Source organism: Raphanus sativus, chromosome 2 (assembly GCF_000801105.2).
Source record: "Raphanus sativus cultivar WK10039 chromosome 2, ASM80110v3, whole genome shotgun sequence".
Classification (NCBI taxonomy): Eukaryota; Viridiplantae; Streptophyta; class Magnoliopsida; order Brassicales; family Brassicaceae; genus Raphanus; species Raphanus sativus.
Window position 1 is genome coordinate 19,471,900 of NC_079512.1, and position 54,075 is coordinate 19,525,974.

A 54,075-nucleotide genomic window follows, 5' to 3' on the forward strand; every position below is an offset into this window, starting at 1 on the left:
TGTATAGAACATAGATACACTATCATTAAAATAAATATATTCAAATATGATATTAAATAATATAATAATATTTTATAAATTTCAAAATATTATTTATTTATAAATTTTTATAATTAATACATTTAAAAACAAAATTAGTCGTAATATAATTAGATCTTTTATAAGTCTACAAAATTTTAAAATATTATTTAGTTGTATTTTTGATAGTTATACAACTTGTATTTCAATTTTTATTAATTTTATACATGTTGATTTAATATAGTTTATCCAAAAAATATATCTAAAATTTTAATTTTAAACATCTACACATCTATTTTAAATATATTTTAAAATAAACAGAACTGTTTATTTTATCTTAATTTTATGTTAATTAAATTAAATTTTATGTTAATTAAATAAAATTACACATTAAATATTGATTAGAAAATAATAAAATTTAAAATAATAAAATATTATTTTAAATGTAATTTAAATTAAAAAAAAATTAAATTTGCACATGGTACCAGAAAACACCTAGTACTCAATAATTTCCATTATGATTGCTATAATCAATATGCAATTAGAAGATATGAGTTGTTATGTAACTATAGTGGGTTTTTTTAAAAAAAAATTATAGATGATAATCTTTTTATTACTTGATAAAAATTAGGAATAGATAATACTTCAAGCGCTAAAAATAAGAAAAATAACAAACAATTTGATGGAGAAGGAAAAAACTAAGCGCCAAATAGGGTTGGTGACAATAATTATCCAAGGTAGGTTTATTCAACAACTACCGAACACGTATGCGTCTTTGCGCACCTTGCGTTAATGAACCATAGAGAACCTCTCTTTGTCCATATAAATACAAGTCTCTCCTTCAAGACTTTTCGAATCGTATCAACACACTTTCAAAAAGGGTTGTGGATATCTTTTAAAACAACATTATCAAGTTATCGACCAAGAAAACAGAAGTGGGGGGTGACCTGAGTTTTTCAACACGACACAAAATGTCAGGATTATTCAAAACGGTGACATTTATGGTTTTGGTTTTTGCTGCGGTTGTTTCCGCAGAGGACTACGAGGTTGGTGATGATGCCAAATGGGCGAGACCTTCCGATCTCGAGTTCTATAATACATGGGCTGCCGGTAAAACTTTCCTAGTAGGCGACGTGCTCGGTTAGTTTGCTGCTATATCTTTGTTTCGATACATTCAGAAAATCATATCTGACTAGAAGTGCATCATTTATCATTGAGTTTTTTAAAAATAATACTAACAAGTTTTTTGATATTTATTACGACAGAATTTGATTTCGATGCTGAGAGACATGATGTGGCAATCGTAACAGCAGATGAATATGAAAACTGCGAGAAAGAGACACCCCTCAGCCTCATTAAGACTTCCCCTGCCAAGATTATGCTAAACGACACCGGACCAATATACTTCATCTGCACCGCCGCTGACCATTGCCGCTTTGGTCAAAAACTTACCGTCAACGTAGTTGACGATGCTAGTGGTAGTCCTGGTGGACATAGCGGTGGCGACGCCAGTGCTACTCCTCCAGCACCTAGCAAGGCTACCACTCCCGCACCTAGCAAGGCTACCACTCCAGCATCCGGCGGTGCTACTACTCCAGCACCTAGCGGTGCAACCGCCCCAGGTGCTGAAGGAACCTCTCCCACAACCCCAGGAGCCGGGACTACTGCACCTACCGGATCTAGTGAAACAACTACACCAGCTCCGGCTGAAAGCACCGCTTCTTCATTAGGTGGTGCTTCTTTTATGGTCGCCTTTGTTTCTGCTGTTGTTGCTCTCTTTTGAGTTAGATAATATTGAGTATATGTGTTTGTCTCGCTTGTTATACGTATGTACTATGTGTTTGCTTTCATGAAAAAAGAAAATTTAATGGTCATGCATTTTACTAGCTCGTTATGGGAAATAAGACTCGTCTTTCATCTAGTGTGGCTTTCGACAAGTTTTATGATTAGTATGAGTTTCGATATATGACTATGCTCGGTTATAAATTTAAAATTTGGTTTCCATGTCATATATTTCATGGGAAATATGCCATTTGCACTACAAGATTTCTGGTCTATAACATCGTTTAATTCGTGTCACTAATAGTAGTGATGTCTTGGTACGTCAGATAATGATGCCTTTCATATAGTTTAATGTCGTTTATTTTATATGATGCGATTTTCAATAATATGACATCGTTTTTCATCCATGTGATAGGAACATATCTTTTTTTGTATCGAACCATGTAAACGATTCCATTTTTAATTATTTGTATCACATAAAAACCGACTTATTGTTATATCATTTTTTTAAGTAATGCCAAAAAATGTTTTCGATTTTTTAAACATAAAATACAATTTGGATCACTTATAAACTGATTTTGATTATCATCACTTGTTGTACTGATCCAAATTTATAATATGGGTATTTACTTATATTATTTGAAGCTCATAACACACATAAGTCCATATATTATCATCTGTAATGTACAGATTGAACCAAAAAATACTCCTCCGCGTATAGTTCGAGCTCCTTCGCTAGCCTCACCAACAATCAAGTAGACCACCTGAAGTAATAAAAAAAATTCTGTTTGGTCGGTAAAAATTTATTGTTCTGATTGGTGTCTTTGAGTCGACAATGACGATTCGAGTGTCCATCGTTCCCAGTTTCATTCTTGTAAGCTTCGATCTATGGCCGGGTTTGAGCTTAATGGAGTCTTCTCAATCTGCCCAAGTTTTGGTCTTTATCACTCAGTATATGAAGATAAGTTCAACGCCTCCTTATGCTTTATATTGCAATTTGGTGAAATGATGATTTATAATTTTTGCTCTAAAATCCCTAGGTGTAGTCAAATTGGGGGTTTTCTCCAATCGATGTTTCTGAGCTCAAAACCTCTCCGATATCATACTTCTGTAGCTTTGGAATCTTGGAACTGTGTTGCTTTGGAGATTGAGTATGAAGCTTCATTGTTTATGGTTCATTAGAAGACAATAAACTAAGTATCATATATCCATCTAAATGATCTATATGATTCTTATAGTTAAATAATATTAGTAAATTATATATAGTATAGTAAATGTTTTCGTAATTGAATTACAAAGGGATAAAAATATTTCGGTTAAGTTGATCTTATATATGAATGTTATATAATATATAGACCCAAAATATTGATTTTTTTGTCAACTTACCTGTTTAGATCGTGTGTTAGATTTACTAAGTATCCAACGGTTATTTTATATTTATATGTATATATATATATATTTGTTTTCCCGCAATTCCTATTCCCAAGCGGGATTGTTATCAAAATATTTACTACAGTTTATATATATATCAAGGGATTTTTTCATTGTAGAGTTTTTGCGTTCAAAGAAAGGAGGTTAAGGAAGCAAGCTATCGAGACTTACATCAATCATCATCTCCCCCAAAAGGTAAATACAATTATTGATGCTTGCTTGGCTATACCTCTTTCAGCGTTAGTTAGATCTAATCTAAATGATTCGAATATAAAGTCACGCATGATTGTTTGTGTAGTGTCGTTTGATCTTCAAATTTTTTTTTAGTGTTTGAAACATAATTAGAAACTGAAACAATAATAAGTCACAATATTTGTTAAATCTTACTTAGGTTGTAATGGATAAGTCTTGGATTTACAAACCACGGTTATCTGAAGCATATACTGACGGAGTCGATGCTTTCTTAGAGTTTGCTTTTGGTAACATTCAAGTGGAGAAGTTAAAATGTTCGTGTAATCGGTGTTCGCTCTACACACCTAGGACCAGAATAGAGATTAGGGATCATCTTATCTGTTATGGATTTATGAAATCATACACTAACTGGGTCCTACATGGTGAGGAAATTGAGCTACCTGAAATTAATAATCAACGCGGTGGTGAGATACACACCGATCCAATTTCAAGAGACGAGTCTATGACACATCTCTTGAATGACTTGTTCCCTAACATCACTAACCATTCTACCAACGGAGAAGTGCCACCAGTAGACGTAGATGAGCCTGTAAACAACAACACCTATGAGCCTGTAAACAACAACACCGATGAGCCTTCTACAGCTAATCATGGAGTAAAGTTTGATGAAAAGCTAGGTGAGTATTGTGAAGAACTTTACCCTGGGTGTACAAAGTTCACAAGGCTCTCATTTATCTTGAAGCTCTACCATATTAAGTGTCTTTGTGGGATCAGCGATAAGGGGATATCAATGGTGGTTGAGTTGATAAAAGAAGCTTTTCCAGTTGCGAAATTACCAGACACCTTCAGAGACATGAAGAAGGTCATTCGTAACCTAGGTCTATCATATCAGTCCATAGACGTTTGTCCAAACTATTGTATGCTTTACTGGGAAGAGAATGCTAGTAGGGAGAAGTGTGATGTGTGTCAGTTGTCAAGATGGAAAGAAAGTACAACAGGAAAAAAAGCTGGAGGTGATGCACCAGATACTTCAGGAGTACCAGCTGGAGGTGATGTACCAGATACTTCAGGAGTACCAGCTTCAGGAAAAAAGGCTATTTGGTCGATTTAGTTACATGTATAGAATATATGTTTTATTTATCTATATTTCTGTACATTTTGTAATTTTTGGTTAAACTAATAAGTTAATTTCTTCTTTTACAGAGTGATGGACATGACATTTGACTCAGATGAAACTCAATATCCAGAAGACATATTACATCCAAATTTTGATCCAGCGTGGCAGACAACTCTAGAACTTGCACCTGAATGTAACAGTTACAAATGGAAAGTTAAGGTCATAGGTAAGTAATATTCCAGAGGGTTGTTATTTGTTTAGAATATGAACTAATGATATATGTTACATACTTGATAGATGGCTCTGGAGAAATACTTGATCAAACGATGACAACCAAAGATGTGTGGAAGTTACAAAACCGCAAGGTCATTGTACATTTTGATGAAGAAACTGGCCAACCAGATGACGATTCTGCAGGGCTGTTTGGCTCTTGGTTGGGGCAACTGAGCACGGACGTGGGTCTTCTGCCAATCGACTACACAGACTGGAGGGTCTATCCAAATCACCGTAAAGAAGCTGCTTGGAATCTCATTAAGGTAAGCATGTCTATGAGAATGTACATTCATTTAAACAGTGGTATTATACTATCATTAGTACTTGCTTTGTTGTCATTGAAATGCAGAAAAAATTCAGCTTTGATGACCCAGAGAAAAGAAGGAAATATGCGATAAGTGTCTTAGGTAGCAGATGCAAGGATCTTAAAGTCCGGATTTGGAAGACATGCAAACGATCAAGTAGAAATGAAACTCTAGCAAACCGTCCCTCCACCATTCCTCATGATCAGTGGCAAAACTTTGTGAATGACAAATATGGAGAGAAATGGAAGGTAAGTGATCATATGATTTCTGTTTTTGTGGCCACAAAACACTGATTCACTATCACTTCTTTATGATAGAAACTTCAAGAACAGAACATAAATAATCAGAAAAAGAATGTGTTGCCACATTCATGTGGAAGAAAGAGCTTCGCAAGAAAGCAAAAGGATATTGTAAGTTTTTTATATTATACTTTCTTCATTTTGTTTATGAGTTCATTGATGTTACATTGAACTTTGCCTGTAGTTTAAATAAACTGGGAAGAAGCTTAGTAGAGCTGAGTTTTTCATTCAGAGTCGCAAGAAACAAGATGGTACTTTTGTCAATGAAGAGGCAAAAGAACGAGCTGTAAGTTTAGTAAAAATTATATTATATGTTGCTTTGTTTCTCTGAACTTATACAACTCTAATAATTTCAAAAATCATTAATGGAAATGACAGGAACAACTCACTGAGTTGATAAGTCAGAATCCAACGAGTAGAAGTGCAAACATTGCTGCAACATTAGATGACGACTTTGCTACGGTTTTTGGACCGGAAAGATCCGGACGAATCCGATGTCTTGGACGAGGACCTACTGCTTCACAATTGCAGAAACATTCTCCTAGTCAGTTCCAAATACAAGAACAGGATAATGCAGTTGTGGATCAGCTGAGGTCTCAAATTACAGGGTTAACGTCACAAGTTCAAATTTTGACTGGTATTGTTCAACAGTTTCTTGGTGGTACTACAGTTCAGGTAACTCTTTCATACATACACATAGTACTGTGTTTAGAGTCTGTTTTAATATGCGTGTGGACTTTTTATTTAGCCAAATGCACTCATCAACAATTTGGGAGCTCTTGGTACAATTTTGCCAACTACTCTGCCAAGTCTTGGAGCTCCAGCTGCAACTCTATCCACGCTGCCAAACTTTACAGCACTGTTGTCAACTCTGCCAAATTTGGGAGCTTTCGGTGCATATGACCAGGTATATGACTGTCATCATTTGAAGAAAATTTAAATGCATGTCTAATTCCAAATAACTTAAACATCATTGTAGGCTCTACAGGATAGTCAAAATGGAGCTCGGAATGAAGGCAGTCCTCATTCTTAAGCTTGGGCATTAAGTTATTTGTTTTCGTATCTCAAACTGTAGGAACTATACTTTGGTATTCTATCTTGGATGAATTTATCTACATTTGCTTCATATACAATTTGTATTTTTTTACATTTTAAGATTTTCAGTTTATATTAAATATGTATTTCATTTAAATATTTAAAATGAATTTATAATGATATTTAACATAAGGAATCGATTACTATAAGTGATACTAATTCTTTATTTTTTTTTTTTTTAAATCGACATTAATGTTTGAATCACCTATTTTAGTGATACAAACATGAATTTAAATGATACAAATCATTGCATCGATTGTGCGAGATGATGGAAAGATACTATCATTTATACAAAACTGATGGAAACATAGTGTCAGTTAAACTATATGATGTCAATATATTGGTGTCGCTTAAAACATCTGATGGCAAATATTGTCCCGTTTAGTTAACCGATAGAAAATGATACCATCACTTATATTGAACGACTCTAGATGCACGTCGATTATTAGGAACGATTCCAATTTGCATCATTTACCCAAACCGATGATAATATTATTATCACTTATATTAAGTGACACAATGCTTTGCATCAGACATAGTTACATCACATAATCTATTGATGGTAAGTCATTTGCATCAGTCAATAACCGAGCCAAACATGAATAAAAAACGATGCTTTACATCCGAATTTTTGTAGTGTTCAGTCATCCAGTTTGTTTAGTTGTATTGTCTAATTAAACAAGTTTTTCCATCTGTATATATCAATCACTCATGAATGCTAAACATGGTTAGTTTGTGAACCTACATTCATAAATTGAATTGAACATATGTAGGCGATGTACAAATTGTAGATACTCACTGAGTCACTGTAGATACCATCATACCAATGTAATAGTCTTGTTCAGTGGAGACGTATCCCACAGGTATTCACTATTGTTTGAAAGAGTTTCTACTTGTCATTTTTCTGTGAACGCCTCGTCAATTTGTCTATGGATTTAGGATAATCGGGCTGATAAAAGAAATGGGATAATCGGAAAATGCCAAAAAAAATCTTGTAGTATTATATCTCATACTCCACCAGAATTTGACACGTGACAGACTGTCGTGAATCAGAAAACCATAAACCTGTTTTGTTTTCGACAACCAAATGTCTTTGCCTGTCTTTGCACTTTGATAGTTAAGCATGATAACTTCCAACGGTTATACCAAAGTCTTTGGGTAAGCTCACTGCTTCTTTCCTTTTTCTTTCTTATCAATCAGTATTTAACTTTAAAATTTAAATAAATTTATCTTACGCTGTTGGCAACATTTGATATCTTCACGTTTGAATCATTTCAGACTCATAATTTAAAACATTTGACTAATATAGGTAGCTACGATATTCGATAAGACCTATATATAACATAGAGTTCTTAAAATAGCAAGTCTTGGAATTACCAAAGTAGATAACCCGTAGAAAAAGCTAAGTAGTTCTAATTTCTAAGGATCTTTTGGTTTAAATCTACCAAAGTTGCAATATATGATTCTGTTGGTTCAATTTAATTTAGGGTTAATTTCCTAGATAGACAAATATGGATACATGATTATGAGTGTTCAATCCGGATAAATGTTCGGTTTCGGTTTGTTTTTTTGTTATTTCGATAAATAAAATATAACTATCATTCTAAATCTATATTTATTTCGGTTCGATTTGGTTTATATACCATTTAGTTTATATACCATCGGTTTATTCGATTTTATACCAAAATACAATTATTTAGTTTGAGATCATATTATATGAATTCTAGAGCCATGTTGTCAACCCATCATATATTTAAATAAAAGAACAAAAAAATAAAAATAAAACGCTTCTACCATCTAGTAAAATAATCAAATCTAGAATTAAAATCAAAACTCGAAAATTTGAAAATAAAAAATAAAACAGAAATACGAAAGAATTTTTTTCTATTCTTCCATTTTTAGTGTTCATCAAAATCATGTTTTTCGACTGAACACGAAACTCTGTTCGTTTATAGATAAGAATTGTGAAGTATTTCCACTAATTTTTGTCCATCAAATTTATAATTTTTACTCCAATTTAGTCAATGCTAAGATAAAGAAAAAGATAAAAAAAGAGATTAAGAAAATAAGAAACCTCGGTTGCGATGAATTGTTACTTAATTATAGTTTAAGTGTTTTACAAATTAGGGCTTTTTTATTACTATAAAATATGGTAATAGTTATTAGCAAAAAAATTAACTTATATAACAAATAGATTTTCATGCGTCGTTATAAAATATATACATACTTATATTTTTTCTACTTTTGATCGTTTTATTCAATTTATTTGGTTTAATCGGTTATAAACCAAACCATATCTATATCCTACTGGTTTTATAAAATCAAATCTATTCGGTTTGTATGATATATACCAAAACGAAACCATATTGTTTATTTCGATTCAGTACAATTCAGTTATCATAATGAACAGCCCTACGAGATATACTTATTTGCAAAAATTATTCACATACTGTATATGAAACCTTCTTTTTGTAGATAACTTTGTGTCTTGCTCTTTTTCTGCGCTTTCATATTAATCTCAATTCAGCCTTCATCGGAAAAAAACATAGCAAGGAAGAGACCAAGGTTAGAAACGACACTTTAACCTATCAAGAAAAATAGATGATCAAATCAAATGAAAGCAATAAACATCAATCACAGGTAAAGAATTGAGCAATTAACTAATTGTGCTTCAACTTTATTTTATTCTGTACGTTACTTCAAAGTTTTTATTTTCTTTTTGCTAGTGTTAAAAAAAAAAGAGAGAGAGAGAGAGAGAGAGAGAGAGAGAGAGAGAGAGAGAGAGTTTGATTGAGCTATAGGTGAAGAGAGAGTTTGATTGAGCTGTAGGTGAAGAGAGACATTTGACAGTTTGGGATGGAAAACAAAGCTACTTTCTAGATGGCCCAGTCATGGAAGGCTTGTTTTTCCGGTTCTCTTATTACACGATCAGTCATGTAGCCGACTCTACCCTCTCTCTCTCTCTCTCTCTCTCTCTCTCTCTCTCTCTCTCTCTCTCTCTCTCTCTCTCTCTCTCTCTCTCTCTCTCTCTCTCTCTCTCTCTCTCTCTCTCTCTCTCTCTCTCTCTCTCTCTCTCTCTCTCTCTCTCTCTCTCTCTCTCTCTCTCTCTCTCTCTCTCATCAATGTTTCTTTGAGACCAATGCTACTCCTTTTCTTTTTCATATAAACCACATATAATCTCCTTCATATCTTAACAATTTCATAGCAAACCCTAAAATTGAGAAAAGAGAGCTAGAGAGAGAAAGATGGGAAGAGGGAAGATAGAGATAAAAAGGATAGAAAACGCAAACAACAGAGTGGTGACTTTCTCAAAGAGGAGGAATGGGTTGGTGAAGAAGGCTAAAGAGATCACTGTTCTCTGCGATGCAAAAGTTGCTCTCATAATCTTTGCAAGTAATGGTAAGATGACTGACTATTGCTGTCCTTCCATGGATCTTGGTGCTATGTTGGACCAATACCAGAAGTTATCTGGCAAGAAACTATGGGATACTAAGCATGAGGTACTCTCTGTCTCTCTTTTCTTTCTTTATTATGATCTGAAGTTTCTTTGTCTCAAAAAATATTCTACGGCCAAAATTGTGAAAACCGGTTTTCAATTTCTTTGCCTAAAACATGTCATTGTATCTTCAACCCTAGATATAGATCTACTCTAGTGTTTTGTCTCAAAACATATATTATGTGCTAAATATCATGAACTGGGATTATTTAATGCTCTTTTCCCAAAAGATGTCAAAAAAAAAATCTGGAACCCTAGATGCAGATCTACAAAGTTTTCTTTGTGTGTCTAGCCTTCCAAGCCTCTTTATTGATTCGCTTGTACTCAACAAGACATTGAGCCACAAAACATGGAAGTTATTCTCTTCTTTCCCTTTTGTTTCTTTTATTCATGCTTAATTTTTAGATCTTGACTATTAATATGTATATCTACACATATATTCACCCACTGTATTCTAATAATACCAACTAGATCTTGATCCGTGCGACCGCACGAATATTAATTTTCAGTTTTAGTTTTTTTTATACTAAATAATATATTTATAATATTTAATCGTTTTATATTGACTAAGTTAGGGGTGAGTATTTGGGTATCCACTCGAATTCGGTTAAAATCTATTCGGATTTGAGTTTTTTTGAGTTTAAAGATTCTACCTCTATTCGGGTATTTATAAACTTTGGTTCCGGTTTGATTCAGATCTTTGCGGGTTTGATAACCCGTTTAAACTATTTTTGAATTTTTAAAATTTATATATCTTTAAATTTCCCTAAATCTAAAAATAAAAATAATATAACATGTAAATTTGAGTAATGTAAGCCAAAGTACCTAAATTAAAAATTAAAATGGGTTTAACTTGAATATTTGGATGAAGAATAAATATATATTTTAAATATTTTTGGAGTTTTGATTATTGTTTATCTACTTTAAAATGTTTACTTTTGATTATTTTTTATATTTCAAATATTTTAACCAACTTAAAATAGCTTATATCTTGGATATTAATTCGAAAAATAGCTAATATATTGAAGTATATAAATATGATTTAAATACATTTGAATATCCGAAATATTTCGTTCGGATGAAGTTTGGTTATGGTTCTCTAGATACCAAAATGGTAAATCCGTTTGGATATTTTCTAGTTTCGGTTCAAATATGCTAATACTTTTTCGTTCAAATTTTTTAAATGAAGAGTTGATATTATAATTTTCAGAATCGTTTGTCTAATAAAAATGTATTTTTTTGAATTTGACATTGATTTAATGGAGAAGTTAATGAAGTGTATTTAATTTAAATTTAATTTGGAAAACACATTAATTGAAGTGGAAAAGACAACATTAAAATAGGAAATATTATTTAATGTCAGTGGCATACCATTGTAAATAAAAGTGAAAACTAAGGGGTATTTTATATGGGTACTTCTCTTTTAATAATATAGATTAACTTTTTTTGAGAGAGCTTGTTAGATATATAAGTAATTATGTCTTAAGGTTATGAGATTATTGAGAGGAAAGTTGGGATGTGATCTTGATGAGTGTCCGAACAGTTTACTGATTTAACATGTGTATTTGAAACCAGGGGAAATAGTTTTCAGTTTACTCTTAACTATAGATTTTAGTTCAAATTATTATATATTTTAATTATTTCTGACAGTTACAGGTTTAGTTCTCACAAATGATCAGATGCATCTCTATAAAGTAATAAGCACATACAGGGTTGCATACAATTAAGGTGATCGCCTGGTAGTATATATGTGTATATATATTTTTATACATACTGGATAAAAATTGAAAGACTTTTCATTGGTAACCAAAGATCTTTCTAGAAAGACTTTTCATTCACATATTTATTTTAGTATTTAGGTAAGTGAATTTGTTTGATATTTTTTTCTTAAAAACCATTATTGCTCATCTGTTATATGCTGAATAATTTTGGTATCCAGAACCTCAACAATGAAATTGATAGGATCAAAAAAGAGAATGACAGCTTACAACTGGAACTCAGGTCAATCTTCACTCTTCATTGTCATATGTTTACACAAGTATATGCAAAAAAGTTGATAAAGGTAATTGTTGAAATATTCGCTTAAATGATGAAATGCTTAAAGTACTCTGAATATAGGCATTTGAAGGGGGAAGATATACAATCTCTCAACTTAAAAAACCTGATGGCCGTAGAGCATGCCATTGAACATGGCCTCGACAAAGCCCGAGACCACCAGGCATGTACACATTCATACACATAAATATATTATTAAACCTTCAATTAACTCTTAACTTGGTCTCTTGGCACAGATGGAGTTCCTCATGACAAAGAGGAGAAATGTGAGCTATATAACCGATTTTCTTCTTTCTACGATGGAGCTTACATATTGAAACTAATGCTTACATCAAACATATTTGTGGCAGGAGAAAATGTTGGTGGAGGAGAATCGGCAACTCAGTTTCCAGCTGGTATGCATATGTAACAAATAATATTAGTCACTTATTTCATAAAAGACTTTTGCGTATGATTTGGTTTGAAATTTGTATATATTAGTATGTTTTGCGTGATTGATACATACGGATATGGTTTTGGAAATTGCAGCAACAACAAGAGATGGCTATAGCTAGCAACACAAGAGGAATGATGATGAGAGATCAAGATGAGCAATTTGGATATAGAGTTCAGCCGATTCAACCAAATCTTCAGGAAAAGATTATGTCTTTGGTCATCGACTGATCATCAAGATTCGCAAGCTCATAACCCATCTACTATCTATTTCATGGTCCCTTAATTTGTCTTTATGAATGTGTGTGTCCTATTAATCTCGAGCCACATATAGACTCTCTATCGGACTTTTTTAGACTCTCTATCGGACTTTTACTTATGCTTTTATGTGTGTGGTTTCCTTATGTAGGTGTTAATCGGGTTGTACGCATACGCGAATCTAGAAAACTTTTGTAGTGGATGCATAACTTAAAAAAAATATAAATAAAATGACAAAATTAAGATTAAACATGAGACAACAATGGGTGCACATAGCTGAGTCTTTATTAATTTACATACTAAACTTTTAAAATTTGATAATTCTATGGGTGCATGTGCCACCTCATTTGAGGAAGATCCATTTTTCCATTATATACATTTTTCTCTCTTCTCAATTTTTATAGAACCACACATTTACGATGATTTTCAGTAGGGGTGACCGCTCAGGGCATCACAATTTGATGAGAAAATTTAATTGTATACATGGCACTAATTTTTTTCATAAATAACAACATAAAATTTTAAGTGAACTTAAGACATCTAGAAAAAGTTGAAAATGTTGGACCGACACTGATTTTCAGCGAGGATTAGTGTAAGGATATAAAATTTTTATGTACACTTTATACAAATAAGATCATAGAAGTTTGTGGCAACCAATTATCCGAGCCAACTCATGCCTGAGGTGAACCTATTCGAACCCAATTGGACAATTTTTATTTTTCTAACTTCTGTTATCTTAGAGATAATATACAAGTTGATTTGCTTTCCCAGTCACTGTCTGAACAAATCATACGTTACAAGCAATCATGCAGCGCCGAATATTTCGTTTTCGGTATTTATTGTATATTTACATCAGTTGCTAACAAAGAAACAACATAAACATCAAATTATTAATTTTCGTGTATCTCTCCCTCTCTTTTAATTTAGACGAATGACATTATCTTTTTTTTTTTGTTTAAATAATGACATTATCTTATTCCTGAAAAAAACTATGGAACTTTGTGGGCACATGCGGCTGCACAACATCGAGATCTGTTGAAGCAAGTTGAACCGCGAAGATAATGGAGCCACTTGTATTGAGTTTCTGTCAACTGCACTTTACATATTTATTAATAGGGTATACTAGAATTGGTGATTTATATAAATAGAAAACAGTAGAAATAAAAGAACATTAGCTTATATAAGACATTATCACTAATACTTTTGAACAATTTTGATTGATTGTTTCAGATTCCAATCTCATTTCAGAAAATGTTAAATGCATAAACCCATTAACATGCCCATCTGCTAACAAGTTACAAGTAAACCTCTCTTTTTCTTCTAGAATTTTAGCTGAAGAAAGATTTATATCTTGTGATAAAATCAAGACTCCGCTGACACGATGACACGTGATACGGTCGTGCAAAAATATCTATAGATCCTTAAAGTCTTTGAGTCTCCGAGTTTGGTCAACACGCGGACCAATGGGAACTTCTTTTAACCCGATGAGATTACAGCATAGATCCTACGTGGCAACCTCATCCTTCCTTTTTAATCTGTCAACGTTCAAATCTAACTATTCTTTTTTTTTTTTTTTTTTTGGTAAAATCAAATCTAACTATTCTTCTTACAGAACCAAAGAATGAGATAGACCGTACAACACATGACCAAAGGCGATCGAAACTTCTTAAACACGAAAAATCAGAAATCACCTAAAATATTATGCGTAAAGATAGAATACTATTGATAGAAAGAATCAAACGCAATTAATATGTCATGTCATACAGTTTAAATTTTTAAAAGAGTATTTAAAAAATTGTTACTAAAAACTAGAAAAGGATTAATATCTTTCCAATAAATTTAAATACGGTGGAATCGGATAAAATTGTTAAAAACTCCGAGAAACTTGTAAAAACAAAAACTTTGCAGCAACGAGAAAAAATAAAATAAAAAATGGCGTCACAGGGATGCTTCAATGAAACTCACGGTATAAAAAGGGTTCATCCTCTGTCTCACTCTCTCACATATCGATTCTCTTCTTCTTCTCTTCCATTGAATCCGAAACCTCAACCTCGCTTTCTCTCATCACAGCTTCGTCTCTTCCCTTCCTCGTCTTCTTGTATTTCATCTTTTCATCAAGTCTCTTCATATAAGGTACTGTTCTTTTTAAATCTATTCTATAAACAGATTGATAGATTTGACTTTTTTATCTTCTCCATTGATAGCTCTCGATCTTCTTATATTACAGAGAAGCAGGACAGTCTCGGCGCGGTACAGAGAAAAGCAAGAAGAAGAAGAAGCAATGACTATTAAACCGGCGGTTTGTATTTCCAATGGGAATCTAATCATAAAAAACCGGACGGTTCTAACCGGTTTACCAGACAACGTCATCACGACGTCATCCTCCGACGCGGGACCGGTCGAAGGAGTCTTCCTCGGAGCTGTATTCGACAAGGAAGAGAGCAACCACATCGTACCGATTGGTTCACTTCACGAATCCCGGTTCATGGCTTGTTTCCGGTTCAAGCTCTGGTGGATGGCCCAGAGAATGGGTGAGCTCGGCCGCGACGTTCCTCTAGAAACTCAGTTCCTATTGGTTGAATCCAACGACGGGTCCCACCTTGACGAGACAAACCAAAAACTCTACACCGTCTTCTTACCGTTAATCGAAGGCTCGTTCCGTTCGTGTCTTCAAGGAAACGTTAACGATGAGGTGGAGCTCTGTTTGGAGAGCGGAGACGGCGACACCAAAACGTCGTCGTTCACTCACTCTTTGTACATTCACGCCGGCACGGATCCGTTCAAGACGATAACGGACGCTATCCGCACCGTTAAGTTGCATCTCAAGAGTTTCCGTCAACGTCACGAGAAGAAGCTCCCGGGGATCGTTGACTACTTCGGGTGGTGCACTTGGGACGCGTTTTACCAGGAGGTGACTCAAGAAGGCGTGGAAGCTGGTCTCGAGTCTCTAACCTCCGGCGACACGCCGCCGAAGTTCGTCATCATCGACGACGGGTGGCAATCCGTCGCGAAAGATGATGACCCGGTTGAGAACCCGGTTTTCCGGTTAACCGGGGTCAGGGAGAACGCGAAGTTCAAGAACAAGGATGAACCGACGCTAGGAATCAAGAACATTGTAGACATAGCTAAAGAGAAGCACGGTTTGAAATATGTTTACGTGTGGCACGCGATCACGGGTTACTGGGGCGGGGTGCGACCCGGGGAGGAATACGGGTCTTCGATGAAGTATCCGGTTGTGTCGAAAGGCGTGGTGGAGAACGAGCCCACGTGGAAGACGGATGCTATGGCGGTACAAGGGTTGGGTTTGGTTAACCCGAAGAATGTGTATAGATTTTATAACGAGCTTCATGGTTACTTGGCTGATGCTGGTGTGGACGGTGTGAAAGTTGATGTGCAGTGTATATTGGAGACTTTGGGAGGTGGTTTAGGGGGTCGAGTCGAGTTAACGAGTCAGTATCATCAAGCTCTTGACTCCTCTGTTTCTAAGAACTTCCCTGATAATGGGTGCATTGCTTGTATGAGCCATAATACGGATGCTCTCTACTGGTGAGTATTGTGTTATCTTTTAATTTGTGTGTGTTTTGATTTAGTAAAGTTTATGGAATTGGATGTATGATGCAGCTCGAAGCAAGCAGCTGTGATTAGAGCATCAGATGATTTCTACCCACGAGATCCGGTGTCTCACACCATACACATTGCCTCGGTTGCGTACAACAGTGTGTTCTTGGGAGAGTTTATGGTGCCTGACTGGGACATGTTTCATTCTGTGCACCCTGCTGCAGAATACCATGCCTCTGCTAGGGCCATTAGTGGTGGACCTATTTATGTTAGGTGCGTATCTAATCAAAGTTCATTTTAAATTCGTCCACTGAATCATGACACTATTAATTGCAACTTACATTGTTTGTTGTATATGTGTTTGATGAGAGTAGTGATGCTCCTGGGAAGCACAACTTTGATCTTCTAAGAAAGCTTGTGTTGCCTGATGGATCGATTCTTCGTGCTCGATTGCCTGGTAGACCAACACAAGATTGTTTATTCGCAGATCCTGCCCGGGATGGTGTTAGGTAATATATTGGCCACCCGCCACCCTGTGATTTTGAAATCTTTAAACAATTTAGTAAAAAAAATTACTTTTTTTAAAAAACAATTTAGAAACCTATTTTTATATTTATTAACTCGAAAAAATTTGGAGGCAGAAGGCCAATGTTAACACTTGAATATGTCCGGGACCAGCTCTAACATTGGTTTAATATAAGTCTAAGTTTTATTTAATTGATCATTTTCTTACCATGCACTGTATGGTTTCAGCTTGCTAAAGATATGGAACATGAACAAATACACTGGAGTTCTTGGTGTGTACAACTGCCAAGGAGCAGCTTGGAGTAGCACGGAAAGGAAAAACATCTTCCACCAGACACAAACTGAATGCATCACCGGCTCCATCCGTGGTCGTGATGTTCATTTGATATCCGAGGCCTCCACTGATCCAAAGACCTGGAACGGAGACTGTGCTGTTTACTCCCAAAGCAGAGGAGAACTCAGCGTTATGCCATACAATGTGTCTCTACCGATCTCACTGAAGATCCGCGAGCATGAGATCTTCACTGTGAGTCCCATTACTCACCTAGCTAGTGATGGTGTCTCATTTGCTCCGCTCGGTCTTGTAAACATGTACAATTCGGGAGGAGCTATCGAAGGACTTAGATATGACGTTGAGGAGATGAAAGTGGTAATGGAAGTCAAAGGGTGTGGTAAATTTGGAGCTTACTCATCTGTGAAGCCAAAGAGATGTGTTGTTGAGTCAAATGAAGTTGCATTTGAGTATGATGCCTCCTCTGGTTTGGTCACTTTTGAGTTGGAAAAGATGCCTTCAGAGACCAAACGATTACATGCAATGGAAATTAAGTTATGATCTGATGAATTACAATTTGATGTATCAACACGGATATTACAATTTGATGTAACAAAACGGTTATTACAATTTCTTTCCATGTGATAAAAACAAAATAATAATAATAATAGTACTTTTTTAGTTCAGAAGAATTAAAAATATATATATTTATTGGTTTAACAACTAGCATGGTCACGCCAGTCCAAGAACAAGAGAGCAGCTGCATAGTGAGACAAGGCACCCAACAAAACAAACACATGGAAGATCTGATGACTATGCCCCACACGATCAAACCAACCCGGTTTAAACCTCTCAGGCACTCTCCCTACATAGAACCCTGTCCCAACAAGATAAAACACTGCCATAGCCAGCTCGTACATGAGCGTCACGTTCCTTTGCGGGTTTCCCCAGTTAACCACAAGCGCATGGACAGCTGGGACTATTCCGAAGAGCCCCATGGAGGCGAAAAGCAAAGCGCGAAAACCTCGGTACTTGGGAGAGGAAAGTGATGGAGTGAAGAGTGTGATGATTGTGAAGATTCCCATAGAGGTGATGCCTGTGAGGTAGATGACGTACCAACGAGGAGTGCATTGGAAGATGTAGTACATTGCTGGGAAGAAGGAAGTGATGATCATGACGGCTATACCGGTATAGTCTATGCGGAGGAGGAAGAGGTTAAGGTCTTTCGAGTGGCAGCAGAAGAGGTGACAAATGCTGCTTGAGAGTAGGCAGAACATTGAGCCTGCTAAGAATACAAAGAATGGCCATCTTGTTACATTCCCTGGACTCTTTGCATCCTATACAGTCATCATATACCATCATTAGCTAATTAACTACATTTTTCAAAAAAGTAGTAATTTATACCAAAAGTATGTTATAGTCACGTTATCGAGTTGACATAGTAATTAATTAAAGGAGGCGTACCACGGGGAAGAACTTATCGTGATGAATAACGTTGGCGACAGTAAGTGCCACAAATAAGATAAAACCTAGTAAATGTCTATCAAAACAAAGAAAAATAATATCATCAGAAATTAAACAATAACCAGAAAGAAACAAAAATGAAATTTTGTTATAAGTATATACTAACGTCCAAACGTTGAGGGACTCATTGTGGAAACTTAAGACGCTGAAGAAAGCATCTCTAATGGACCAATCAGCTCTATAATAATTCAATATAAATTCGTTATCCTTCATGTAATCTGGAAGCTCGCTAAACGACATTAACTGACGTCGTCTTGTCGTCTTCTGCGGTTTCTTCTTCATGGTTTCGTCTCCAGCTTGACCATCTCCAGGGACGATCTTGCTCTTGCATTTGCTGTTACCGCAAGTCACCGTCTCTGCTTCGTCTTTATGATCATCTTGGTCCATATGAGACCTAATGTTGATTATTTAAGACAATAACACTTTCTTTATGGTTCAAAGATCAATGGAAGAGGGGTGTGATAGAAGATCTGAGATATGAGAGGAAAATATATAAATGAAAAAGATTGTTATTGAAGCTATATTAACGTGTGAATTTAAATCTTAGGAGTGAGAGAGAAGATGGGAAAGGCAAGGAGACAGCTGCAACATTTAAAGAAGAAACTTAAGTATGCAGGTAGAGGTTGGTGTCGTGTTTTCATCTCTTATGTTTGTTAGGTTATCAATAAATTTATTTCTCTTTTTCGCATTTTTATTATCTTTTACACGAAAAGTGAATTTTGTTTTACACTACTTTTCGAGATACTCGAAATCTTTTTGAGTGCGAATAGAGTAAATTTAGGTGGTTTCAAGACCGACCGACTCAGATTCTACTACCGGCTTGTGCCTCTTATATACATGAGTAATGCCTCGTACCCACTGGATCTTTTTTAGTTCTAGAAAGAAAAAAAAGAGACATAAATTAAAATAGTACATTCTTGTAGTTGGGGCCTTTATATTCAGCAATAAATTCTTTGTATATTAAGATTGCTGAATGGTTTCTTGTTTACTTGACTTTGAAGATTCGAGTATATTAAATTTTAAAACTAATATTCGAGTAGTTCGTTTTATATTTTTTTCTCAGATACACAAAGATAATAAGATAACAATATAGTACATGTACTTATGAATTATTAGTCGACTGAGTATAATAACTATGAAAGCTCTTCTCAATCATGTGGTTGACAAAAAAATACTAATGATTAGGGAAACATACATGCATCATTTTCACAAACGGTTCTACATTTTCTACTGAAAATTGTTGCAAAGTTTTTGAGATATTAGTGTCATTTTCGGCTAGCTGCGGCTAGCCTTTTAAAATGTATCGATCAGTGACTTATGAACTGAGATTTTATTTGTTAGATATATGAAAAGAGCTAAAGAAGATTAGTAAGAACAATCGTAACTATAATTTATTTGGAATATAAATTTATTAATAAAGGATTTCAAAAGTAGACAATTTCTTTTTTTCACAATGAATTATAATCTTTGTAACATGTAATTAGAAGATCAACAAAGATAAAGAAAAAAAACATGTAATTAAAAGATGTTATTCAATCATGTATTTTAATAAAGTTTAAGTCTAAATATAATCCACAATGATCATTCTAAATTATGTTTTAAAATTTAGTGTTATTCAATGATTTAAATCAGCCTTTTTAATCTAATTTAAGAATTTTTGTAATTTAAATTGACTTCAAATCATCTATTGTGGAATCTTATAAATGATTGAAATAAAAACTTAAATATTATAAAAAAAATATTGAATTCATCAACTTAAACAATCTTAAAACTTAAAGGGGTCGTAATAAATTATGTGTTTTAATAAAACTTAAATTTAAATAAAAATCACATTTATTTGAACGATGGTTTTAAATTCTATTTTAAAATCTATTGTTATTCAATGATTTATTTAAATCAAGTTTTTAAAATTAAATTTTTTGTATTTTAAATTAATTTCAAATAATTTATTGCAGAATCTCGTGAATAAATGATTGCAATAAAAATCTAAAGTAAACTATAGAGATTTTAAAATTCAACGACTTAAACAATCTTCAACGTTTTTAAATTTAATGGATTACAAACATTAATAATTGATTTTAAACTATTGATTGAATATCACGCTTAAAATTTAATGGACTATAAAACATTAATAATTGATTTTAAATCATGGATTGAATAACACCGTATATCACTACTAACATGAAATTTATTATATCCCGAGATGCACATGATGGTCATGTAGCTATCAGTAGGGGTGGGCAAAATATCCGTAAATTTTGATTCAATTCGTTATTCGTTTCGATTCGATCCGAAAAATCCGAATATCCGTAACTTAACAAATCGAAGCAAATACTAAAATCCAATATCCGTCAAAGACGAAGCAAATCACAAATACTAATATTTTTAAAAACAAATATCCGATCCGATCCGTTATATAAATATATATGTATACATGTTTATAAAATTATATAATATATATACTTTTATATCTCTATATAAGTCTTGTGACATGTGTTACACATCATTTTTGTCGGTGATTCAACATTGTGACAAATCACTTGTTCACCATAGGTCTGAAATGCCTATTTGCTAAGCCGTTTTGAGCAAACATTAACAAGGAACGGTTAATCCACCATCCAAGTTTCCCAAGAGAGCTTCAACACCCCAACAAAACCAGATAAGGTACGCAATCTATACCTACGTGTCTATATTTCTTGGAAAAATCGCTTAAAAGATACTAGGTCAACATCTTTATTAAGCTTTAATTTAGGATCACGTCCATGTGTTTGGCTAATAAATTTCAAGGAATGGTTTATTTTTATTTATTTCATGTTAATGATCTAAAACCGGAATCTCTCCTTATAATTTTTTTTATTATTAGAGTAATTGCACATATTAAGTAGATATGGTGGGTGTCAAAAAGACAACCCATACGAAACGTTCGGTATTTCCGGCAGCTTATGTATGACTAAGTAATAAAGAAATCAAACAAAACCAAACCATGTGGTTTATGAAAAAGATAGTAGTTTACATTTGGTACCAACCATCATTGATGATTGGTGATGGTTTCAGTCGTTGAGAAGCTCTAGTTTCTTCAGGGCATCACGAATATCCGAATCCAAGGGTGCGTGAACCACGTTGTTGCTCTCTAAGGAGATCACGTCAGTGAGGGGATAGCTCCTGTTAGTGTGCAAAGCGTTGCTTGCGCTGCAAGACACCCCTTCTAGCACAACGCTCTTGTGAAGCCCTCCGAGCAATCCTTCGTAATCAGTGTCACCTGATTCTCCCACGAACACCACCATCTTCGCCAAGTCAATCCCCCACCGAACAAACAAGTACCTGGGTCACCATAACTGATTAGTAAGTAACAGAAACCATATAATTACTTCCTTGCACCACAAGTTTTGTACTTACTACTACGGTACTACCTATGTTTCTTAAAAATAGATTTTAGTGTTTTCACTATAAAATCACTTTATAAATGCATCATTTTTGCAATTATCACTTTCCAATAACTTCTAACCAATAATAATTCAATAAACTAAAAAAAAAATTGAAGTTTACAATTTCTGCATAGAAAACATAAAAGATTTGTCTTTCTGAAACAGTCTTTTTTCTTTCTAGAACATCTATTTTCGTGGAAAGAAGGAAGTAGTAGTTACCTTAGGGCTTGTACACGAGAAGCCAGCACTGGTATCACGTTTATTCTGGTGCCATTTTGACTATAAACGACATGACAACGCAACGCCTGGATCCTAAGCAGCTTCCGGAGCTCTCTCACTGGAGGTACCTGAAGATAAAAAGCAAAAAAAAAAAGCTATTAACGCTAAAACTAAGAAAATCCAATGAGACGTTCTTGATTTGGTGGACTTATTAATTAAACTTACCGCTGCAGGCTTCTTGACAGCAAAGGTATAACAGTAGTCAGTTGAAAGATGTTCAGCAAGAGTGACTATCTGCTCATCATTCTCAGCTCTTTTCTCGTTAACCGAAGACGCCCAACGGATCAATGTCTTCCTCAGCCCTTCACCACCCCAGCGATACTCCACATGGGAGTGGTAGTAAAAGTCAACAACAAAAGGACCATCTTCAGAGCTGAGAGATGTGTAGTAAAGATCGCTCCCGCTGTTGCATACGAAAGCGTCGAAATCATTAGGGTTTAACCCTCCTGACGCCAAGAAAGATGTTATCTCAGAGATTTTTAGAGATGTTGACAATATGAACCCAACAGATCCATCAGCTCTCTCCTTTTCAACCGCCTCTAGGATCCTTCTTGTAGCAGCTAGTGTGTCTTTCTCCCCATCGAAGTCAAGAGCAATGACAGCAATATACTTCCTTCTCCGCACCGCCGGGAACTTCTCTGACCTCTCCAGCGATCCCATTTTGCGGCTACTATCTTTGCCTTTAGACCAGTTCAGGACAGCAGCTTCGATTTTGCTCTTCCTGTCCATGGAGGAGCTCCCTTCTTGATTCATGGAGCCGTCGTTCCCACTTCCACCGTCAAATGAAAACCTCAAGTTCAAGGATAAATCCTGTATGTCTCTCAAGGAATCACTTGGTGACTCAGGCTCTGAGTTGTCACCGTCATCATCATCGCTTTGCCATTGGGGATGTCTTGGTTTGAAGCTGGTTATGCGAGATAGGTAAGTTTTGCAATGCTCTGGCCACGAGAACTGGTGAATGTTCTTCAACCCGTTTTGCCTACACTTCGCCCATAGTTGCTTGTCAGCAACAAGCTTAAGAAGAGCTTCGGAGAGAGACTGCTGATCATGAGGATCCACAAGGAGCCCATTGTCCAGAATCTGGAAGAAAAGTATTATATTAGAACAACCAAGAAGGCACATTATATGTAATAGTCTTGAGGGTATCAATAAGAATACATACCCGGTGTATATCTACAGGACCGCCATTTTGTGTAGCAACCATTGGCAAACCATAGGCTGCAGCCTAGAAGGCAAAAAAAAAAAAAACAAACAAACACATAAGTCATGAAACTAACACATTTGAACATAGATGAAGAAGGAAAAAAAAACCTCAATTAGAGTAAGTCCAAAGGGTTCGATGAAAGCTGGATTGATGAAAACACCCTGCAAAGAACCCACATGCACAATAATTAATCTACTAAAGAGATGAATGGCAAAAACATCCTAAGCAGAATGTTTCTTTGTGAACAGCTCAAGAAACTTAAGATGACAATACATCTAATGATAAGTAACATTATAATGAAGTGTCAAGAGTACCTTGGACTTTGCAGCTAGGCGATATATGTCTGGAACATCAGACTGTTTGTGATGTTTAGGGTACGCAACTTGACCGTAGAGATCATACTTGTCAACTAGCTTCAGAACAGAAAGGAGAACAGAAGAACTCGTGCTCGACATCTCATCAATCCCATCACGGTTACCCATAATAAGTGCCTGCAAACCAGAAAACATAAAACAAATAACCAAAAGTGTTGAGAAGAGAAATATATTTACAAAAGTCCCTAACAACATTACCAGGTTAGCAAGCTCTCTCAGTGGCCGACATTCTCCAAATGCCTTCACTAACGTCGTGATATTCTTTTTGGGGTCAGGCCTCGCAAGTGCAAGTATCATAGGCTTTCGGGAATTTGAAAAGAAACGCATTATCTGTAAGAATTTGGAGGTCTAAGTAAGCTGCTTGACAGAAACATAATGTGCAATAACAATATAATGTAGATGCTATATATTCAAGCAAGAACCTCAGCCCATATTGGTGGATCTCTAGAAGTGGGATGCTCATCATTCCCATCTGCATCTTCCATATCACCATCATGTGGGACAATATGATTGAACTCCATCCCAGGTGGAATTTTCTGCATCATCAAAAATAAATAAATAAAACATACTCCCTCCGTTTCATAATATAGTGCACAAAGATTAAAAAAATTATATTTTTTTAATAAATAATATTTTAAAGATATAATTTTAAAATCAATTAACCAATAATAAAAAACTGTGAAATCTAATTGGTTGAACAGTTTCTAATAAAGTTAAAGTAACCTTAAAATCTCAAAACTTCAACTAATTTGAAACAAAATTATCCTTCTAAAGCATCAAGTATTATGAAACGGAAGGAGTAATATATATATTGTTATGATACTTCAGAAGTTTGTAGCTAACCAACCAACATCTCCTAATTGTTCAAAAGATCAAGAAAATAGCAAAGGCTTAAAAGTTACTTACAACCATGCGAGGCATGAACCGTCCATAGCAACTCACATTCCGCTTGATCCTTGCTCTCAACTTACGCTCCAATATGGGGTCAAACCCATCATACAACCTCCACTGCTCATCTATCTCCTGCCTTGTGCTAGTTATCACCATTTCCGAAACGTCAACAGCTAACTCCTCACCCTCTATCCGACGCATGATTTTGTAAGTCGAGTTTATCTCCTCTTTCGAGAGGCGGCCTTGCTTCAAAAGCTGCTCCAGCTTATCTCGACCGAGCGAGTGGCCAGTGAGAATCATAGGCACGTTAAGCGCACCTGAGAGCAAAGCAGCAGCGTCGCCGGCGTCAGCGTAGTGTCCGTGGATGGCAGAGGGCCAAATAGGCTTTCCTCCACCGACTTGTTCACCGAGGACACTGGACATTTGCATGATGTGGCTCATAGCACCGTCCACGAATTCGGCAATGTGAGGCCATAGAAGTTCTTTTGGAATGTACTTATCCTTGGGGCCGAATGGTATCCTCACGATATAAGCACCGCTACTCTCCCCCATCTCATCCGAGAGGTTTTCAGAGTCTCTTGGAGTTAGCATTTCTGTAGGTTCGCCGTAACTGTAGTCAACGTCTGGTGAAGACACTTGTCTGGTAAGCAAGTCGACCCTGTAAACTCCTGGCATCGATCCTAAAGCCCTTGCAAGCTCCACAACGTATTTAACCTGGCCACCAGTATCAGAGTCACGGCCGAGCTCCATGTTTTCACCACGTATGAGACCATGAAGACTGCATGCATGCACAACTGAATGTTAAATAACTATCACACAAAGAACACTTCTAACACTTTCCATCACCTATCTTTTACAAATTCTCAATTAGCAAATCATTTGAAAACATGTTTACTCAGATTTTTGAGCACATACCTTATTAAAACAAGATATAGCTTGTTTCCCTTCTGTTGATTTGCCCATATCTCCATCGACTCAGCAGAATTGATCCTCGCCAGCCTGGTTTTCGCTCCATGAGTTGAGACGTCACTGACCATGTCTCCTTTCTCTCCTTCAGAAAACTCCTCGGACATATCATCTGTTACCTCCCTGCGACCTCTCTCACGCTCAAGACGGCGCTTAGCCAGCCTCTTTGCTTCCTTTTCCTCATGCTGCACCAAACATAAGAATGAGCAGATAGAACATAAGTTAGTTGTCAATAGACTTTAGAAACGCTAATGTTTCTAGAGCAGAAACTCTCTGACATATTATGTTAAAAAAAAATCATAAAGGACAAAGTAATACAACAACATCAAGTTAATAGCTAATTCCATAATTCAAAGATACAAAGGTCACAAAGCAGGACATGATAGCTATTGAAACTTGAAAGTTAAAATTCTACGCCAAATTCTTTTTTTTTTTAATTTTTAAATACCAGGAAGTTGGGAGCAAAAATCTGTAATACCAGATCCGAAACCAGAACATGTAATATTAGCTGTCACTATGACAATGGTCAGAATCTTTTTGAGTTGAGGTAACGACCTCTCTAGTAAAGTTACCCCAAGCTCATTTTTAATGACTACTCCACGTTGATTCCTTAAAAAGAGATTGATGTTTTTTATATTGTTATTCTTACTAATGTATCCTTTTTAAAAAGAGATTGAAAAATGCAAACAGGAACAATTAGAAAAAAAGGTTGAGACTTGAAACCAGAGGAGACCAGCATAAACAAACATGACTTCAGAGTCAAACAATTCAGATCAAAGTCAAGACTGCATGGCTATGATACTAGATTACACTTGCATAAGAAACATCTACTTTATTATAAAGTTACAAGCAAAAAAGAGTGAAAAAGTTTTTTTTTAGAAAAAAAAAACTGAACCTGCTTCTTTTGACGAGCGAGATTCCAGATCCTCCAGCACATATTCTCCAACCGTGTGTTCCTCTCTTGTGTACTCCTCGTAGCAACAGCCTAATAATAAGAAAAAATCCAACCAACTTTATCACCACATATATCATAAACAAACACAAAAGCAAAAGAAGAAGAAGAAGAAGCAGAGCAGTGTGTGCTTTACCTTGGCCCATGATTTGTGAAGATCAGTCTCATCGTAACCAGTAATGACTTCTTCAACGAAGTAACGGCTAGGAGTAAAACGGCCTCTCTCCCTCAGAAGAAGCGAAGGTCGAGCATGAGCATCGTCGAGCGGCTGACCGACGTCGAGAATCGCCTCCAAGTAACTGTTCACCCAATCGTTCCCTGCCATTCCTTTGCTTTTGCGAATATGCTGCTTTAGAGAATGATTCTCGTACCCTTTTTGCTTTTATCGCTTGCCTTTTTGATCGAAAGAGGACAAACCACTCAGCTTGGACAGGTCCACTCCACACGCATCCGTTTCGAACGGCTCACAACTCTGCCCACCTTTTATTTGTTTTTATTACATTAGTTTTTTTTTTAATAAGGAAAGAAAACTGTCATAAAATATAGTTCTTACAGAATTGAAACTTGTTTTGACTGATTATAGCAAATTTAGGAAAGTAAAATAAGTTTTCTTTACTAAATTAGGTGTTTGATTTGACTAGTGATAAGTTATAACCATGTATTTTATAGTCCTGTTTGACCATTTTCACTTTGATTCGGACTGATACTTAGTTTCCACAACATACCGTGAATGTGAAATGAATATTCGGCATAGATCCGAATGATAGATTCATCTGATAGAGAACGAAGAGCATATTCTTGGAATGTTATTTATTTGACTAACTTGGTATAAATCATATGAATCCATCAATTCAAACATTAATAATTCATACTAAACATATGGATTATTAATTTTAAACCATGACTTATTTACTTTTCCATTGGTCTTTGCCTGTCATTATTTATTTGATTAACTTGGTATAAATGATATGAATCCATCAATTTAAACTTTGTCTGGCAGAGAAACCTTAAGCAAGGCGACAATGGCTACAAAATCCAAATATTGATGGGTAAAAAACTTTTTTTTTTAACTTTAAGTTGCACTTAATTTAAACCGTGAATCCATCAAATTTTAGACCATGAACTTTTAATATTAAAAAATTCGTGGTTTAAATTTAGTTGCCCTTAAAACAAAAAGTATTACCTTAAGCAACATGACAATGGGTACTAAAATTAAAAAAAAGTTTAGTTACGCCTAAAAAGAGATAACGACTCTCCTTCATAAAACCCTCGTAGCTCGGCTTCTTAACCGTCTCAGATGATATTACGGATTTTAAGCTTAATTTCGGTTTAGCAGACTAAGACCAACTCGGTTTACCTTTCTTAGTCTTTAATATTTTTTTTCAAAATATTTCATTTAACATAAAACATGGATACATCCCATATATATATGTAGCTGAAACAAAAATGAAAGATTAAAAATCTTCAAAATAATATTCATTTAACAAAAAATACTAAACTTTTAAATCTTAAATCATAGCATTACTTTAAGTATTAAACTCTAAACTCTATTCACTAAAACATTAACTCAAATATAAAATATACATTTATTAAATTTAATATTTATAAAATTGGAAAATTTCAATTTTACTACAAATTTGATATTACTTTCAAATTTGCTTTTAAGGGATAATAATTTCCATAATTAAATACCTTAAATTTGTGATGAAAATGATTAAATTAACTCTCATAAATAATTTATAAAAGTTTAAAAATAATTTTCAAAACATTTTATATAAGTTTATAAACCCAACCCTACCCCCTAAATACTAAATATTAAAAAATAATCACTAAACTTTAAACCCAAATGTTAAGGTATTTTTGATTGAGTGTATTTTTTTAAATTAGACTACCATAAACACTCTAGGAAATCTGGTAGCGTAATAATTATAAACACTTTCTTCACTAGTTCCTAACTTTGCCCTTGTACCATTTGCTATATCAGTATTATCATGGAGATGTCTTACCGTATGTATTATCCCAAAGACAAGTCCATAAAGATCTCTCTTTTTCACTTTATGCAATGCGGTCTCCACTTTAGTATCTAGTTGAATCCAGTAATCAGTTTTTAAAAAACTCGAACCTTGGTTATTGAAGCTAACTATAACCTTGTTATCTCTCCAGTATTTCATTCCATCACCTAACTTTGCTAGAAACTCTAGTTTTTTCACAGAGGGCCAAAAGAGAGGATGAATGGGTAGTTCACTAATACTCAATCTACAAAGAAAAAAGTTAACATTCAATCCCAAGAACTTACTTAACTACTTTGATAAACCAATTGATTTACTTACGTACCTTGATTTAGGATCTCTTGTCTTTAGTTTACAAATCAAGTCTGAAGCTTCAGCTTGGAATGGTGTTGGACTTGAACATAGACTATTGAGCCTAAAATTGTCATTGAGAGTGTTCTCAAGTAGAGTACGGGCGTTAACCCATGACTCGGGAAGAAGAATAACCTGAGCTAATGTTCCTAAATTATAACTATCTGTTTTTTGAGTTTCCGAAAACAAGCTTTTTCTGTTCAGGTGATTTCTTCCAGGCTTTGTTCTCTTCAGGAAGAGGAATCATAGGCTCCTGATTAACTAAAGCAAGAATACTGAAGATTGCCAATTTTGCCAACGAACTTCTGGTTTTCTTGATAAATAAGGTAGACTGAAGAGCGATCTAAACACATATGGATGATTAATTTGGAATGTATTTCCATCATTCCATCGACAAGACTTCTGAAAAGAAGTATTCTAGCAGAGTCTGGTTTGAGAGAAGTCTCGCATATATCTTTGCATGTCTTCTTCTTGATCAAGTCTTCTAACGTTAGAAATATTGTTTTGAGAATTTTTATGTACTAATTTTGTTATAAAAACTTATTTTACTACTATTTGAAAATATTTCTAATAAATCATTACATAACGTGTTAGAAAACTAAGACAATTATGTATAGTCCATAACCTTGCCATTACATAAGGCATTTGGTGTAGCCTTGTTGCTTTTGGTAAACCATTTGGTTAAGTGTTTACTCATTTTCTAATCTTTTTAACGCTGATACTCATTTTCTAATCTTCTAAAGCAATAAACAAAATTTAATTTTACCAAAAATTTAAGTTTTCCATAAGACATACATTTAGTAGCATTAGTAGCATAAGCTATAATTTTTTGATCCTATAGTATGTATATATCATAGTGTAATGTGTATATTGAAAAGTTTAATTAGATTAATTAATTAATTGTATCACCAAGTTAATTTTTTGTCAAATCACCAAAGTTTAAAGGGGTATTAGTGGCAGTAAATTATAGACTTGGTTGAATATAGGAGTGAGATTTGTTAAATTATTGTATAAAGTTCCAAAGAGTTTTCATATTTAAAATGTATGAAAATATTTGTATAATGATTTTAGAATCCAGGAGATGTATTCAAGATTTATAAAGCTTTGTTTTATGGGTAAAATTTTATAGAATTGAAGTCCCAAAAACAATAAATTTGATGGAATCATATAATCATTAAAAATATTCTTTTTAACAACAATAAATTTTGTAAGAAAACTAGAATCCATTAAACAAATAACACTAGAATTTAAGAAAAGTTACGGTCATTACAACACATCTAACTGAAGTAAAAGAAAATTACATCTGACCAACACTCTAGTTATATTTTTCGTCACACATCTGTGATGAACCCAGTTAAACATTTTTGAAATAGAATAGTAGTAACATGAAATCATGAATTGATTTGTTGTACGTACCTAATGAGGGAAGTCAATTTTTTAAAATAACCTTCTGATGACTGTAGGATTTAACGCATCGACTGATATGTCGACCGCGTGGTGTAGTTAGTCCACGGGCCAAGTGAAGGCATAAAGATCACTAACAAGAGTGGCCAGAGCCTTACAGTTAGGCTCCAAATACTATGCTTCATTCTTAAGTACTCTGTCATTTATATTGTTATACATCCAATCCAGAATTAACCTAATAATAAAGGGAAACCATGAAAATAGATATCTCAAACCATTGTACAATAAATCAATAATAACTGATGGAAGTACTAAGAAATACGATATCAAGCTAATCCGAAAACATAAGTTCTCACACAGTATTACAAACTGAAACCTCAAAACAGCATGTATAAAGAAAACAAAAAGGTTTCAGGCAAAGAACAAGCTTTAAGCAGCACCCTTTCCCTTCTTCTTCTGGATCTTCTTCTGGTAGAATTCCAGCTCTTTACCTTCCAGAATGTATCTGCACAAGCCAACATTCACAAGAGATAAGAAACGGATAAACAAATAAGAAAGGATGGGATCAAGATGACATACCCATCAGCACGTCCGCACTGGCCGGGCCTTGATGAGATGCAAGCCAACAAACGACCGCTCGCAAACTGCTCCTCAATGTGGGAATCAAGACTTCGTCCCTCTTGACGGCTCTCAATCTTTCTCAGCACGTGGTTGCTCTTCTTCACCTCCTCAGGAGCAGCAGCAGCAGCAGCAGCAGCTGGAGCTGCTTCTTCACCATCCTACAAACATTAAACGTATCATCAGCTTCATCTGACTGTATTACAATACGAAAAGACAAAGGAAACAGTTGTCTTAAAAGAAAAGAAGCTTCTCACCTCTGCTTCCTTCTTGGCAGCGGAAGCAGCATTCTTCTTCTTGCGACCGACCTCGACACCATAGTGCTGGAGATACCACTGCTTGAATGGAGCAGCATCCACCTGAACAATGGCACTCTTGACTAGAGTCTTTGTACGTACAAGCTCGTTGTTGGAAGCATTGTAGACAACATCAAGGACTCTGGTCTTGCGGGTAACAGCCTCACTTCCCCAAGAGTAGTTACCAGTATCGAGCCTCAACGCACGCCACTTGACGTTGCCTCCACGAACACGGATTCTTCTGACCGTCTTGTTGCTGGACAACTTGGTGTTGGCTGGCTGCCTTCCCATCTCGTACCTTTAAATAAACACAAACAAATCAAATATTAGAAAACAAGAAATGAACATATTAAACAAACCAGACACTGTCGGAGAAACACAAGAGGATGATGTTTCAACAATTGAAGAATATGATTTCATAATATGATCTCGAGAAACATTTCAATTAAGATTATTACTCCGAAATTCTAAAAGATCACTACTTTCCACAAATATTTTTTTGCTAATGACAATATCTTGATATAAGACTAATTATCTATTAAGCCAAAACATTCGGATTAACAGATAACAGAATCACCTAAGTTAAAACGTTCCAGCTACATACTTCCTACGTTCAACCGTTTCTTAAAAACGTTTGTAAACAGAGCAGAAACATTTCGACAGAGATATTTGAGTATGATTAAAAAAGAAACATACTTTCGCTTCTTCCTCCATCCCTTCTGCTTGCCTCCAGTGGCACGCCTCTTGTGGATTGAGTCACGAGATATACCTAATCAAAAACCATATTCAATATCAGATTCTAGCACCAAGAGACCATACACACAGAAGAAAGAGATAGAGATAGAGAAGTGAACGTTCGTACCCATGGTTGCCTCTTAATTAGAGTTTCTCTGTTAAAATTGCGCCGGAGCTGTGAAAATTGGACACCAAGTAGGTTTATAAAGTGGATGTCTGAACAAAACCCTAGTTGTCGATTTCCCTTTTCTAAAAGGGCTCTCCCATCTGGCCCATCTGATTACGCTGGCCCGTTATAATAAAGAAAATAAAAACCATTAAAAGTCGATTTCAATCTGGCCCATAATAGAAGAGGGGGAACAAAACAGTGTATGTCATAAAGAGGATATTTAGAGCATCAGAGGAGGTCAAGTAGATCAGTTGAAAAGGTAATAAGTCCACGGCCATAGAAGATTAATGTTATTACGATTGTAAATTATAAAAGCCATAACTCATTGTTCAGGAAACTTATAAAGGATATGAGAAAACATAGAGGGAGAACACAGGGATATCATATAGTGGTTATCAAGTTCTTCATGCTGCCACTCCTCAAAAAGTGGTCTTCGATGATGCCATGGAGAGGTGTTAAAAAAAAAAAAGATGACACCATGGAGTTGGGTAGATGAAAAACCCAGTCTATGAATGCCTTTCATTCAAAAATGTGATTGCACTACTACAAGAAAACATATCTGACTTTGACAAAAATTTATGATGCTCTTAAAATACTTTTAATGGTAAGAGGTTGAAAACTCTCTTAAAATTTTAAAATAAATAATTTAATTTAACAAATTCATGTGACCACTAACAAGATGCTAAATGGAGAAATAGTTTCCAAAAAGTAAGAGAAAGTATTTATGCAAAGAGTTAGTTCTTGCTTTTTGTCCTGTTTTATCTATTTATCAAAATTTTATTCCTAAGATATAAGATCAAATACTATTTCGAATTGCTCTTAGTTCTCGGAAAATTATTGAGCTCTGAATGTAGAAAAAAAAAAATTCACTAAACTTTTTTTATCATAATTAGAAGAATACAACACATATTATCGAAACCTGTAAGTAGAATTTTTCAATAATTTATATTGCGTTGACATATGAGATTTGTGTATATTTAGTCGGAATGTCATGGAAGTTTGACAGTGTTAAATTATTTTACATATGTCCCTATTATATTTTATTCGAGAAGTTTTAAGCAAAAACATCATTGATTTTTTTTGTCAAATGCACCAACGATGATAAAACAAGATATAGGGCATGAATATGATATTAGTATTTCAAACCCAATATCGAATTCTATAGTCCGTATGAGGTTCATATCCATAAATGATCCGATATCCAGGGCAACTGATCTGAAATTAGTGTGTTATAAGGTTAAATCCTGAAAACTAAAGCCTGTTTTTTGAATTTTTTGTTTGATTGTATATACCTCATTATGTTTGAATTGATAAGAAATAAGTTTTTTACATGTATTTATTGTATTTCTTTTTAGTCAAACTAAACACATCAATCAAACACCAATGGGCAACTCTTGAACCCACCGACCATTATTAATGAAGTCGAGACTACACAGACTTTGAACGATGGTTCCATTCGGCTTCTTAGCCCAGCTCACACGTCTCGTCGTACTAGATCCACTTCCAAAGCATCCAACTTCTGCATACGTCAGCTGTGATTCGCGGCCCACGAAGTTCCATGCGTCCCAACCTTTGGGAACAACCACGTCGGTCAAGTTAGTGTAGCAAAAGATCACTCGAGAGGAATTGCCCCACGCTCTGCCCAAGTAAGCCATCCCCATTCCGTGAACTAGGCTATCCATGAACACGAATCCATCCGCATCATCCGGGTATATCCGTTTTTGAGCCGTTATGAATCCAGCTGTCCCCCGTTTTAGGGTCTCTCCTAGAACTTGAATCTCACAATTCTTGTAAATAGATTGGCCGTTCCCGCAGATGAAATCAACGGCGCCTTGGATAGTGCAACGGTGAAAAAAGTGTCGACCAAGCGAATCACACAAGGTATCTTGAACTCCGGCAAACCCTACCGAGTAAAAAGCACACATATCACCCTCGATCCACGCCGCCGCCGCTGGAGTCACATTTTTTTTGTTCACTTCCCCATTATCCGGTAAATTATACGTATTCACGAAAGTGAGGCTCTTAACGACGGTGTTGTTTGCGAGAGCAGCAAAAGTAGGACTTTGTTGAAGCGTTTCATGGTCGTCCCATTCAACCCTAGTTGTCCTCTCTCCAGCTCCCACTATTACAATGAAGGGTTTATCACGTGGAATCGTTATTTTCTCCCTAAGGCATAAGAGAAAGAAAAAAAAACGTTACAAAGCAATTTTCGAATATATGAAACTTCATTTCAAGTTAACTAAATGTAACTACTGACTTGTAAAGGCCGGCTGCGACGTTGATGAAGAACCAGTTACCATTGTTGGCTGGAACCGAATCGATAGCTGTTTGTATTGTCGTGAAATTTCCATTGCCAGATTGATCCACGAACACTTGTTGGTGGTACCCTGTGTATCGTTTAGCTTCTATCAGACGAGGTAGACAGAAACAACAAAAAAGAGTGACAAAAGCGATGGAAATTTGATGAGTTCCCATTAGAGAGTATTATATCAAAACGTAAGAGACTAAGTGGGACATGTGTTCATTATATACCATAGCTTATGCGTTTTTTTGGACAACGCGTTGTAGCTACTTGTGTAAGTTTTTTGGATCTATTGGATAAAATGTGTCTATGACTCGTTTGATAGTGACTTGGCAACTATTGTTTGACAAACCATAGAGATCTACTCTTCTCAGCTACTTTTTAAGCCATCCATGCAGTTCTCATGGCCGGTACAACACAAACTTTGTTGTTGTTGAACGTGGTTCTTTGTTCAACAACATAGAAGCATTGTTCTTAGTTGGAACACTAATTAATTGTATTAATATGATATGGAAATTTGTCCTTTATTCACATCGATATATTGGTAATCACATTCATGTATTTTCTGTTTGGTTTATAAATCATTTTATAAAATATTGAACTCACTCATGAATGTATTGATATTATATATAAGTGTATTGAATTTATAAATGAGTATATTCAAATTCATGTATATTTAGATCTTTTTCTTATATTTAACAGAAATTCAACCAAATTTATTTCAGCTGCATAAAAAATAGTAAGATTCTGTTCATCAAACAAAGAAAACAAAACACAATTAGTTAACCAAATTTGTAAATAAATACTATGATCAAAATGGAAACATAAATAAAAGAAATTGAGTATGAATTTAGTTTCATTAAAAGTAGTATAAGATTCAGTTAATCAAATAAATAAAACAAAACACGCAACTAGTTAATATTGAAGTACCAAATTTGTAAATGAATCAACAACTAAGATAACAATAGAAATAGAAAAAAAAAGAACTTGAGTATGAATTCAGTTTTATTAAAAGTAGTATAAGATTCAGTTAATCATACAAAGAAAACAAAACACGTAACTAGTTAGTAGCGAAGTACCAAATTTGTTAATGAATCGACAACTAAGATCACAATGGAAATAGAAATAAAAGAAATTGAGAATGAATTCAATTTCATTAAAGTTAGTATAAGATTCAGTTAATCAAATAAAGAAAACAAAACACATAACTAGTTAAGGAAGTAATAAATTTGTAAGTGAGTCAACGATTAAGATCACATGGTAACAGAAATAAAAGAATAATTGTCTCTGGGCTGTTTAGTTTCGCGAGTTAAAATCCCCCCTGGCTGGATCCTGAGATTTTGATAATTGTCTATATACTTGATAGTTCTCCCTGGGTCCCGAGGTTTTGGACACAGGTAGCTTTATAAAGTGGATGTCTGAAAAAAAGCCTAGTAGTCGGATTCCTTTTTTATAAGGCTCCACTATCTGGCCCATCTAATTACGCTGCCCCGTCATAATGAAGAAAATAAACCATTGAAATCGATTTCAATCCGGGCCATGAAAGAAGAGGGGAAAAAACAGTGAACGGCATAAAGAGGATATGATCACAGAGCATAAGAGGAGAGGTTAAATAGTCAGTCGAAGAGGTAACAAGTCCACGGCCATACTATTCAGATATGGAATTGTACGTTTATTGATAGTGTCATAGGAATACATATATAGTTACAGAGATATACAAATATGAGAAGAAAATATACATAATGTGATGAGGGGCCAATGATAGTGAAGAAAGCAATCTCAGTGATCCTAACATATTGTGTTTCTGTATCTAATATATCCCCTCAAGATGGACTACCTCCAGCTAGGCCAATCTTGACATTGAGAGCTTCAAAACGGTGGCGAGAGAGAGGTTTGGTAAGTGCATCCGCTAACTGATCAACCGATGAAACATGTGATAAACGGACCTATCCTGTCTGCACTTGATGTCGAACAAAATGATAATCCAAAGCAAGGTGTTTCATCCTTAAATGGAAAACAGGGTTGGCAGCCAGATACGTCGCCACGATGTTGTCACAGTAAATGGCTGGAGTTAGTGTAGTCCTGAGAGCAAGTTCAAACATGAGAGAAAGAATCCAACATAGCTCAGCTGTTGTAGAGGCTAGAGACCTGTACTCAGCTTCTGTAGAGGATCGTGCCACGCCCGTTTGTTTCTTAGATGACCAAGCAATGGGATGTCGTACAGAGTATACAATTTAGGCACATGTTGATGTGTAATCATCCTTGTTCCCTGCCTAATCAGCATTGGTATATGCATGAATGGAAGGCGTGTTGGTGGCAGAGTAGTAGATGCCTTTGGATTGTGTCCCACTCAGGTAGCAGAGAAGTCTTTTAACCGCTTGCCAATGATCTTCAGTGGGCTGATGCATGAACTGAGATAGTCTGTTGACTGCGAAGGAGATGTCAGGGCGAGTGAGAGAGATATATTGTAAGCTACCCACAACTATGTGATACTGTGTTGGTTCTGCCATCGGTGAGCCACTGTTGAGTGTTAAGCTGCTGTTTGGACACATCAGAGTAGCTATAGGCTTGGCACCAGTCATCTTTGTTTTCTCCAATAAATCTGCAATGTAACGAGAATGTGTTAGTAATAAACCTTTAGAAGTACATAAGGCTTCCATTCCAAGAAAATATGAAAGGTTGCCCAAATCTTTTAAAGAAAAACGAGTGGAGAGATGATGAATAAAGAGCTTGAGATGATCATTGTTGTTCCCGGTGAGGATAATGTCATCGACGTATACAAGCATGTAGAGGAGGACGGCATTGTTGTTGTAAATGAACAAGCTTGCATCGGCTAGAGAGTTTTTGAATCCACATTGAAGAAGAAAGGACTTCAACGCATTGTACCATGCTCTAGGAGCTTGTTTCAAACCATAGACAGCTTTGCGCAGCTTACACACACCATGAAGATTATATTTACCTGTAAAACCTGGAGGTTGCATCATGTAGACTTCATCATCTAGTGTGCCTTGTAGAAAAGCATGATTAACATATATCAAACTGTTGTATAGGCCATTGCTTGGAGACAGAGGTACTGAGAACCAATCTAATCGTTGCTGATTTCACTACAGGACTGAATGTTTCAGTGTAGTCAACTCCGGGTCGCTGATTGAATCCTTTAGCAACTAGGCGAGCTTTGAACCTATCGACAGAGCCATCAGCCTTCCTCTTTATCGTAAATACCCACTTACAACCTACAACATTGAAGAGACCGAGGAGTTAACAACATCCCATGTGTGGTTCTTGAGCTGAGCATCAATCTCTTCATACATTGCTCGACGCCACCGAGGCTCTTTTAAAGCTTCCTTAACTGAGGTTGGAATAGTATCGGTAAGCGGAGTGATGGTTGTATGAAAATTTAATTTCTGAACCGGTTTTCGAGCTCTTGTAGAAGTCCTGGTTGGTGCTGTAGTGGTTGCCATATCCTCTGTCTAAGTAGTTGTAGCTGTTGGAACTGATGTCTTAGGTTGCACAGAAGTTGTTATTGGAACAGAGGGTTGAGTAGGGGGTCCAGCTGCAGCCTGAGGAGATGCTTGTGGTATTGGAGTTGTGCCAGAGCAGAAGCACCTGTTTGAAATATTGGTATTGTTGAGACTAGTGGATTATCTGCAGGAGAAGACTCTGTTACATCATCTTTAGAAACAGGGGTGAGCTCGTTAGGCAAAGCAAAAGGAAACACATACTCATGAAAAGTGACATGGCGAGATGTATACATGCGAGAAGTAGTTTTATCAAGACAAAAGTAAGAACTTTGAGTTGTAGAATATCCTAGAAAAGTGCATGGAGTTGATCTATTATCTAACTTATTAGATGCATAAGGACACAACCAAGGAAAACATAAACAACCAAACACCATGAGCTTTGAATAATTAGGTGTTGCAGCAAAGAGACATTCAAATGGCGACTTCATAGACAGGTTAGAAGTGGGCATGTGATTTATTAAATACACAGCAGTAGCCATAGCATAACTCTAATATGACTTAGGCATGGAAGCTTGCGACAAGAGGGCCAAGCCGGTCTCAGCTATGTGTCGATGAGGACGCTCGGCTATACCATTGTGCTCAGGTGTATGTGGTGGAGTAGTAAAGTGAGAAATACCATGAGTTGATAAAAAAACTAGCTAAAGCAATATAGTCTCCACCATTATCAGTATATAAAGTTTTAACTTTTGATTGAAATTGATTTTCAACCAACGCTTTAAACTTTGTAAAGGTTTCAAGAACTTGAGATTTTTGTTTTAATGGATAAAACCATGTATATCGAGTGAAATGATCTACAAAAATCACATAGTATTTGAAACCATCTACTGAAATTAAAGGTGAGGTCCACACATCAGAGAATACTATATCAAGAACATGAGAAGAAGTAAGAGTGGTTGAACCAAACAGTAGCTTATGCATTTTATTAATCAAGCAAGCACTACAAGGCTTAGCAAGCAGAACATTCGAAGACAAAGGTAAACTAAACTTGGAGACCATAGTTTTAAGAATAGGTAAAGCTGGGTGTCCCAAACGGGAATGCCAGTCAGAAAAAGAAATCTTAATAGCCGAAGCAAAAGCAAGAGATGGTGGTTGAGAAGAGCTAATTCGTGGCCACTGATAAATGCCATCTTTAGGCTTGCCTTCTAGACGAAGTGCCCCCGTGATCAAATCCCTTACCTGGAAAAATGTGGGTGTGAATGTAACAGAGGCATTATAAACCGAAATGAGATTCTTGTCAAGTGATGGCACATAGAGAACATTGTTAAGAAAAAAGGTTGTTTGTATGAGGGTAAAGAGAAAAAATCAGTGTGGGATATCTGTAGACCTGAGCCATCACCAAGTATAACATCATCACCTCCATTGTATGGTGCATGAAGGGACAGATTTGCCAGATCAGAGGTCATGTGGTGTGAGGCTCCTGAGTCTAGAAGCCATGTAGCTAAATCACCTGTCACCAAAGCTGCATTTGCTGGTGGATGCCATTGGCAGTTGTGAGGTAGGATGCCAGTTCTGGTTCTGTGACTGGTTCTGAACAGAGAATCCTGGAACAATGCGGTATTGAGGGCACTATTTGGCGCTGTGACCTTGTACACCACACGCCTGACAACGTCCCATGTATTGCTTGGAAGAGCGGTTGTTGTTGTTCTGGTAGTAACCAGGGTTGTTGTTTCGGTTTTGTTGAGGTCTCCAACTGTTCTGTCCACTCTGTTTTGGACGATTGCCGGCGATGTTGGCAGTAACTGGAGCAGGGGAAGACAGATTGGTGTCGTTACAGAAAACCATTGCCTCACGATTGAGAAGTTCCTCGTGGAGCTCCGAGAAAGAGACTGCTGTATCTCTACCGTTGATTGCATCAACAATGGGCTTGTATTCTTCAGGCAATCCAACGAGGATTTGTTCAGTAAGATCTTCTGGATCCATAGGTTTACCAAGTAGAGCTAAATCATCCGCCTTTGACTTGATAAGTCTGAGATACTCACTGATCGTCTTGGTGCCTTTTACACAGGTTCTGAGTTGAAATCGCAACTGATGGATATGTCCTCGAGATGGAGTACCAAACGTCATGGTTAGTAGATCCCAAACTTCACACGTCATAGTAGCACTGGTCACCACCGATTGGAGAGGAAGGGAGATCACACCAATTAAAGCGCTGTAGAGAAGACGATCCATACGTTGTCATGGTGGAAATGCTGGGTTCGGTATTATCCGACCATCAACAACGATCGTGGCTTCAGGAACTGTGGTGGAGTTATCAATAAATCCATGAAGCTCATGTCCTTCAAGAAGAGCTTTGATCTGTCTACTCCACATGATGAAGTTGGTGTTGGTGAGCTTGGTAATATTCACCATGTTGACGGACAAGAGCGTGGTGGTGGGATCTCTGGGATTAAAAACCATGGCAGTCGTAGCCAAGGAAGAAGGATTTGTGCTTTCATTCGACATAATTGATGAGATCCAGAAAAATAAGAAAAAAACCTAACAATAGAGAAAAGAGATGTGGCGTAGAGAAATAAGAAGAAGAAGAATGGAGAAAGAGAAAAAAATAGGTTATTTAGATCATTGGTCTGATACCATATGGAATTGTACGTTTATTGATAGTGTCATAGGAGTACATCTATCTTATTAAAGTTGAAGTACACTTTGGAGTTGTTTGGAAATAAGATTAGTACTAGATTTTGACCCGCGCTTTCAAAAGCGCGGATTTATTTTTCTTTATTTTTTTTTAAATTGACAAATATTTAGTAAATGTCATATTTTTATATATTTATTTTTTTATAAAAGACGTAAGCTTTTTTATTTTTCTTTATCGTGTTACATTTTAAAAGAGTATAGGCCAGAGCACAATATCCGGACCCGAAGAACCAACCCGAAACCGACCCGAAAATCAGGATCCCGAACCCGATCAGACCCAGGGTAAATATCCGAATGAGTTCTAAATTTCTATATCCGAAAAACCGGTCCCGAATCCGATCCAAACCGAGAACCAAATGAGTATCCGAAGATATCCGAAATATATCTAAAAATATATGTTATAATTATATTTATAATTATTTTAATTTCTAAATTAATATTATAAGTTAACTATAGTAGTTATTTTCGGTACTTCTGAGTATTTTTGGATAAAATATGATAGTTTGGATAAAAGTTTACCCAAAAAACTGTATAAAATGTATTTTTTTGGTTACTTTTGAATAATTTGGATACAAATATTTGAACCTAATCAGATACTTTGGTTACTTTGAGTACAAATAACCGAACCTGTTAGATATTTTGGTTATTTGGTTATTTTGCAGGTTCTTATGCATGAGAACCGAACCCACCCGGACCCGGAAAGACCCGACTCAAATCCGACCCGAAATTTTATAATACCCGAATGGGGTTTAATTTCAAAACCCGAATGGGGTTTAATTTCAAAACCCGAAAAACTCGATATCCGAAAGAACTGATCCGTACCCGAATAGGTATCCGAACGTTCAGGTGTAATGAGTATTTATGTTTAGAAAATTAAACTTTATTTTTTAATGAATTAAGTTGGTATAACTCTGATATATTAATTTTATTATGTGGTTAATTTTTTAATAAAAAAGTATATACTTTTCAATGAAAAGATTCAATTTTTTTTTATGAATGCTTAAATTATATTAAAAAGAAAAACATAGTAATTAAGTTATTAATTTTTTGTTCACTACGCAAAATATTAAGAATGGTTGAAAATAAATTATTTGAATTTGGAGAAAAAATAAGAATTGGATCTGATTTCTTAATCGGGCCAAATGGCCTAAGAGAGATGATGTGGGCAGTGATCCAAAAAATGACTTAATAAAAATTTGTTATTAATATTACTTGATTGCCCTTAATGAAATAAGCAATGTTAGTTAAAGAAAGGGCATGTTTAGGTAAAAACACAATATGATCCTGCTTTAATAGTATAGATTATATGAAAAATTCTGTTTGGAAACAAGGATATCCATCCCACTAAATTCTGTTTGGAAACAAGGATACTCATTCCATTAAATTACTGAATTAATATTTACATTTATTTTAGATTAAATATCACTTAATAACAAAAAATATTTGCTTTACATAAATTAATTTCAAATACGCAACTAATATTTAATATCTCATCTTGATACTCAAGCTACTGTATACATATCATAAAAATATACCTATTAAATATAAATAATATTTTTTCTTGGTCTAAAGTAATATAAGTTCCGTCCATTAACTTTTTGTTTTTCAAAATGTATACATATCATAAAAATAAAAACCCGCCCAGTCGGGCGGGTTAAGATCTAGTATATAGTTACAGAGATATACAAATATAGGAAAAGAATATACATCACGTGATGAGGGGACAATGATAGTGAAGAGATCAGTCTCAATGATCCTAACATATTGTGTTTTTATATCTAATACATACAAGATTAGTGTTATTATGATTCTAAATAAGGTCATAAATAATCACTCATCGTTCAAGAGACTTACAAAGAATATATGAAAAACAGAGAGAGAAATAGAGATTATCATATAGTTGTTGTTATCACGTTCTTCTTCATGCTCTTAAGGCTACTCCCCAAAAGTAGTATGATGCCATCGAGTTGGATAGATAGAAAATTGAAAACCCAGTCTATGGAATGGAAGCCTATAATTCTGCATGCACAAATGTGATTGCACAACTACAAGGAAACATAACTGACTTTCGACAACAAAAAAATTGATGTTCTTAGTTCTCGGAAAATTATTGATAGCTGAATGTAAAACAAAAATAGATTTATTAATTGTTTTGTCAAATATTCGGTAAAAAAATATATTCGATAAAAATATGTGAAAACGTCAAACAAAGTTACATAAAATATTTTACTGACCAAGTAGAACATTTTGTTATTTTGTCATTTGGGTTACTTTTTAGTATTCAGAAATTTAATGTAACTATTGAATATTGCAAGTAAAAAATGTCACTAATTTATATGAACCGACATATGAGAATTTTTGGTATCTAGTATCATGGAGGTTGGACAGTGTTAGATTATTTCACATACTGTAGTCGCTATCAGATTTTATATATTGAGGAAAGTTAATTTTTGTCAAATGCACGAAAAGATATAGGACATAATATATAGTATATTATATAGTCTTTAAAACCCAATATCTAATTCTATAGTCCGTATGAGGTTCACACCCATAGATGATCTGATATCCTGGGCACCTGAATTGAAATTGGTGTGTTATACGGTAAAATCCTGAAACCAAAACCTGTTTTTTTTTTTCTAATTCGTTATTTGATTGCAGACCGCATTACGTTAGATGAGAAAAAAGTTCCTCAGTATTGTTATATAGCTTATGCGTTATATGCTACTTTACTTATGTAACTTTTTGGATCTCTTGGAAAAAAATGATTGTCTATCACTCTCACGTTTGATATTGACTTGGCAGCTACTACTATCATTTAACAAATCATAAGGTTCCACTCTTCTCAGCTACTTTTTAATCCATCCACGCGGTTCCCATGGCCGATACAAAGAAAACTTTGTTGTTGGACAGAGAATCAAGCTACATTTATTTCAGTTAGTAATTAAGATTCAGCTAATCAAACAAAGAAAACAAAACACTTGACTAGTTAATAAGTGAAGCACCAGATTTGTAAATGAATCTCTTGTAAATGAATCAACGACTAAATTTCACAGTGGAAACATAAATAAAAGAAATTGAGTATGAATTCAGTTTCATTAAAAGTAGTATAAGATTCAGTTAATCAAACAAAGAAGACAAAACACATAATTAATTAATAAGTGAAGCACCAAAATTGTAAATGAAAACAAAACACATAACTAGCTAGTAAGTGAAGCACCAACTTTGAAAATGAATCAACTAATATTCGCAAGAAACAAAAAGAACAAGAAAAAAAAACTATTCTCTATTTTTCAGACAATCTAATACACAAACATAAAGAAGTTTCATCATGCGCTACCCTCCTAAGAAAGTGTTATTTTGGTTCCCCGCGTGCATTAGTACGGTGATCATCATTATAGCATCAATTGTGGTGATTCTCAAATACGTCCACGACAACCCAGCAAGTAACGTTGGCTTGAACTACGGCCTCCTGGGAGACAATCTCCCGCCTCCATCAAATGTTATCAAACTCTACAAGTCCATTGGCATTACCAAAGTTCGTATCTTCGACCCAAACACCGAGGTTCTTAAGCCTTACGCGGCCACCGCGATATCAACGTCACCGTAGGCGTTAGAGACCAAGACTTGTCTCGTCTTGCAGCCAGCGAAGAAGCTGTTAAAGACTAACATCGAGCCTTACTTAACCGACGTCAATATCACGTTCATTACCATCGGTAACAAAGTCATCCCTGGACTACACGGACCTCAGGTGCTTCCCGTCATGACGTCTCTCACCAACCTCGTCAAGTCTAGGAATCTTCCCATCTCCATAACCACTGTAGTGCTTCATTCTCTATTTAACTCGTGATGTAACCAAATCAAACTTGTTTCAGTCTCCAACGTAAGAAAATACTCTGTTTTTTAAACGCTGTGGTATACAAGTTCGAAGTTTCCATCACATGTAGGTTGATTTATAAAACCAAACCATTACTTACATTCTTTGTACAAGTGCTTTTTAAAATAAATTATTTTATTAAATATCACAAAGTGTAACAGAAAAATTCTGCCACGTAATTAATGCTTTTCAAAATTTTAAAAATATTTAAACCTAAATAACAATGAGAGAAAATGTAACTGTCCACTATCTTTTTTTTTTCATCCACGATCTTTTTTTCATACTCGTATGATCTTATCCTATATTTAAAAAACAAATAAGCTGTTCATCGAAAACATATACGAGTGATCTATACTCCTAATTCAAAATAGCACAAAACTTTCTTTCTAAAATATATACTCTTAATCGTTAAACCATTCATTCTTTCTTCATTTTATCAACTACAAACAACATCTCTTTCACTTTCTTTCAATATTTATCCAAAAAATCTAAAATTTTGATTCATAATTTCTTATGATTTAATAAAGCGTCGAAGCTTACAATTCTTGGTGGGTCACTTTCGTTTGAGCTTCTGGGTGCTTGGAGAATATTTATATGTGCTAAAAAAGGTATCTCACTAATTTAAGGTATAAAATCAAAACCTTTTCCAGATATGTTCGTCATACAACTTTCAGGTAGGTCGTCCGGCTGTGGACAGATTTTTTTCATAATTAATGCCACTTGGATTAGAGTATTTAAAAGATGTTTTAGTCATATCAGATATATAATTTATCACTATAGCGGCATATTTACGTAGTAAGTATCACATAGTTTCAACTTTCAAAGTAACGTGTAACTAAAGTAATTTTGATTACTCACATGATTTTACAATCTTAACTTTAGATTTGCTTTCATAGAATGATGTTTATGAGTTGCATGATTTTCCTTTACTGTTTTAGTGTTTTGATTGGATTTGTAAAACTGTTTTTTTTAAACTTCGATTTGTAAAATTGTTTACAGATGAAAATGTTCAATGAACACTACTGGACGTCAGAAGCTAATAAAAATTGCTCATAAACATGTTAAGAATTTGGGAAAGTATAAGAAGACCCGAAGGACAAGACATAAAGAAAAAATATATATACTAATAAAATGGAGTTATCGAGGCTCCAGAGAGCATTCGCATCAGCGAAAAAACTTCTCCAGAAAAAAATAATACGTGGAATTGTTAAAAAAAACTAAAAACTAAAACTAGGTAATAGAGGGAAAATAGATAATAAGTAAATATATCATATAAAATATAGAAGTATTATATTAAACATATATTTTGAAATATGTAATAAAGTAAATATATAATATAACAAAATATAGATAATAAGTAAATATCCCATAAGAGTTTCAAAAAAAAAAAAGTAAATATCCCATAAAATAAAAGGAAATATTACATTAAATATCTGAAAAATCTATAATAAAATAAATAAATATACAATATGAAAATAGAAATATTATATTAAACATGTATCATAATATTGCCTTTTGATATAAAATGAAAACAATTACAAACATATAATATATAATAAATAATAAATAATATACAATTATTTGAGACTGAAATAAAATGTATTAGTTGAGCTCCAATAGTGTACACATTGAAATAAATTTCTCCCAAAAGATGACATTATGCATTATTACTAAAAAATAATAAAAACTAAAATAATTAAATATGTAATAGAAAAATAGATAATAAGTAAATATACCATATAAAAAATAGAAATATTACTTTAAACATATATCTGAAAATACATAATAACTTAAATATATAAAATAAGAAAAATAGATAATAAGTAAATATATCATATAAGAAAAAAATATTACATTAAATATATATCTGAAAAAATAAATACATAATATAAATATAAATATTACATTAAACATCTACCGGAATATTGCAATCTGATATAAAATAAAAAAATTAGAAAAATTAAATATATAATTAAGAAAATAAAAAATAAATATACAATATAAGAAATACAAATATTACATTGAACACCTATTTTATAGATTTAAACTAAAATATATAATAAATAAATATACAATATAAAAACAGAAATATCATATTAAACATTTAACGTAATATTATAGTTTGATATAAAGCAAAAAAAATAGAATAAATAAATATACAATATAAGAAAAAATAAACAATAAATTAATACACAATATCAGAAATTTAAAAACTAAATTAAAAATCTATCTAAAAATGTATATTGAAATTAGTAATTAGCAAATATAGAATATAAAATTAAAATTTACATTAACTATACAAGATTGTATATAAGTGGAAGGAAATGATAAACAGTGTATGATTAAAACTTACTTTTATTTAAGATGATTGAAATACAAGATTGAAATACAACACAAAGATTAAAGTTTTTAGAGAGTTTGTAGTGCAGGGAATTTTCTAGAGAAGTCTCGCTGAAAATCGCTCTGCCTTTTACAAAGCTTGATTCCTTATTTATACTAACTTGATGGAAAGAGTTTATGATAGGCGTGTCCTTGTCTTGAGGCCTTGAGTGATGAGTAATCTTGATTTTATGAGGCGTCCTTCTTTATGGATGAGTAGTGTGTATGTTGCCGTAACTGTTGAACTTGTCTTGATTGTTGATTTTGGTCTTGATGGCTTTGAGCTGAAGCATGCTTTGTTGAAACTTGAGTCTGCAGAGTTTTGATTATCTTGTTTATTGTTTTCTTGTTTTGTCGGTTTCTTCTTCTTCTTCTTTTTTTTCTAATTATTATTATGTTTCGTATGGGTCTTGTGATTATAAGGGTCCACCGTATGGGTCTTCGGGTTGTGTATCGGTTTCTTGAGTGATTTCTTCTTCTTCGTCGGAGGATATTTGCATAGCAAGTGCTTCTAAGATCTTCTTGAGTTTGTCCTTTCTTTTTGATTTCTTTGATCCGGAGGATGATGTTGTTGATTCTGTTGGGCTTGGTGGTTTTTTGGTTGGAAGGTTTTTTGTTTGTATGGGTGGTAGAGATCTGGATACAGTCGCCACAGATTGTTTAATTTGTTGATGGGTTTGGATCCATTTTTTTAAGTTGGTAACAGAACAGCGGTCTAAGTTGTATTTATCCCACCATTTTACTCGGTAATCTCGGACTAAAGAGTATGGCATATTTGGTAGGAAGGAAACAAGGTTAAAGTGCCAAGATAGTATCCAAGGTATACCCATGTCAATGTGGAAAGCTATTTTTGGTAAAGGACCTATGGGTGAGTGTTTTTCGTGTTTGGTATAGTAGGATAAGGATACTTTTGGTATTTGGGTTGGATAGATTTCGTCACATGGTCCAAACCAGTGCCACCATTCATAGAACCAGCCTGGTATTGACTTAGGGCAATGGAAGTCAAAGGATATGAACCAAGAATGGTTGTAAGTTCGTAGGTATAGGGCATGGCGAAAAGCTTTTTGGTAGTCTACATAAGAAAATCCCGGAATATGATATCCTGAAACAGAGAAGTCTTTGGTGGTATGGAGGTTCATAAATCCGAGGTCTGAGGCAGTACATACTTTCAGGATCTTGAATGTGGAGTAGGAGATAAGGTTTGGGTTGGTTTCATCAGTGTGATGCGTAATCTCTACTGATTTGGTGTCTACAAGTATAAACTCATAAAAGGTATGGTTTTTGTTTAGGTTATCAGTGAGGTATTGGCTATCTTCATAGAAAAGACGGTTGGTAAGAGTGTTTAAATCTTTGAGGGTTATGGAGCTGGTGAATGAGGTAGTAGTTAAATGTTGGCGTTGTGGCTTAAGGAAATAGGTGGCTTTTTGGTCTGTAGGTTTTTGTAGTGTAGGTGTAAGGGCTATTTTTTGTGGTAATGGGTTAACTGCTTTTGCATAGGATAACGGAGGAAACTCTGCTAATGCAGATAACTTGTTGGTAGTGGATATCTGTTTCCCTTGTAGGTGTGGTTGAGTCTTGACATAATCCGATGCTGACATTGGCCTTTTTTGTTCACGTATTTTGATGATCTTGTGTTTTTTCCTGTAAATACTCTCTTGTTAGAAAATCTGGTAGGCAATTATTTTTTCCTTTTATATATGGGAAATTACCTATAATAACCCTTGTTCGGAAACTCGCTAGGCGTAACGCGTGCGGCTGACCAACGCCTAGCGATTTATCGAAAAATCGGAATTAAATCGGAGAGTAATCGGGGATTTTTTTGTGGTTTTAATTATCACTAACATGTATATATTCCATTTGTGAATTCCAAATATAACTAAAACTAACGTCAATGGTTTTGTTTAAACCTTTTAGGCCTACTAAAACATGGTATGAACCATGAATGGTGATATTTTATAGTTTTTTATTATTTACTTTGTTTTAGTAAATACAAAAAGACACGTATGTCTTCTTCTTCCTCCTTAATTTGGTTCTGCAATTAATCCTCTGTGTATCCATGTTCTTTCTTTAACTTTCTTTTTGTTTTTACTTGATTTTCTTAACGTGGACACTATAATTACATCAGATCTACCAATATAAACATTTTCAGAGATTTTTTAACTTTCTGTAAACAACATTACGCGGCCGTAGTGTCAAAAAAAAAACATTACGCGGCCGTGTAACTTTATACCACGTTCTCGGCGGTCAAAACGCGGGTCAATGTGGAATGCATCCGAACTGGCCAAACTCGCCACGGTGACCCAACGTTTCACGATTTTGCGGCCGTTTATTTGGCAACTCGCCCGCTTTTAGAATAACATACAAAAAGTAAGAAAGGAAGAAAAAGTAATGTAAAGTCCAAAATACCCAATCAATTAGATTAATTAAATATAAAATTAAAAAAACACTAAAAAGGTAACAATTAAGAAAAAAACATTCTTAAACTAAGACCAGAAGAAATCCCTTTCCCCACTAATGAACCCCTAATCTCTATTGATTTCTCTGTTCTCAAATCTCTTCGTCTTTTACTCGATTTCGCAGAGAATCGATCTTGCTCTTACCCTTCTCTACCTTCAAAAGCTTCGATTCACAAGGGAAGAAAGTTTGAATCCCAGAAATTCGACGAACCCTTAATCCCCTTTCTAAAATTATGGGGAACCCTAAAACGTAAGAGGATCTTTTCCTGTTTGAGTTTTATCTTCGCATGGATACTCTAAGTAGCTTTCTCGGTAGTATAGTGACTGTTACTTGATCAAATCGTTAACCTTTGTTGATAAATTTATGGTTCCCAGGTTCGAACAGGTCGTTTGTCACTGCACTATGCATTATCACTACCCTATCTCCTGCTCTTGTATCTTCTGGGTTTCTTCCTGCATTTTCTGAGGATACTGCAAGAGCAGTAAATGTAAGTAGTCCCTTTGATTCTTACGTTTCAGGGGAAGTTGTTTTTTTGGGGTCAACCAGTGGAAGTTCTTTAATTCTTTTAATGTTGCTAATGTGGTTGTTGACATGATATGAGTAGAATACTGGTTTCTCTTGGAAAGTCCCACAGAACTGCAAGTTTTTGAGTCTGGATCCATCTTTATTTTCTCTGTTGTTACGGTCGTAAGGAAATCATGTTTGTTTTTTTGCTTGCAGTCTTGATTCACTTCGGAGATATGATGAGTTTATGTATGAAGAAGAGAGCGAGCCACCAGGAGAATCCCAAGAGTGAAGTGTGTATGTATTTACAAATGTATATAGAGATTTGTTTCTGTTACATGACTAAGAAGAAGAAAGATGGAAGCCAAGTTTTGTAAAAATCATCAATCGTTCTAAAAAAGAAACACACAACACAAATGTCTTGTTTGTTGTGCCAAAGAGCCCATTTTTCTTCTGCGGCACTCTTTGTCTCGTGCGATATATAGATCAACAACACTTACGTTTCAGTTAGAGTACTCTTATATGTTTTCATCTTTTAAAAGAGCAACTATGAATACTAATGTGGTACTAAGTGAACTTTCAAACCTAATGCAGACTATGCGATATAGTCTGACTTGAACAAAATTCAAGCTACATGAGACTATATGGATTCGGCTTGATACATTGGCGAATTGAATTTTGTACTTCTTCCGAATTAATGTAATGTTTGGTGTCTTTGCACAGTTATGTTTTCATATTACAAAGATGTGCAATCTTTTGAAATAGCCACTTATAAAAGAGGACATGGTGACTTGGAGAAAAAGAAGTTTTATGTCTAAAACTAGGGTTTAGTAATTGGTTCAATTAGAGTAAACCGGAGTCCTAATATAGTTCTACTTAGTTAATTTGAGGATGAAAAAAGTTTGTCGCTTCTTAAAAGTCTGTCGTAAGATACACTAAAACATGCTGTCACATATTAGTTTGGTTATTAATTTATAAGTGTAATGAAAATATACTTATTCGGAAAGTTTGTCGTTTTTAAACAAATTTTTTTAAGTCTGCTATATCAGGAACGAAAAAATCTACCAAATTATTAAAAGTCTACGAGAAAAATCTCCTTGCTGAGTATAAAAGTCTACAATATATCATAAGTTTGCTATCATAAAATAAAAGTCTGCAAAAAAAAAATCTGCCACCAGAAAACAAATCTGTGGAAGTGATTAAATCTACTATCATATGTGATAGATTTTTTTCTAAGAGTTTGTTATGATAAAAAGTCTGCCGCAATAAATCTGCTCAAAGAAATAAATATGCCAGAGATTAACAAATCTGCCATAGAGTGTTGCAGATTTTTTATGGTAGACTTATTTGACAGCTCCGAAAATAATTTTTCTTTTTAATATTTGGCAAAAAATATTAGGGTGAATTGGCTAAATAGCTTTTTGTGGAGTTGAAATTAACAATCTAACTATGATTTTGACATAATTGATTGAGTGACTCTTTGGCCTCCTTTGCGCCGGTTATACCCTCTAACGTAATAGGTTACCGGTTACAAATCTTAAACGAAATGACGTGGCTTGTTTTTGTTTGCATATTAACCATCACATAATTCATGGAGCACGTGGTTCAACACATATGATATAAGTGTATGCATCGAGAAGAGTGGATAACAGTTGTAAGATTACCACACACGATGTTAACATAACGTTGAAACGAAGATACTTACTGTGTAGGAATTCCATACTATGCACAATATATAAAATAGTAACATTTCAAATATTTCAAATATAGTACGGAATGGAACGGTAAAAGCAACTCAAAATACAAGCATTTCTATTCTATGTGGTAACTCAAATATGTGAGAAACGAAATCTAATTGTCCAAGTACAAGACAACTGATTTGCTATTCTACACCTCTCTCAAATGTTCATCTAGGTATGCCTTCATGGAAGTAGGTTATGATATCGACAATTTTGAAATCCATTCTTCTAGAAACTAAAACTTATAAATAATCACTAAACCCAAAACAGAAAATGTGAACCCTAATCGCATGGCAACTCAAATATGCGAGAAATGAAACCCAACTATCGAAGTACAAGACCCCTGATTTTCTATTCTACATGCTGCATATGACATAGAAATGTTGAAATGACAATCGCAATATGATAACACTCTAACACCTTTCTCAAATGTTTATATGGGTAAGCCTTCATGGAACTAGGCTATGATTTCTGAAATTTTGAAATTCATTCTTCCAGAAACTAAAACTTATACATTAATCACTAAACCCTAAGTGGAAACTATGAACCCAAATCGAAATATAAAATTTGGGAAATAGGTACGACAAGTATGAATTTGGAATGTACAAATGTGAAAAGAAAAAGTCTAGCATAGCACACAATTGCAAATAAGATGAATTTTCATTCCATGTAGATCAGATGGAATGGAAACAGGGCCTAACGAACATCACAGAGAAGGTATGGGACTCCATCTTCAAGACCCACCCAAACTGCGTTCCATTCAATATCGCCAGATCCTCATCCTCTAATGCCTTCTTGATAACCTCAATCCAATAGAGGTTGAAATAGTTGTTAACCCGCTTCTTTCCATTTGGTTCAAAGCCTGGCTCAAACAATCTACATGGAAAGCTTAACTCGTCTTTGACAAACATGAACTGTGATGATAAGAACGGCACACGGTTAATACATAATGAACCAAATATAATGTCATAGGAACAGACTTTTTATGTCAACCAGCCCAATTGATACGAAAGAATGGTGACACATATTTTATATATCATTCTATGCTATTTCCAATATTATATTCTATCTCCAATATAATACGCCTTTTAGATTCCATAATAGGCAAGAAAACATATGTTATGTTCCATTCCAAATATAATTAAGATATGTTCTGTACAATTTCAAATAGAATAGAGCTAGAAGATCTCAGACTGGTTGCGAACAATATGTTCTATTCCATTCCAAATAAAATTGAGATATGTTCTGTACTATTTCAAATAGAATATAGTTAGAAGATCTCAGACTGGTTTTCGAACGATGCATCCCTATGTATTGTAGATTTTTATTCCATACGACAAACTAGACTACTAAACTATGTTATGTCTATCTCCGATTAAAAACCTCAAATTTATCAAGGACTAAGAACACCTGGGTGTAAGCGGCAGAAAGCAACTATAAAGGAGTACACAACCACCAGTGGTATTATTCCCCTCCGTCAAGACCGTAACAAAAAGGACAACCAGGCAATTGGAAGAGAGACGGACTGAGATAGAGCAGACTTTGAGTAGATGCACCGTCGAACTGATTGTGGAGGAGCTATAGCGGAATTGCGGATGGAGATTTCTGAGAGGGAGAGACGGGGAGGATGAAAGGAAAGAGAGATTTTTTGTGGAAGGGGAAAAGACACGAGTTACTTTGCAGGTAAATTTTTTTTTTTTTATTTCTATCAGGTCAACCGGTAATTTATCAAGGATAGCATAGTAATATTATGTATTAAAGACGCCGTATATCGTTCCGTTAGGTTAAAAGGCTATTCTTCTAATTAGTGTTTTTTTCATGGCTATAGCTCCTAATTCCCCAAAATATTAATGGCAATTTCTGTAAATATGCTTTTTTGTTAACAAGAAAACAAGGGCATTCTGGATATAAAAACAATCTAGTAATTAAAAATAATTATATGTTATTCCAGTAATAATAACATGAATTGATGTTATTTTAGTAATCTTCCCTATATATATTGTATATCAAAATCAAAAACTGATAATATAGCTTGCCATCTTGCGAAAATCTGTTTGGAAACCAAATTCTTTACATCCTTTTGTAAAATCTCTTTAGCGGATTTACAATCGACACGTAGTAAAAACCTTTTGTTTATTAAGTCATCCTGAAATTTAGAAATACAGTTTACTATAGATAAATTTTCTTTTTTAACCGTTGAATAATTCTTTTGGGGTCCTAGCCAAACTCCTGAACGAAAACGTACTATAGACTCTTGTTTTGATTCTGACATATTTTGTTTAAGTATCCTGCCATATCCTATTTCTGATGCATCTGTTTCTACTATCATAAATGCATTAGGATGTGGTATAATTAAGCAAGGTA

The 54,075-nt window shown here is 34.7% G+C and overlaps 7 protein-coding genes, 1 long non-coding RNA gene and 1 pseudogene across 9 annotated transcripts; 5 read left to right on the forward strand and 4 right to left on the reverse strand.

Annotated features, from left to right (window-relative positions):
* Positions 1-864: 864 nt before the first annotated feature.
* LOC108841073 (blue copper protein-like) lies at positions 865-1,939 on the forward strand. Its single transcript, XM_018613857.2, has 2 exons — positions 865-1,158; positions 1,284-1,939. Exons 1-2 carry the CDS (start codon positions 990-992, stop codon positions 1,799-1,801), a joined length of 687 nt encoding a protein of 228 aa, XP_018469359.1. The 5' UTR covers positions 865-989; the 3' UTR covers positions 1,802-1,939.
* A 7,611-nt stretch (positions 1,940-9,550) lies between these two features.
* On the forward strand, positions 9,551-13,003 carry LOC108840230 (floral homeotic protein PISTILLATA-like). Of its 2 annotated transcripts, none has more exons than XM_018613064.2 (6): positions 9,551-10,012; positions 11,948-12,009; positions 12,127-12,226; positions 12,300-12,333; positions 12,414-12,458; positions 12,592-13,003. In XM_018613064.2, the coding sequence occupies exons 1-6, from the start codon at positions 9,758-9,760 to the stop codon at positions 12,615-12,617; spliced, it is 522 nt and encodes a 173-aa protein (XP_018468566.1). In that variant the 5' UTR covers positions 9,551-9,757; the 3' UTR covers positions 12,618-13,003. The 2 variants fall into 2 exon arrangements, with proteins under 2 accessions (XP_018468566.1, XP_018468565.1); XM_018613063.2 differs by having other exon boundaries at positions 9,570-10,012; positions 12,300-12,329.
* A 1,663-nt stretch (positions 13,004-14,666) lies between these two features.
* Positions 14,667-17,788, forward strand: LOC108843249 (probable galactinol--sucrose galactosyltransferase 6). The gene is made up of 5 exons (XM_018616396.2): positions 14,667-14,886; positions 14,981-16,299; positions 16,375-16,584; positions 16,686-16,820; positions 17,065-17,788. Exons 1-5 carry the CDS (start codon positions 14,686-14,688, stop codon positions 17,666-17,668), a joined length of 2,469 nt encoding a protein of 822 aa, XP_018471898.2. The 5' UTR covers positions 14,667-14,685; the 3' UTR covers positions 17,669-17,788.
* On the reverse strand, positions 17,684-19,213 carry LOC108843223 (heptahelical transmembrane protein 1-like). The gene is made up of 3 exons (XM_057002501.1): positions 18,738-19,213; positions 18,572-18,647; positions 17,684-18,444 (listed from the first exon to the last, which is right to left on the reverse strand). Exons 1-3 carry the CDS (start codon positions 19,016-19,018, stop codon positions 17,824-17,826), a joined length of 978 nt encoding a protein of 325 aa, XP_056858481.1. The 5' UTR covers positions 19,019-19,213; the 3' UTR covers positions 17,684-17,823.
* Positions 19,214-21,449: 2,236 nt separating this feature from the next.
* LOC108843725 (sucrose-phosphate synthase 1) lies at positions 21,450-27,142 on the reverse strand. The gene is made up of 12 exons (XM_057002502.1): positions 26,859-27,142; positions 26,666-26,755; positions 25,720-25,955; positions 24,820-25,582; positions 24,336-24,449; positions 24,112-24,243; positions 23,854-24,030; positions 23,647-23,700; positions 23,498-23,560; positions 22,501-23,415; positions 22,276-22,403; positions 21,450-21,952 (listed from the first exon to the last, which is right to left on the reverse strand). The coding sequence occupies exons 1-12, from the start codon at positions 27,045-27,047 to the stop codon at positions 21,682-21,684; spliced, it is 3,132 nt and encodes a 1,043-aa protein (XP_056858482.1). The 5' UTR covers positions 27,048-27,142; the 3' UTR covers positions 21,450-21,681.
* Positions 27,143-30,728: 3,586 nt separating this feature from the next.
* LOC108843468 (40S ribosomal protein S8-1) lies at positions 30,729-32,349 on the reverse strand. Its single transcript, XM_018616670.2, has 5 exons — positions 32,263-32,349; positions 32,097-32,169; positions 31,362-31,698; positions 31,066-31,265; positions 30,729-30,991 (listed from the first exon to the last, which is right to left on the reverse strand). Exons 1-5 carry the CDS (start codon positions 32,264-32,266, stop codon positions 30,916-30,918), a joined length of 690 nt encoding a protein of 229 aa, XP_018472172.1. The 5' UTR covers positions 32,267-32,349; the 3' UTR covers positions 30,729-30,915.
* Positions 32,350-33,677: 1,328 nt separating this feature from the next.
* Positions 33,678-34,821, reverse strand: LOC108836810 (probable pectinesterase 29; annotated as a pseudogene).
* A 9,265-nt stretch (positions 34,822-44,086) lies between these two features.
* Positions 44,087-44,605, forward strand: LOC108836819 (probable glucan endo-1,3-beta-glucosidase BG5). Its single transcript, XM_018609924.1, has 2 exons — positions 44,087-44,320; positions 44,399-44,605. Exons 1-2 carry the CDS (start codon positions 44,087-44,089, stop codon positions 44,603-44,605), a joined length of 441 nt encoding a protein of 146 aa, XP_018465426.1.
* Positions 44,606-46,977: 2,372 nt separating this feature from the next.
* On the forward strand, positions 46,978-50,355 carry LOC108841271 (uncharacterized). Its single transcript, XR_001948091.2, has 3 exons — positions 46,978-49,717; positions 49,843-49,955; positions 50,189-50,355. It is a non-coding gene; the product is annotated as an uncharacterized LOC108841271 (long non-coding RNA).
* Positions 50,356-54,075: the final 3,720 nt, after the last annotated feature.

What these genes read in the sequence shown, in the direction of transcription:
- LOC108843223 (XM_057002501.1), bottom strand. Translation starts at nt 19,018, where the DNA reads ATGGACCAAGATGATCATAAAGACGAAGCAGAGACGGTGACTTGCGGT. An exon ending in GAGTCCCTCAACGTTTGGAC is followed by an intron (nt 18,648 to 18,737) that starts GTTAGTATATAC and finishes TTGTTTTGATAG; the next exon opens with ACATTTACTAGGTTTTATCT. An exon ending in ACGATAAGTTCTTCCCCGTG is followed by an intron (nt 18,445 to 18,571) that starts GTACGCCTCCTT and finishes ATGACTGTATAG; the next exon opens with GATGCAAAGAGTCCAGGGAA.
- LOC108840230 (XM_018613063.2), top strand. Translation starts at nt 9,758, where the DNA reads ATGGGAAGAGGGAAGATAGAGATAAAAAGGATAGAAAACGCAAACAAC. An exon ending in TATGGGATACTAAGCATGAG is followed by an intron (nt 10,013 to 11,947) that starts GTACTCTCTGTC and finishes TTTGGTATCCAG; the next exon opens with AACCTCAACAATGAAATTGA. An exon ending in GGCAACTCAGTTTCCAGCTG is followed by an intron (nt 12,459 to 12,591) that starts GTATGCATATGT and finishes TGGAAATTGCAG; the next exon opens with CAACAACAAGAGATGGCTAT.
- LOC108843468 (XM_018616670.2), bottom strand. An exon ending in GGATGGAGGAAGAAGCGAAA is followed by an intron (nt 31,699 to 32,096) that starts GTATGTTTCTTT and finishes GTTTATTTAAAG; the next exon opens with GTACGAGATGGGAAGGCAGC. An exon ending in CTGCCAAGAAGGAAGCAGAG is followed by an intron (nt 31,266 to 31,361) that starts GTGAGAAGCTTC and finishes TAATGTTTGTAG; the next exon opens with GATGGTGAAGAAGCAGCTCC.
- LOC108843249 (XM_018616396.2), top strand. Translation starts at nt 14,686, where the DNA reads ATGGCGTCACAGGGATGCTTCAATGAAACTCACGGTATAAAAAGGGTT. An exon ending in GGTGGACCTATTTATGTTAG is followed by an intron (nt 16,585 to 16,685) that starts GTGCGTATCTAA and finishes TGATGAGAGTAG; the next exon opens with TGATGCTCCTGGGAAGCACA. An exon ending in CCTGCCCGGGATGGTGTTAG is followed by an intron (nt 16,821 to 17,064) that starts GTAATATATTGG and finishes GTATGGTTTCAG; the next exon opens with CTTGCTAAAGATATGGAACA.
- LOC108841073 (XM_018613857.2), top strand. Translation starts at nt 990, where the DNA reads ATGTCAGGATTATTCAAAACGGTGACATTTATGGTTTTGGTTTTTGCT. An exon ending in CCTAGTAGGCGACGTGCTCG is followed by an intron (nt 1,159 to 1,283) that starts GTTAGTTTGCTG and finishes TTATTACGACAG; the next exon opens with AATTTGATTTCGATGCTGAG.
- LOC108843725 (XM_057002502.1), bottom strand. Translation starts at nt 27,047, where the DNA reads ATGGCAGGGAACGATTGGGTGAACAGTTACTTGGAGGCGATTCTCGAC. An exon ending in TGAGAGAGCTTGCTAACCTG is followed by an intron (nt 24,031 to 24,111) that starts GTAATGTTGTTA and finishes TCTGGTTTGCAG; the next exon opens with GCACTTATTATGGGTAACCG. An exon ending in CTGTCAAGAAGCCTGCAGCG is followed by an intron (nt 22,404 to 22,500) that starts GTAAGTTTAATT and finishes TTTTATCTTCAG; the next exon opens with GTACCTCCAGTGAGAGAGCT.
- LOC108836819 (XM_018609924.1), top strand. Translation starts at nt 44,087, where the DNA reads ATGCGCTACCCTCCTAAGAAAGTGTTATTTTGGTTCCCCGCGTGCATT. An exon ending in TCTTCGACCCAAACACCGAG is followed by an intron (nt 44,321 to 44,398) that starts GTTCTTAAGCCT and finishes CTCGTCTTGCAG; the next exon opens with CCAGCGAAGAAGCTGTTAAA.